At 45.4% G+C, this 70,702-nt stretch overlaps 2 protein-coding genes across 5 annotated transcripts in view; both read left to right on the top strand.

Annotated features, from left to right (window-relative positions):
* Positions 1-22,625, top strand: part of PRDM10 (PR/SET domain 10) — a 100,875-nt gene extending 78,250 nt beyond the window's left edge. Inside the window, exons 15-22 of the mRNA XM_060179885.1 lie at positions 1,303-1,413; positions 4,280-4,480; positions 5,068-5,211; positions 7,082-7,252; positions 11,174-11,314; positions 14,140-14,308; positions 16,998-17,101; positions 19,563-22,625. Of these exons, the coding sequence (XP_060035868.1) occupies positions 1,303-1,413; positions 4,280-4,480; positions 5,068-5,211; positions 7,082-7,252; positions 11,174-11,314; positions 14,140-14,308; positions 16,998-17,101; positions 19,563-19,763 (1,242 nt within the window). The 3' untranslated portion in view covers positions 19,764-22,625. The remainder of the gene's footprint in view (positions 1-1,302; positions 1,414-4,279; positions 4,481-5,067; positions 5,212-7,081; positions 7,253-11,173; positions 11,315-14,139; positions 14,309-16,997; positions 17,102-19,562) is intronic.
* A 4,031-nt stretch (positions 22,626-26,656) lies between these two features.
* NFRKB (nuclear factor related to kappaB binding protein) lies at positions 26,657-66,803 on the top strand. 4 transcript variants are annotated; one of them, XM_060180182.1, is made up of 26 exons: positions 26,657-26,766; positions 31,369-31,517; positions 34,986-35,187; positions 39,105-39,232; positions 41,590-41,764; positions 42,333-42,434; positions 44,485-44,558; positions 45,887-45,971; positions 47,366-47,546; positions 48,016-48,124; positions 48,363-48,489; positions 48,652-48,717; positions 51,594-51,673; positions 51,778-51,824; positions 52,351-52,408; positions 53,161-53,335; positions 54,432-54,538; positions 54,775-54,898; positions 55,071-55,150; positions 55,299-55,513; positions 55,621-55,891; positions 56,787-56,999; positions 58,625-59,395; positions 64,853-64,959; positions 65,662-65,797; positions 65,910-66,803. In XM_060180182.1, the coding sequence occupies exons 2-26, from the start codon at positions 31,383-31,385 to the stop codon at positions 66,033-66,035; spliced, it is 3,894 nt and encodes a 1,297-aa protein (XP_060036165.1). In that variant the 5' UTR covers positions 26,657-26,766; positions 31,369-31,382; the 3' UTR covers positions 66,036-66,803. The 4 variants fall into 4 exon arrangements, with proteins under 4 accessions (XP_060036165.1, XP_060036164.1, XP_060036163.1 ...); XM_060180181.1 differs by having other exon boundaries at positions 52,348-52,408; XM_060180180.1 differs by having other exon boundaries at positions 42,297-42,434.
* The last annotated feature ends 3,899 nt before the right edge of the window (positions 66,804-70,702 follow it).

The following is a 70,702-nucleotide window of genomic DNA, read 5'->3' as shown; positions in this document are numbered from 1 at the left end:
TTGACTTTATTAGAGTCCCCTCCCCCCCCCGAATATATTTCTTCTAGGAACTCTAAAATCATGGAATAGGAGCCAAGTGGTGGTGCACCTGGTGGAGTGTACATATTACCATGAGCAAGGAACCAGGGTCAAGTCCCTGGTCCACGCCTGCAAGGGGGAAGCTTCAGGAGCAGTGAGACAGTGCTACAGGTCCATCTCTCTCCATCTCTCTCCATCTCTCTCTGTCTTTATCTCCCTCTTCCCTCTCAATTTCTCTCTGTTCTATAAAATAAAAGGAAAAATAAAGGAGAAAAATGGCCACTAGGAGCAGAAGATTCATTGTGCAGACACTGAGCCCCAGTGATAACCCTGGTGGCAATAAGAAAAGGAAAAAAAAAAAAAGAAAGAAAGAAAAAAATCAGTCTTCTGGCATTTTCATAAAATTAAATCAATAAAACCTTAAAATAAAGTCATAGAGCACTTTAAAGCCGAGAGGCAGGCTGAGTGGTGTATATACCTGGTAGAGCACATGTTACCACGCACAAGAACCTCAGTTCAAGCCCCTGGTCCCCATCTTAAGTGGAGAGGCTTCACGAGTGATAAGGCAGTTCTGCAGGTGTCTCTCTCCCTCTGTTTTTCCCCTTCTTTCACTTTCTGTCTGTCTCTATGCAATAAGTAAAATATATATATACTGAAAAATAGAGTTGAGGACCTTGGTGTGCATCTTCTTTATGAAGCCTGCTTTGGTAAGTTAGGGTATCAGGAAAATTCAGCAATGAAATTCACACCAGCAGGAGTCTGGCTTTGGCGCAGCGGGTTAAGCGCATGTGGTGCAAAGTGCAAGGACTGGCTTAAGGATTTCGGTTCGAGCCCCCAGCTCCCCACCTCAGGAGAGTCGCTTCACAGGGGGTCTGAGGTGTCTGTCTTTCTCTCCCCGTCTCTGTCTTCCCCTCCTCTCCATTTCTCTCTGTCCTGCCCAACAACAACATCAATAATCACAACAATGCTAGACAACAAGGGCAACAAAGGGGAAAATAAATAAAATAAATATATATAAAAAAGCTTATTTATAAAAAAAAAAAAAGCAATTCACACCAGCGTAATTTTTTTCTTTGCTCAACAACAGTGTTTTGCCATCAAACGCTGTTAGTGGGAGAGCTCCTTCTAACACAGGGCCTGTTACTGCTTTGGCATCAGATAAGCCTCATCATACTAGTTCTGGCCAAATGCTTTATTGTTTGGAGGTTATTACTTCACTGTCAGGAATACCAGAGGTACTCATTTAGCTTCTGCTTACAAGGCGATCTCTTTCTCTCTCTTTAGGTAAATCACTTGTCAAAGAGACATCCAGACATGAAGATAGAAGAGGTGCCTGAGTTAACCCTCCCCATCATAAAGCCCAACCGTGATTACTTCTGCCAGTACTGTGATAAGGTAAAGGCGTCTCCACCATACTACCATGTCTCCGCAGAAGCCCTGCTTAGAGCCAGTGTGTTGGGGGGTATAAATAAATCCTAGGATCTTCAGCTACGCTTAGCAGATCTCCCAGTAGATTTCTCTCACAGGAGAGGACTACACAGCTTCATTTTAAGCCAGTTTTTTTTTTCATAAGAATTAATTTTATTTTTCTTATTGTACCTTCTCTATGATTTTTGTGACAAGAGACTTATTACAATAGCTTAGTTTGTGAATTCATTTTTAATTACCAAGCTCTAGAATGAGAGTATTTATATTTAAGAGAAACTATTTTTTTAAGATTCATTTATTAAAAAAAATAATTAATTTTATTATATTATTACATTTTAGCAGAGCACTGCTCTCTGGCTTATGATGATGTGGGGGATCGAATCTGGGACTTTGGAGTCACAGTCAGACAAGTCTCTTTGCAAAACCATTATGCTATCTCCCGTACCCTTCAGATTTATTTACTTTTGGACCTGGGTGTTAGCGTACCTGGTTCAAGCTCCTGGTCCTCGCCTGCAGGGGGAAGCTTCATGAGTGGTGAAACAGTACTGCAGGTCTCTGTCTCTCTCCCCCTCTCTCCCTCTCAATTGCTCTGTCTCTATCCAAAATGAATAATTAAAGAAATATTCACTTCCTTAGTGGACCTGGGAGAGAGCATAATGGTCGTGCACCTGAATTTCATGCCTGAGGCCTCATGACACTATCAAAAGTCAGAGCTGAGCAGTGCTCTGGCCTTTCTCTTGGTATCTTTCTGTCATCAAAACTTAATAGCTAAACTATTTTTTTAAAAAATGTATTTATTAGTATGAGGGAGAGAAGGGCCAGAGCATCACTGCCATGTGCTATACTGGGCACTGAACTTGGGACCTCAAGACCTCATGCCCCCTTGTCCAATGCTTTACCCACTGTGCCATCTCCCAGTTTGCAAATGTAAAATACCTGGCAGATTTTGGATTTCTAGAAGAATGAGTAGGAAACAGAAATTTTGTGGTAGATTACATTGTTTTATGATTCTATCCTCTTGTGTGTGTGTGTGTGTGTGTGTGTACAGCTTTAAAAGAGATGTAGAATATTCATGTTTGGTTTCACTGTAAAGTTGTTCCCTTACACAATGCAACTGTGTCAGCTTAAAAATAAGGAGTATTGTGGCCTAGGAGGTGGCTTAGCGACTAGAAGCGGTACTTGAGTCTGCACACCTGAGGCCTGGTGTTGGATGTGCTGGGTTGGGGCTCTTCCTGCTCTCTTGCTCTCTTGCATAGAATAAACACATTTTATACAAGTGAGAAACCTTTTTTAAATGCATAGACTGACAACAGTTAGTACTTGCTATCAGATTTGCCATTCTGGAGGGTTCCTTACTATTTAGTAGTCAAATGCATACGAGATTGTTGTATGCTTTACATTGGGTTCTAGTTCTCCCCCGCCAAGAGAATTGGATCAGTCCAATTAGTTTTCGCGGGCCCGCTTGGCCCCGCCCCTAGGAACCCCGAGAGAGGGTTCCAAAGTGGGAGAGTGTCAGAGTTCCAGAGTTGGAGAGTTGCAGAGTAAGAGAGAGTGCTTGCGCCGCCGCAAAGAGACAGCAGAGTTCTGTTTGGTGATTAGTTTGGTTTGGTTTATGAATCGTTGTTCCTGAATAAAGAAATACAGCTTCCCTGCCCAGCCGTATGTCTCTGGTCGTCTCTGTTACCCGCCCGTGAAGCTAGCCCGGCTAGAGCCGCCGAATTTTAACAACACGAGATCTTTCACAGAAAGATTAAAGGATGAACTGACCTTGGAAGACAAGTCTCTCTGTGACTGTCCACTGTTGAACTTTAGAGTAAAGGTTAATTTTACCCTAAAGATACATAAATCCAAGAAAGATCTCTGGCACATCCATATTATGTCCTTATTTTCTTTTTTTAATTAGTGATTTAATAATGATGGACAAGATTGTAGGATAAGAGGGGTATAGTTCCACACAATTCTCACCACCAGAGTTCACATCCCATCCCCTCCATTGGAAGCTTTCCTATTCTTTTGTTTTCAGTTAGGACAGAGAGAAATTCAGAGAAGATAAGGAGACAGAGAGAGAGAGGAAAAGAAAGATAGACACCTGCAGACCCTCTTTACTGCTTGTGAGGTATTCCCACTGCAGGTGGGGAGTAGGGGGCTTGAACTCAGGTCCAAGCATGTATTCTTTATCCCTCCGGGAGTATGGATCCAGGATCATTATGGGATGCAGAAGGTGGAAGGTCTGGCTTCTGTAATTTGCTTCTTTGCTGAACGTGGACATTGGCAGGTTGATCCATACTCACATCCTGTTTCTGTCTTTCCCTAGTGGGGCAGGGCTTTGGGGAGGTGGGGTTCCAGGATACATTGATAGGTCGTCTGCCCAAGGAAGTCAGGTTGGCATCATGGAAGTATCTGCAGCTTGGTGGCTGAAAAGCATTAAGATAAAAAGCAAAACAAATTATTTAATAATCAAGAACCTAAAGGTAAGAATATAGCAGATGAGATTTGGGGATCTTCATGTTGGAAGAAGCTAGGAAGTCTATTTTAGGTATATTCCAAGGGACCCATGACTTTACTAATTTTTACCTGAGCCTGACAGCTAACATGTAGGTGGGCTGAAAGTATGGTCTGGGGAGATGGTGGCAGTGTTGGAAATAGGACTTAGATCTTTATTTGATCCTCATTTATTAGATGCTTTTAATCCTTCCCTGTACCTGTGAATTCATTTTATTTGGGGCTACAAAATGTTTTCTCATTTCCTCAAAATGTAATTGTTGGGACATTTGTTTGAAGCAGGAAAGCAAAGCTGGGTCCTGCTCTCATGGCTAAACATTTCAACCTGCAGGTTTATAAAAGTGCCAGCAAGCGAAAAGCCCATATTCTGAAGAACCACCCAGGAGCCGAGCTCCCACCAAGCATTCGAAAGCTTCGTCCTGCCGGCCCTGGAGAGCCAGATCCCATGTTGAGCACCCACACCCAGCTCACAGGCACCATAGCCACCCCGCCCGTCTGCTGTCCCCACTGCTCCAAACAGTATAGCAGCAAGGTACAGAGCGGCTTCTAACCACCTTGGGTCCCAGGCCACTGGTTAAGGAGTCTCTCAGGAGTGGATGGCTTCTTCTGAGTGGCTGGGGGACTTAGAAGGACGTTTTCCTGGTTGAGATGGCTGAGAACTGTTTCCTGAGAAACAGGCATTGTACCCAGGGAATGGAGAGCAAATATGGTGGGTCTTCTCCAGAATCAGCACAGCCAGTAACTTAAGCTTGCTTCTCTTTCCCTGGTCCACTGAGAGTCTTGTGTTTGGATACTGTGTTCATTTATAAGCATATGCACGCAGAATAACTACACAGGAGTGTAACCGTCCTTGACAAGAGGACCTTCTTTGCTGGGTAGTCCTTGACTGATTGCTGCAGCTATCGGTGGGCTAGGGGGGTCCTTAGGTATTGGTGTCATGTAATTCTTCAAATTCCTTTTCAGCCTCTTCCTAGCATTCTGCTGCTCTAGCAAAGAAGGGTCTTATGATTTTTTTTTTTTTAAGGCATATCATATAAGACTTGCACCTTTGAATGTGTTTATACTTGAGAAAGAAGGAGAGTGATTCAGTCTAATAATGATTTTGCTATACACTTTCAGACCAAGATGGTACAGCATATTCGAAAGAAGCACCCCGAGTATGCCCAGCTCCCTAACACCTTACACACACCCCTGACGACCGCTGTGATTAGCACTGCCCCCGCCGTTTTAACCACAGACAGCGCCACTGGAGAGACCGTGGTGGTGAGTGTTTGACACGGCCTTCAGTGCCGGGCTGGGGTGCCTGTGCCTAAGCCAGAGATGTCTTGTCGCTTGACTGATTTCAGATGCAACCCATTTCCTTTCAGGTTTCTTTATTTTTATTTATGTATTATTTATTTATTTATTTATTTATTTATTTATTGGATAGAGACAGCTAGAAATTGGGAGGAGGGGGAGATGGGGAGACTGAGAGACACCTGCGGCACTGCTTCATCACTTATGAAGCTTTCCCCATGCAGGTGGGGGCTGGGGGCTCAAACCCTGGTCCTTGCACATTGTAACAAATGCACTCAACCATGTGCACCACCACCCAGCTGGTTTATGTATTTTTATTTCCTTCCCTTTTTTTAAAAAAACTTAAAAAATATATTTATTTATTCCCTTTTTTTGCCCTGGTTGTTTTTTGTTGTTGTAGTTATTGTTATTGATGTCGTCTTTGTTGGATAGGACAGAGAGAAATGGAGAGAGGAGGGGAAGACAGAGGGGGAGAGAAAGATAGACACCTGCAGACCTGCTTCACTGCTTGTGAAGCGACCCCCCTGCAGGTGGGAAGCCGGGGGCTCGAACTGGGATCCTTACACTTTGCAGTGCTTAACCTGCTGTGTTACCGCCCGACTCCCTGGTTTATGTATTTTAAATACTGGAGCACTGCCCAGCCTTTCAGCCTTGGCTTATGATGGTACCAGGGCTTGAACCTGGGATCCACCTCAGAGCCTGAGGCAGAAAAGCCTTTTGTGTGATCGTTTTGCTATTTCCCTGTCCTCCTTTGGTTTTCTACACAAGATATTGGACTTAAGATTGGGTCTGGGTCTCCCAAAGGGTGATTGGTAGCATTCTCTGTGCAAGAGATTTAGCAAGAGATTTTCAGGATTTCTGCAAGAATCAGAACCTTGATGACAGTTCCAGTGAGTTCAGCACAGACAGATGCTATATATAAATATAAATACACATTTCATATATAGTTAATCTTCTAACATCAAGGTCAATTTTTTACTTTTCTGCCTGGGCTCAAGGTTACTTAGTAGCTTTGTGATGAACTGATTTTTTTTGTAGGATTTAAGAACATGGAAATAGCCATAGCAGTAGCATTAGCAGCTAGTATGTTTTGTATGCTTTTTTTTTTTTACTTTTTTAAAAAAATATTTATTTTATTTATTCCCATTTGTTGCCCTTGTTGTTTTTTTTTATTGTTGTAGTTATTATTGTTGTTGTCGTTGTTGGATAGGACAGAGAGAAATGGAGAGAGGAGGGGAAGACAGAGAGGAGGAGAGAAAGATAGACACCTGCAGACCTGCTTCACCGCCTGTGAAGTGACTCCCCTGCAGGTGGGGAGCCAGGGTTCGAACCGGGATCCTTATGCCGGTCCTTGTGCTTTGCGCCACCTGCACTTAACCCGCTGCGCTACAGCCCGACTCCCGTTTTGTATGCTTTTTTAAAAATATTTTTATTTATTTATTATTGGACAGAGACAGAAATTGAGAGGGGAGGGGGAGACAGAGAAAGAGACAGAGAGACACCTGCAGTCCCGCCTCACTGCTTGTGAAGCTTTTCCCCTGCAGGTGGGGACCAGGGGCTTGAACCTGGGTCCTTGCACACTGTAATGTGCGTGCTTAACCTGGTGCGCCACTGCCTGGCCCCATTTTGTATGATTTTATTGAAAATATTTTATTTTAATTAATGACAGATACAGAGAGAGAAAAGCCAGAACACTGCTTAGTTCTGGCTTATGGTGGTGCTGTGGTTGAACCTGGGACCTGGGGGGCTTCTGGGCAAAACCATCATGCTTTCTCCCTAGCCTCATGTCTTACGTTGTCGTACGAAATTTTCAACAACATTACGTGATTTTTCACAGACCACAGACCTGCTCACCCAAGCCATGACAGAGCTGTCGCAGACCTTGACTACAGATTACCGGACGCCGCAAGGGGACTACCAGAGAATTCAGTACATCCCTGTGTCACAGTCTACCTCCGGTCTTCAGCAACCTCAGCATATCCAGCTTCAAGTGGTGCAGGTGGCCTCAGTATGTATCTGGTTTCTCTCTTTACCTTTCGAAGTGGTCTGTCGCCCCCTGCCGGGCTCAGCAAAGAAAGACATCTGATTGTCCGAGCTGGGGCTGGCTCCTGTAGCATGTGTTCCTGCATGCAACACATGGAAGTTTTGAGACTTAAGGCATCTGGAAATCTCTTCCATAGGCATGGCAGGCTCTGCAGAGAGCAGTGTAAGAGGATCCTGCCTGCGATAACCCAGAGGGGTTAGGCTCCCAGGTCTGTCATCGTTCTTGTGCTCCTGCAGGACAATACGCATGCGAGCTCTTTTGGACTCATCTGAATCCTTGTCCGTAGGACCCAGGTTGACCACTTTGTGAGAAACCTGTTTGCTAAATCCCAACATGGCACTGCATGACTTATCCCCAGGGGAGCTTGTGAAAAATGATTTCATTCAGGGATTGGGAAGTGACCTACCTCATTAAACACACACCATTACCATGCATGAGGACCCAGGTTCAAGCCCCCACCCCCTGCCAGTAGGGGGAAGCTTCAGGAGCAGTGAAATAAGTCCACAGGTGTCCCTTTCTCTTCCTCTCTGTCTCCCCCGCCCCCTCAATTATTATTTGTCTTAGCAAATTTTTAAAAATTTAAATGATTTGATTCAATCTCTGAATATCAGTCTGGAGGTATTAATATAGAGGTGCACTGATATTCCTTCGAACAGGAAATTAGTAGCTTCTTCTTCTTCTAGCGTTTGCCCTTCTTCTGTAGCCAGTCAACAGCAAAGCTGTCAGGAGCTGCTTGTTGCTGGCTTTGAAAGTGACTGGGATCCATGTGGATTCAGTTGGGCTAGGAAGGATCGTCAGTTTCCCCAATGAATGGGTACTTACGGGATGCACCACGAGAAGGTCGATCCAATGCAACCCATTTAGTAGCTCTTTCATGCTGATTAAGGAGTTAAAAAGAAGGCAGCCTCCCAGAACTATTGTTTCATTTAATTATGTCAACTGAGCGTAGCCAAGTGATTCAAATGAACAAATTTGTTGCTTTAAAAGGATTTGGTCTCTAAAATGTTATCTTTCTTTTTTCTTTTTTTTTTTTTCTTTAAGAAAGGATAAATTAACAAAACCATAGGGTAGGAGGGGTACAACTCCACACAATTCCCACCACCCAATCTCCATATCCCACCCCCTCCCCTGATAGCTTTCCCACTCTCTATCCCTCTGGGAGCATAGACCCAGGGTCATTGTGGGTTGTAGAAGGTGGAAGGTCTGGCTTCTGTAATTGCTTCCCCGCTGAACACGGGCGTTGACTGGTCGGTCCATACTCCCAGTCTGCCTTCTCTCTTTCCCTAGTAGGGTGGGGTTCTGGGGAAGTGGAGCTCCAAGACATATTGGTGGGCTCTTCAGTCCAGGGAAGACTGGCCAGCATCCTGATGACACCTGGAACCTGGTGACTGAAAAGAGAGTTAACATACAAAACCAAACAAATTGTTGAGCACTTTTTTTCTTATAGATACAGAGAGAAGCTTGTGAAGCTTCCTCCCTGTAGGTAGGGACTGGGTGCTTGTACCTGGGTCCTCTCATATAGTGAGCCCGGCCCCTGAGTTAAATTAAATTATTATTATTATTTTAACCAAAACACTGCTCAGCTCTGGTTTTATGGTGGAGCAGAGAGTGAGCCTGGATCTTTGGAGCCTAAGGCATGGGAGTATTATATAACCATTATGCTATTTCCCCCAGTCTAAATTTTTTTTTTATTGATTTAATAATGGCCATAGGATAAGAGGGGTACAATTCCCACCACCAGAGTTCCACATCCCATTCCTTCCATTGAAAGTTTTTCTGTTCTTTATCTCTGTGGGAGTATGGACCCAGGATCGTTATGGGGTACAGAAGGTGGAATGTTTGGCTTCTATAATTGCTTCTCCACTGGACATGAACATTGGCAGGTTGATCCATACTCCCAGCCTGTTTCTATCTTTCCCTAGTGGGGCAGAGCTCTGGAGAGGTGGGGTTCCAGGACACATTGGTGAGGTCATCTGGCCAGGAAAGCCAGGTTGGTGTCATGGTAGTATCAGCAACTTGGTGGCTGAAAAAGCATTAACATATAAACCAGAACAAATTATTTAATAATCAGGAACCTAAAGGTAAGAATATAGCAGATGAGATTTGGGGTCTCTATTTTGGAAAAAGCTAGTATGTCTATTTTAGGCATATTCCAAGGGGCCCATGACATTATAAACTTTTGCTTGAGCCCCCCAGATAACATGCAGCCCATCACTGAAATTTTAAAATGAATACCACAGCAGAAAATTGCAAGTAGCCACTGTCATTGACCATTTATCTTTCATCATATTTTTCTTATTGGAGGGTTCTAAATTTTAGGCTTTGAAGCAGTCAGTGAATACTTGAAGTTGCATATACAATGTGATATATATGTTTATTATACGGCAAGATTCTCACCTTAGCTAAATTTTCCAAAAATGTCTAGCAATACCTAAAGGTTAGGAGCCATTGTTTTAGTGGATTGATAGTGATAGCCAAAAGCAAATTCTCTCATCCCTTAACAGATAAAGATTTGATTGTTTAATGAAAAGACTTTTTTTTTTTTTCTTCCCTCCAGGGTTATTGCTGGGCTCGGTGCCTGCACTATGAATCCACTGCTCCTGGAGGCCATTTTTTCCCCTTTTTGTTGCCCTAGTTGTTGCAGCCTTGTTGCGGTTATTATTGCCATTGTTGACATTGCTTTGTTGTTGGATAGGACAGAGAGAAATGGAGAGAGGAGGGGAAGACAGAGAGGAGGAGAGAAAGATAGACACCTGCAGACCTGCTTCACCGCCCGTGAAGCGACTCCCCTGCAGGTGGGGAGCCGGGGGCTCGAACCAGGATCCTTACGCCGGTCCCTGCGCTTTGCGCCACGTGCGCTTAACCCACTGCGCCACCGCCTGACTCCCAAGACTTGTTTTTTTAATTGCCATCAGGCCTATTTAAGCACCACTGGGGCTTGGTACAGTGCCAGTACTTTGAATCCACTGTTGCCAGCAGCCATTTTACCCTTTCTTTATTTTCTATTTGCTAAGACAGAAAGAAATTGGAGTGGGGGAGATAATAGAGAGGGAAAGAGAAAGAGAGAGAACTTCAGACCTACTTCACCACTCATGAAGTGAAGTCGTCCATCCTCCCCCCCCCCCCCCGCAGGTAGGGAGCAGGGGCTTAAACCTGGGTCCCTGTACATGGTAAAGGTTGGGCTAACCACATCTACCACTGCCTGGCTTCGTTTAAGTAAAATTTAAGGGAACATGATTTTTGATTCTTGAGAATATCTCATCCAGCCTAGTATTAGGTATTGTATTCTTTCTTTTTCTTCTCTTGTAGAGTGAGGTAGCATCAGTGGCTTCTGTCTCTATTTTTTTTTTCTTGCCTCTAGGGTTATTGCTGGCGCTTGGTGCCTGCACTATGAATTCACTGCTCCTGTTGGCTATTTTTTCCCATTTGTTGCCCTTGTTGTTTATCATTGCTGTAGTTATTATTGTTATTGCTGTTGTTGTTGGACAGGACAGAGAGAAATGGAGAGAGGAGGGGAAGACAGAGGGGGAGAGAAAGACAGACACCTGCAGACTTGCTTCACCGCCTGTGAAGCAACTCCTCTGCAGGTGGGCAGCCGGGGGCTCGAACCGGGATCCTTACGCTGGTCCTTGTGCTTTGCGCCAAGTGTGCTTAACCTGCTGCGCTACAGCCCAACTCCCTCAAAGCTCTTTTTTTTTTTCTCCTATGTTTGCCATCTTGGCTTAAGCAGAGACACTCTCAGAGTAAAGCACTGGACCTGAAGGCTCATCTGTTATCTTTCTGCTGGGCCGGACAGTTGTGTTAGCTGATGTTTCCTCCCTCTGGAAGCATTTCTCTTTTGCTGTCATCATAGTCTGTCTGCCTTTGGCTTGTTCCTGTCTCCAGGCCACTTCCCCTCACCAGTCTCAGCAGTCCACGGTGGACGTCGGCCAGCTCCATGATCCTCAGGCCTACACCCAGCATGCCATCCAGGTGCAGCACATCCAGGTGACAGAGTCCGCTCCCTCGGCGCCACCGCCATCCCAGGTGCGCTCTCTGTAGACTGCTCACCAGGGACTTTAGTTAAAGAGCTTTGGCTGGGACATAACTACCCTGGTAGAGTGCACACTTTACTGTGCATGAGGACCACAGGAGAACAGCATGGGTGGCACCAGTGTGGCATTCCATGAATGGTGGGCTAGTGCTATGGTATCACTCCCATGTCCATCTCTCTATATTTATATGTCTGATTTTAAAGAAATGAAAAATTGAGGGGACCGGGCAGTGGTGCATGCAGTTGAATGTACACATTGCCATATGCAAGGATCCAGGCTCAAGCCTCCGCTCCCCTTCTGCAGGGGGAAGCTTCATAAGCGGTAAAGTAGGGCAGCTGCAGGTATCTCTTTCTCTCTCCCTCGCTCCCTGTCCCTTCTCAGTTTCTCTCTGTCTGATCAAAATAAATAAATAGTTTTAGAAAAATAATTTTAAAAAATAGGACTTTTGCCAGGAGGATGCTGTGGTGAAGAGGCTCCTGGAAGTAGGTGCAGGGCCATTTCCATTGAGGGGTGGGGTACATGGGTGGGATGCCAGGGGGTACATCAATTTGGTTTCAAATAAGGAAGCATGCACCAGGAGAAGGATTCTGAGATTCCCTGCAAGGGAGCTCTTTTCCCTGGGTATAGGGCGTATGTGGGTTTGTCAGTAAGTTATACGATTCAGAAGAAGGAAAGATGATGTTTAGCAGGGAATTGAAGACATTTTCGAATTAGGCCTTGAAGCAAGAGTGTGATTCGGACTTGGTGGTTGGGGAGGGCATTGTGATCTGAATAAGTCTTCTTTGTAAATGAAGACACAGATATGTTCTGGAAATGATAGTATATTTGTAGAACTGTTAAGGTCAACATCGGAAAATGATGCTTGGGGGGGAAAGCAGAATGGCAGCTTGGAGCTGGTGTTTGGAGTGTTGACAGGCAGAGTCTGGTTTTGGGCTTTATTCTGTGGGTAGGAGTGAACCCGTGTGTGTGTGTGTGTGTGTGTGTGTGTGTGTGTGTGTGTGTGGCCTGTGTTTAGTTCTACTAACTCGGGGGGGGGGGGATTGTCTAGTGTGCTTCGATGCAATTATGCCTTCTTTTTTTAAATTTCTATAATGGGGGATTAATGTTTTACAGTCAACAGTAAATATAATAGTTTGGACATGCATAACATTTCTCAGTTTCCCACCTCACAATACAACCCCCACTAGATCCTCTGTTATCCTTTGCCAGGACCTGTACTTTCCCTGCCCCACCCGAGTCTTTTACTTTGTTGCAATACACTAAGCAATTATGCCTCCTAACATCTACTTTATATTACAAGTGAATTCTGTGGCATAGACAGGTTGTTAGCTTCATTCCCCTTTATGCAATGTAGAGCATTATACTTTTTCAAAATTTCAAACAAGATTTACTTATTCTTATTTATGAAAGAATAAAACAGAGCATTACTCTGGCATATGAGATGTCAGAGACTGGACTCAGGGCCTCATGCTTGTACTCCGGCACATTATCCACTTCACCACCTCCCAGGCTACTGTCTTTACTTTTTGTAATTCCTATTTTCACTTTTATTTTTATTTTTTTTTTATATTACTTCTTGATGGGTATGTGTGGGGCAGAGTGAATAAAGGAGACATAGAGAAAGGCCAGACTATCCTTCAGGCATATATGCTGCCAAGGATCAAACTTAGAATTTTTTTTTTTTTTTGTAATTCATTCATTTATTTATTTATTTATTTATTTATTTATTTATTTATTTATTTATTTATTTACAAAATGGAAACACTGACAAGACCATAGGATAAGGGGTACAATTCCTACCACCAGAGCTTAATATCCCATCCCCTCCCCTGATAGCTTTCCTATTCTTTATCCCTCTGGGAGTATGGACCCAAGGTCATTGTGGGATGCAGAAGGTGGAAGGTCTGGCTTCTGTAATTGATTCCCCGCTGAACAGGGGCATTGACAGATCGGGCCATACTTCCACAAACTTAGAATCTTATGCTTACAAGTCTAGTGCTCTACCACTATGTAACCTCCCAAGCCACTCACTCACCCTATCTATCTATCTATCTATCTATCTATCTATCTATCTATCTATCTATCTATCTACCTACCTACCTACCTACCTACCTACCTATCTATCTATTTTTCATATTTACTTATTTATTTTAATGAGAGATATGGAGAGCAAGATACAGAGAGAGAAAGAGAGAGAGACTAACACACTGCTCAGCTCTGGTTTATGGTGGTTCTGGGGATTGAACCTGGGACCTCAGAGCCTCACGTCACGTCATTTATCTTTCCTAACAAGTTTATTGACATTAACATTTTTGGTTGGTCATAAATAATCCTTTGAAAACATTAGGATTTCAGAGGTATGGTTACTTTTCATTGATCTCATTCTTAGTCAAGAATTAGTTTCAGTGGTCAGGTGGTGGTGCACCTGGTTAAGTGTATGTATTACCATGCACAAGGACCCGGGTTCAAGCCCCTGGTCCCCATCTGCAGAGGGAAAGCTGCATGAGTGGTGAAGCAGTGCTGCAGGTGTCTCTCTGTTTCTCTGTCTCTGTCTCTCTCTACCTCTTCAGTTTCTCTCTGTTCTATCAAAATAAATAAAGATAAAAAAAAAAAAACAACCAGTTTCATCAGTGATTCTCTGGGTATTATAATTCACATCAGTTAGGTTTATTTTCTTTTATTTATTGATTGATTTATTTATTTATGAAAGGAGACATTAACAAAATCATAGGATGGGGGGGTATTTTCTTTAACTATATATAAGTCAACTCAATTGGAAATTCTTAAGTTTCCACTCAGCCTGTTGTTTCTCTCCAGGTAGCTGGGCAGCCCCTGAGCCCGGCCTCCCAGCACTCTCAGCAGGGACTCAGCCCCTCCCAGATCCAGGGCAGTTCTTCCGCCCAGGGCCAGTCTCTCCAGCAGCAGCAGAGCTCCTCAGTTCAGCACACTTACCTCTCCAACGCTTGGAACTCCTTCCGGGGCTACTGTGAGTAAGAAGCAAGAATCAAAGGGGTTATTGGGGAGTCGGGTGGTAACACAGCGGGTTAAGCCCAAGTGGCGTGAAGCGCAAAGACCAGCGTAAGGATCCTGGTTCGAGCTCTCGGCTCCCCACCTGCAGGGGAGTCGCTTCACAAGTGGTGAAGCAGGTCTGCAGGTGTCTATCTTTCTCTCCCTCTCTCTGTCTTTCCCTCCTCTCTCCGTTTCTGTCTGTCCTATCTAACAATGACAACATCAGTAACAACAACAATAATAACTACAACAATAAAAAAAGCCAACGGCAACAAAAGGCAAAATAAATACATTTTAAAAAATTAAAAGAACAAAAACCAAAAACAAAAAAAAAGGGGGTTATTGATGGGGAGTTGAGTCAATGATGACCGGTCAGTATTTCATCATCTTGAGAATAGCTTTTCTGGGGAGCCAGTAGGTGGTACACCTGGTTGAGCACACACATTGCGTGTGCAAGGACCCAGGTTCAAGCTCCTGGTCCCCACATGCAGCGGAGGAAGCTTTACAAGTGGTGAAGTAGTGCTGCAGGTGTCTCTCTCCTTCCCTTTCTGTCTTCCTCTCCTACCTCAGTTCATTCAGTCATTCATTTGTAAATGAATGAATGATCAAACAAACAAATAATAGCTTTTCTGGATGAAAATATCCCTGGCCATTGTCTGCACTACTACATGTACCTGAATGAGTTTCATAACAAAGTTCAAAGTAGCAGCCTGATCTCAGAGAAGGACCCATTGCAGATCCATTGGGAATATTGCTGGGCGCAGGGTAGGCAGGCACTTTCCATAGTAGCAACTATGGATGCAGCGTATGTTGATGGTAATGATTCATCAGTGTTCATTGAATCCCTATCAGCCACAGTGCTAAAACTGAGGTATAGGCAGAATGAATACTGACATTTGTGTTGTAGCATCATAGAGTTAACTTTCATGAAGCTGTCACCAGTGTGCCCAGAATGAATCTGAGCCCTATATCTGTCATAGTCACTATTTCAAACAACCAGTGAGATAAGTACAAGTGTTATATGCATTTACCGATAAGGCAATTTAGACAGAGAGTAACTTCTCCAAGGAGCATAGCCAGCTGATACACAGAGGGTTGGAACCCAGGCAATCTGACTCCATTCCACTGCTTCTCCAGATAAGATAGTTGTGGTGCAAAGAGGTCTAGGGGCTCTCTTTAGAAGTACCAGGAAGTTATTTCAGAACCCTGAGAGGAGTGTTAGCAGGAACATTACAGGTTTGATTGCCAAAGGTTAGACAAAGCAGGTGACAGCCTTCATTGTTAACTGAGCTTTGTGAGACCATAATTCTTCTTCTTCTAGCGTTTGCCCTTCTTCCGTAGCCAGTCAACAGCATCAGGTTGAGCCTGATGTAAAGTTTCGAGACCTCCTTTGAATCTGGAGAGGTGGCAGTCGTTGACTATGTGGGTCATAGTCTGTCTGTAGCCGCAGGGGCAGTTCGGGTCGTCTCTGGCTCCCCAGCGGTGGAACATAGCGGCGCACCGGCCATGGCCTGTTCGATAGCGATTGAGGAGGGCCCAATCATAACGTGCTAGGTCAAAGCCGGGTTGACGCTTGCAGGGGTCTGTGCGGAAGGAGCAGGTTTTTAATTCTTTTCAATTTTCCTAATACTTTTTTAAAGAAGGTGTTTTTTTTTTTAATCTATCTATTATTGAATAGAGGCAGAGAGAATTGAGAAGGGAGGAGAGATAGTGAGGGAAAGAGACAGAGAGACACCTGCAGCCCTGTTTCACCACTCTGAAGCTCTTCCCCCTACAGGTGGGGACTGGGGGCTTGAACCAGAGACCATGTGCATTGTAATGTGAGTGCTTTTTTTTTTTTTTTTTTTATCTTGTCCCTTCTGTACCAATTACTCTCCTCGTCAGTATCTACATTTTTTGCCCAAGGTGTGGAATCAGTCATCTTCCCAAGGAGCTCTGGCTTTTTCTACTAGAGTTTGTTACCTAGAGACTATTGACTGGGTCCTGGGTGAATTCTGCTTTTTATTTGTTTTAATTAGTAACACTGGTGATAATATAAAATTCAAATTACAAGTTGTAAATGCTAGGAAGTAGTGAATACCTTGTGCCACTAATTCAGATTTGAATATGAGATGGGAATATTGACCTAACAGGTATATCTTTGTAACTTATTTCAGATTTAAAAAAAGAAAAAAAATCATTCCCTATTTACTGTTTGGTATTCATTGATTGTTTCTGACATTGGTACTTTTCTAATCACATGATCAATCTTGTTTATTGATTGATTGCCATCAAGGTTATTACTGGGACTCCGTGCCTGCTTGATGACTCCATCATCCTTTGGGGCCATTTTTTCCTCCTTTTCTCTTAATGAGAATGAGAGAGAAATAGAGAGATAAAAGATAGAGAGGAGAGATACCTGCATGCTACTCTACTGTACATTGAAGCAGCAGGTGGGGACCAGGGACTTGAACCATGTCCTTGCACATGGTGACATGTGTATTCTACTGGGTGTGCCACTACCCAGACCCCATATGATCAATTTTTATTAGATGTTTCCAGTATTTCAAGATACTCAAAGCAAATCCACTGAAAATGTCTCAGTGGGGCATGTCATTGTTGGTTTGATAATTTATTTCTAAAACTTGCTCTGAACCACTGACCTCTGGCTGTTTCCTGTTTTTCAGCATCTGAGATTCAAATGATGACACTTCCCGCAGGTCAGTTTGTGATTACAGATAGTGGCGTGGCCACTCCTGTCACCACGGGCCAAGTAAAGGCGGTCACACAGGTAAGCTGTGCTTCTCTCGGGAGGCTTTATGTATTTATTTATTTTGAGGTTTTCTTTTTTAAAAAAATATTTATTTATTCTATTTTGTTGCCCTTGTGTTATTGTTGTAATTATTATTGTTGTTGGTATTGATGTCGTTGTTGTTGGATAGGACAGAGAGAAATGGAGAGAGGAGGGCAAGACAGAGAGGGGGAGAGAAAGACAGACATCTGCAGACCTGCTTCACCACTTGTGAAGCGACTCCCCTGCAGGTGGGGAGCTGGGGGCTCAAACTGGGATCCTTACACCGGTCCTTGCGCTTTGTGCCATATGCGTTTAACTCACTGCACTACCGCCGGACTCCCAGATTTATTTTTTTAACCAGAGCACTGCTCAGCTCTGGTTTATGGTGGTGCAGGGACCGAATTTGGGGCTTTGAAGCCTCAGGTATGGAGAGTCTGTTTGCATAACCATTATGCTATCTACCCTTTGCCCTCGGGAGGATTTTTCTACCCACCACACTGCACTGCTCTTTCCTCCCATCTCTAACTCCTCCCTCAACCTTTCTTTAAAATTGTTAGCATAATTAATGACTAAGGGCCGGGTGGTGGCGTACCTGGTTGAACGCACATGCCACAGTGTGCAAGGACCCAGGTTCAAGGCCCTGGCCCCCACCTGCAGGGGGAAGATTGTGCTAGTGGTGAAGCAGGCCTGTAGCTATCTCTCCTCCTCTCTAGCTCCCCCATTCTCTTGATTTCTGGCTGTCTCTATCTAATAAATAAAGATAATTAAAAAATATAAAAGAAATAACTAGCTGGGGCAGAGAAGATAGTATAATGGTTACGTAAAGACACTGTCATGCCTAAGTCACAGGTTCAGTCCTCCACATCACCACAAGCCAGAGAGCTGATAGTGCTCTGGTAAAATTAAAAAAAAAATAATAATGATGATGATGATAATAATAATAGGAAATAGCTAGCTGAAGTTCTGTGAAGGAGTATCTCAATTCAGGAAAAAATGAAAGAGAAGTGTGTTTTCATAAATTGAAATTTACTCAGCTTAGGGGATTTTACTCTAAGGTTGCATTTACCCTATGCTTTTTTGTATTAAAATATCTCTCACAATAACTTCATTTGGCAAAATCAAATTTGGAAATGTTTATTATAACTCTGTTTTGCTGATCTTTGACATTCTGATGTCTAGGAACCACTGATCTTGACAGTCTCCACTGCCTATATTATCCCTCCTTAAGGAGATTGACCTTCTTTTGTTCTTTATAATTATTTAAGATTTATTTATTTATTTATTGGACAGAGACAGAAAAATCAAGAGGGAAGTGGGAGATAAAGAGGGAGAGAGACACCTGCAGCCCTGCTTCACTATTCTTTTTTTTTTTAATTTTTTTTTAATATTTATTTTATTTATTTATTCCCTTTTGTTGCCCTTGTTGTTTTATTGTTGTAGTTATTATTGTTGTTGTCGTTGTTGGATAGGACAGAGAGAAATGGAGAGAGGAGGGGAAGACAGAGAGGGGGAGAGAAAGATAGACACCTGCAGACCTGCTTCACCGCCTGTGAAGCGACTCCCCTGCAGGTGGGGAGCCGGGGTTGGAACCGGGATCCTTATGCTGGTCCTTGTGCTTTGCGCCACCTGCGCTTAACCCGCTGCGCTACAGCCCGACTCCCCTGCTTCACTATTCTTAAAGTTTTCCCCTGCACGTGGGGACCAGAGTCTCGAACCTGGATTTTTGCACATTGTAACATAATGCACTCAACCAGCTACACCACAGCTTGGCCCCATAAACTGTCTCTTCTTTGTATTCATCTTATCTTTAGATTGACAGAGTGAGTTATTTTATGACTGTCTAAATTCTTCAGAGCAGTTTACCATCATCATGCAAATCCCTGTACCTCAAGCTCTGTCTGTGTCATTGGCTACAACAGCTAAGATGCTCCTCAACTCACCTTTGTAGAAGGGGCTGGGCAGTAGCACACAGGGTTACATGGTGCGAAGTGCAAGGACCTGTGCAAGGATCCCAGTTCGAGCTTCCGGCTCCCCACCTGCATCGGGGTTTGCTTCACAAGTGGCGAAGCAGGTCTGCAAGTGACTATCTTTCTCCCTCTCTATATATCTCCCCCTCCTCTCTCAATTTTTCTCTGGTCCTATCTAACAACAATAACAACAATAATAACAATGGAAAAGAGATGGCTGCCAGGAGCAGTGGATTTGAAGTGCAGACCCAGCAATAATCCCGTAGGCAAAAGGAGAGAGAGAGAGAGATTACCTTTATAGTCAGTTACTATGACCAGTCCATTTTCTCTACAGGACTTAGGTAAAGGATCCCCCATAGGTGTCTCTTATGGTGTCCCCTGGTAACATTTCTTTGCTTATTCCTTCTGTCCCTAGCTCACACTCCTCACCAAACTCTCCCTCCTCTCCTTCCTGGCTCAGATAGCTAAAGGTCCTTTTCATCTTGCTCTAGGGTCATTATGTGTTATCAGAAAGTCAACCGGAACTGGAAGAAAAGCAAACTTCTGCCCTCTCTGGGGGAGTCCAGGTTCAGCCAACTGCACACAGTGATCTGGACCCACAGAGCACCAGCCAGCAGCAGCCGACACAATACATCATTACAACCACCACCAATGAGAATGGGAGCAGTGAAGTGCATATCACTAAACCTTAACTTCTGTCCCCGGAACTAGAATCAAGCGGTCACATCATGTTTTTTTCTCACTCATAAGTCTGCAAACTTCTGACACTGGGAACTCCTTAACTCTTTTTAAAGATTTATCACTCAAAAAAAAAAAAAAAAGATTTATCATTCACTCAAGAGTTTGGAAGCCATGATAACTCCTACATACACTGGGGCTTATTTTTTACCAAGGCTGTCTTTATCAAACTGACTCTTCAAACCCTAGGAGTTACTGCCACGGAATGGAGAGCTTTCAGGAGAAAGATTCCATGATGGAGACACTTTGCCTTTGTTCTTGGAATTTTTTCTTCTCTTTTCTTTTCTTTTCTCTTCTTTTTTTTTTAAACACAGTGGTAAGCCTTACTTTTCCTTTGTGGAAATATTAAGTGGTGTGTTGTGTTCATACCAAAGGTGGAGAAAGGATACGCCAAGTCCATGGCCACAGAACTTCTTAATTCTGAGTCATGGCACCAAAGGGGAAGGGGGCATTTTATGGACATGTATTAGGTCAAACTGTTTCACTTGTGAGCTTGATTTTGTTCTTTTTACGTATTTTAACAAAGGGAGCCAATTGGATAAGAACATTTAAAATGAGGAAATGAAAGTCTGACAGTGATGCTCTGAATGAAAACTGTCATCTAGATTTTTGCTATCACTGTTTTTTTAAACTTGACTTTTTTTTTTTTTTCTCAAAAACCATTGTTGGGCTAATATCCACAGCTGCTGTCCCTCAACAGATTAGGCCAGAACCTCATGTTCTGAGAAATTTACTTTATTACAATGACGGACTCCCTGTAAGAGAAAAGGTTGCTTGGTGTCAGAATTGAAATGTCGACTTGAAAGCCTTGCTTCCCGTTCTCTGGTTGTGGTTGAAGATAGTGATACTGGTACCAGGAAAAATTACTAGAACACTGATAATAAAAAGCACTGAAAGCTTGTAGGATCCATTGACCATTCATCTCCAGAGGATGAATTCCTGGCTCTTCTCATCAGGTGTACATTCAGCTCTTGCTCACAGCATTTGGTGTGTTTTAGTACTTCTAATGCTGTTTTAAAATGATCATTCTTTGAGGTTGGATGGAAAGGTGGCCCTCCTTCCTTCTTAATGCTAGTATTAAACATCTTGCAATCCTCTGATTTTTTTTTTTAAAGATGATTCATACTTAGGTGAAAAATAAACATGTGGGGACCACTTATAATTTGCTAAGTGAATTAGAAAGGATCTGGAAAAATTCCAGTCTATATGAATGTTAAAGTGTTAGTTAGGAGAGAGGGAAAAAAATCTGCCTCAATGATAGTTTTTCTTAACTATGTTCCTGTTTTGGGAGTTTGTTTGCTATGAATTCAACAGGAAAATAGTTTCCTTTTCTTTTTAATTGTACATTCCAAGTATACACATAAAACATAGGAGAAAGCAGTATGTATTTTAAGAACTTTTTGTGATACGCTAACACGTTTTTAAGGATAATTATTGCATGATAGACTTTCTCACTCCAGAACAGAAAGATTTAACTTCAATTTCAAAGGAAGTTAATTAATTTATTTTATTTACATTTCTAGCTAAAAACTAGTTCTACCAATTAAGACATAGGGTACCTTTATGGTAAGGATACTTTTCTGAGGAATAAACAAGTCTGTTGAAACAACTTTGTTGACATTGTAGATTTTGCACTTTATTTTTTGAGACCTCATTCATTCAGTTATCCCTAGAGATTTGACCACTAAGAGAACTTGACAACGTTACTTGGTAAATGTGTAGTGACAGGAAATGGGTTCTATGTCTTTGGTAACTGAGACGTAATGGTGATGTTTTCAGTAGAAAATATTGACCCTAGGTCACAAAATAGAGACTCAGGGTCTCAAAGTCCCACACATAATATTGTAAATAACCTAATATCCAGACTAGAGAGACTTGGTAGGTGAAAAATATTAGACTTTCTCAAGGATCTAGTTTAGTTTTTTGGTTTCTTTTTTCTTTTCTTTCTTTCTTTCTTTTCTTTTTTTTTTTACCTTAAACTTGACCCTGATGGGTCCTTTTTGAGTCAGGAAGGCACCACCCCTCTCCCTCAGGAATAACTTATTGATCAGAATAGAAAACTATCACTAAATGGAATGTTCATTTGATGCCAGTTATTTTGAGTTTTAAAATACACAGAAGAAAACATTGTGGGAGGATTTCTTTGTGTCTTTCCCATCTAACTTTGTTTTTGTTTTACTGTCCTTATGTGGAGTAAGTGAAGACTCTCAAACTCATTTGTATGTGATCAGGGAGAGATGGCAGGTGGCAGCCAAGCCAAACCAACACAGCTTTAAGATCAGGTATTCTGCACATTCATTCCAAGGTACAGTAATAGATTTTTCAAAAGGACATGGATTTCAAGTGATGGAATATTAGAAACCATCTAACGACCCAATCTGGAAATGCTGTATGTAGCCAGAATTTATATTGTGGCTTATTTTAAAAATACATGGGCACTGAGGACTTCTCTGCCAGTACAGTGTGAACATGTCGGAGTAGGTATTGAGTAGCTTTTACATTTTCATTGTTTGATTTGTGCCCACAGGGACATTTCATCATGTGAAATTCTTGTTATTCTTGCGGAAGAAGAAACCTGTTCTTTTGATCTTTTTTGAATTGTTTTCCAATTTAGAATTATCCTTTCAAAAAAGTCTATGATGTCTAGGGCTAAGAAGCACTTCATGAGAGGTTAAAGCTGACCCACAAATTGAAAATGTTACTGTATCCTGTTATTTAAATGTGAACATTAATTGTACATTCAGTGAGTTAATAGTGTTAATAGTCTTGTGCTACTCAGCAGGTGTAAAAACTTAATAAATATTTTTTGTAATAAACATTGTTCTCATGTATACATATGAAGCTAACAAGAGCTGAGATGGTTGCATAAAGACTAACAGGGCTGGGCAGCGGCGGACAGGGTTGAGTACCCATAGTACAAAGCTGAAGGACTGGCGAAAGGATCCTGGTTCCAGCCCCCAGCTCCCCAACTGCAGGGGAATGCTTCCCAAGTGGTGAAGCAGGTCTGCAGGTGTCTCTCTCTCTCTCTCTCTCACTCTCTCTCTATCTATCTTCCCTTTTTCTCTCAATTTACCTCTGTCCTATCCAATAAAGTAATGGGAAAAATGTCCAGGAGCAGTGGATTTATAGTGTAGGCTCTGAGCCCCAGTGATAACCCTGAAGGCAAAAAACAAAACAAACAAACCCCTAATATTATAATTTACAGTGTTTTCACTCTGGCCAAATGCTAAGGTAAGGAATTTATGAATAATAACTATATATTAGACTCCCCTGCCACTTAGCATTGTATCTTTCTTATTTATTTATTTTCCCTTTTGTTGCCCTTGTTTTTTTATTGCTGTTGTAGTTATTATTGTTGTTGTTATTGATGTCATTGTTGTTGGATAGGACTGAGAGAAATGGAGAGAGGAAGGGAAGACAGAGAGGGGGAGAGAAAGATAGACACCTGCAGACCTGCTTCACTGATTATGAAGCGACCCCCCTGCAGGAGAGGAGTCGGGGACTCGAACCGGCATCCTGACGCCGGTCCTTGTGCTTTGCGCCACCTGCGCTTAACCCACTGCACTACCGCCTGACTACCAGCTTTTAATTTTTTTTAAAATGTTTTTATTATTATCTTTATTTATTTATTGGATTGAGACAGCCAGAAATCAAGAGGGAAGGGGTGATAGAGAGACACCTGCAGCCCTGCTTCACCACTCGCAAAGATTTCCCCCTGTAGGTGGGGATCAGGGGCTCAAACCCAGGTCCTTGAGTGTTGTAATATGTGCGCTCAACTAGGTGTGCCACCACCTGGCCCCTCAGCTTTTAATTATTTTTATTTATTCATTGGATAGAGACTGTCAGAAACTGAGAGGGAAGGAGGAAGATAGAGGAGAGAGACAGGGAGACACCTGTAGCACTGCTTCACCACTTGTGCAGCTTTCCCCCTGCAGGTGGGGACCAGGGGCTCGAACTTGGGTCTTTGTGCAAGCATTGTATCTTAAAAAGATAAAGATTTAATCTTTGGGCGGAGGGTAGATAGCTTAATGGTTATGCAAACAGACTCTCATGCCTGAGGCTCCAAAGTCCCAGGTTCAATCCCCGTACCACTTCTTCTTCTAGCGTTTGCCCTTCTTCCGTAGCCAGTCAACAGCATCAGATTGAGCCAGATGTAAAGTTTCGAGACCTCCTTTGAATCTGGAGAGGTGGCAGTCGTTGACTATGTGGGCCATAGTCTGTCTGGAGCCGCAGGGGCAGTTCGGGTCGTCTCTGGCTCCCCAGCGATGGAACATAGCAGCGCACCGGCCATGGCCTGTTCGATAGCGATTGAGGAGGGCCCAGTCATAACGTGCTAGGTCTAAGCCGGGTTGACGCTCGCAGGGGTCTGTGATGAGGTGTTTGTTCTTTACCTCAGCTGACTGCCAACTCTGTTTCCAAGAGTCTGGAACAGAGAAGTTCAGTGTAGGCGTAGGGGACCAGATTGGGTGACGAGACGTCAAGCGTTGGACAGGGTGGGCGAAGATCTCCGCGTATATTGGCAGGTCCGGTCGAGCGTAGACGTGGGAAATGAACTTAGATGATGCCACATCCCGACGAATATCTGGCGGGGCGATGTTGCTAAGAACTGGCAGCCATGGAACCGGGGTGGAACGGATGGTTCCAGAAATTATCCTGATGGCGGAATATAATTTGGAATCGACCAAGTGGACATGGGGGCTACGGAACCATACTGGGGCACAGTATTCTGCAGTGGAACAGCATAATGCCAGAGATGATGATCGTAATGTGGAAGCGCTCGCGCCCCATGAGGAGCTGGCCAGACTTGCAATGATGTGATTCCTCGCGCCCACCTTTGCTGCAGTTTTTATGAGATGTTTGTGAAATGACAGAGTGCGATCGAGAGGAGAGTAAAGCCAAGATAGACTGGCTGGGCTTCATGCCGGATTCTCGTATCGCCAAGCTGCACATTAAGCTCACGTGAGGCCGAGGCATGGTGTAGATGGAAAACAGATGATACCGTTTTAGCAGTGCTAGGGATTAGTCGCCATTTTTTACAGTAATCAGATATCAGAAACATGTCTTTCGTGAGTGTTTCCTCGAGGATGTCGAACTTGGATGCCTGAGTTGCACAGCAGATGTCATCGGCGTAGATGAACTTCCTTGAAGAAGTTTCTGGGAGGTCATTGATGTAAATATTAAATAGCGTAGGAGCCAGAACAGAGCCCTGGGGGAGGCCACTTGAGACAAGTCTCCATCTGCTAGACTTGTCACCCAGATGTACCCGGAATCTTCTGTTTTGGAGAAGAAATGATATAGTGTTGGCCACCCATGGAGGCAGGCATCTTGAGATCTTGACCAGGAGACCACGGTGCCAGACCGTGTCATAGGCTGCTGTGAGATCAACAAAGACAGCACCCGTCTTTAAATTCTTCTGGAATCCATTTTCAATGTAAGTTGAGAGGGCCGGGGCTTGTTCGCAGGTAGATCTTCCTGGGCGGAAACCCATACCACCATAAGAACAGCACTCTGGTTAAAAAATTTAAAAAAAAAAAAAAAAGATTGAATTTTTACATAGAGGTTCACATGACACAGAAAGACAAGTCAGTGTACCACTCTGCAGCCTGCATCTGGGTTCACACTAGGAACCTTAGGCATGCAAGTCCAGTGCCCTACTGGATGAACTGTTTCTTTAGCTGCAACTTTGTGGCTTCTAATTCAAAAACTTCCCAGTGATGTAATGAGGAACCCAGTGCAGGAGTACAGTTAGCACAACAAACAGATTGGGATTTAGAAATCATACTTTTCAGCAAAGGAGAAACATTAGTTTGACCAGTCAGCTTCTCTGACAAATTTCCATCCAATGGAGAGAAGTGAGGAGCTAGTCTTCATAGGGCTGGTAGGAGTGGCTGTGGCATTAGTCTGTCATTGTTTTAAATATAAACCAGTCAATCTTGTATTGCATATCTAGGTGTGAATCTATATCCTAAAAGTTTATAATATTGCAAATCCATGTTAAATCAAGTGAAACAGAAGGAGACTAGATCCACAGCAAGAGGCAAAGCTTTGGGTTTCACCTACAATGTTATCTTCTCCGTGGAAGTCAAGTGCCAGGGAACAGAGAGGGAGGAGAAAAAGAACACAGGGGAGGGAGGACACAGACTCAGGTCTGCCTTCTTACTGAAACTACAGTTTCCTCGAATATAAGGTGGGATTCATGCATAACACAAAGTGCAAAATATTTTCTAGGTGGAGGATATAGCATAATGGTTATACAACAGACTTTCACAGGGGCCCGGTGGTGGCGCACCTGGTTGGGTGCACGTTACAATGTGACCTGGGTTTGAGCTCCTAGTCAAGGGGTGAAGTAGTGCTGCAAGTGTCTGTCTCTCCCCATCATCCCCTTCCCTCTTGGTTTCTGTCTATCCAATAAATAAAGATAAGAAATATTTAAAAATAAATAAAGATAGAAAAAAAAGACTTTCATGTCTCAGACTCTGAAGTTCCAGGTTCAATTCCCAGCACCACCACTTTTTAGCTTTTCTAAAAAGAAGAAAAAAAAAAGTACTTTCTATCCTGATGCCTAGTGTAGTTATGCTCTCTGAAAATGTTAGCTTAAAAAATTGCATTAACTTACTCCAGGGCTATAGATTCCTCCGTTTGAAAACATAGACTCCAGATAGTCTGCTCTCCAAAAGCAGGTGAGACCACCATAATAAAGCACAGTGTATTTTAGGACGCAGCTAGGCCCGAGGTCCAGCCTGACACAGCCCCGCCCCATCTACCCAGACCACGCCCACAAAACATCCAGACCACGCCCAGCACTCTCGGCCCCGCCCCGACACCTGAGGCCCCGCCCCTTCCGCCGCCCGGTCCTGGAGCGTGCACGCACCGAGACGCCTTGCGGGAGCGAGCGCGTCCGGGAGCCCGCGGGCCGAGAAACTCGGCTGGTTGGGGCGACCCGGGCCCGCGGCTCAGGTGAGAGCGGCGCCGGGGCGGTGAAAGGGTTAAGGTGCTGCTGGGGAGCCGCGGGAGGCAGCGGCCGGGTCTGCGGGCGTCGCTGCGCGGGGGCCGGGGGGCCGGCCGCGGGCTGGGTGGGGGCTAGGGGGGTGGGTGCGGTGGGGGAGGGGCTGCGGCTGGGCGGGTGCAGTTTGCAGGCGCTGACCCGGTCCCGGGTCCGAGTCCGGGGCGGCAGTGCTGGAAGCGGGGTGGCAGGGGCGACGGCTTTGGAATCTGGATGCTTGGGAAGGAGCCCGTGCTTAGCCTTTGCAGTGGGGAGGGTCCCAGAGGGACGGGCATCCGGGTGCAGAGAGAGAGAGGTCTCTGGGGGAGATCTCGGGAAAAAGTCCTGGGTGCCCCCCGGCCGGCCGCAGTGAGAAAGCCTCGGCTTCCGGCTGTCTGGCGGCTGCCTGATTTTTGTATCTTGAGACTCGACTGTGTAGAGTAGCAGGGCAAAGGTTGCCACTCGAATGGATTAAATTTAGCCCCCAAACCGCTGTCATTGAAGAAACTTGTGAGATGGCTGTGAAACAGAGGATCCTCCTGAAACTGTGACCCCGAAAGGAACACGGCTGCTTGACTTGGCTTTAGAGCACAGGAAGGGGACCTGAAATTCAGATTGGTTTGGATAAAGGTGCCCCCCCAAAAAAAAAAAAAACCCAAAATGTTTTTGCAAGGAACATTTAATGTCCAAAAAGTAACACTCCCTTCACTCTCTTGCCTTGAGTCTTCAGAACAGTGAGAAAGTCGAGGCCTGTTGCAACCTATATTTTAGTAGCAACTTCGTAACATGCCCTTTAAGCCCATCGGGAACTTGGAGGCAGGAACGCCTAAAGATATCAGGCCCCCATCATTTTGCATGGGGGAGGTTGCTTTGATCATTGCACCAGTCTCCACTGTACATTCAGCCGTGAAGCCCTTTCCCTATTTGCAGAAGTTGGTGTGACCGGGTTTGACTTCTTGCAGCACCAGACATGGAGCAGTGGACCCTTGTTAGTAGACCTTGTTCTCTGAAGCCAAAGAGTTTAGCTCCTACCCTGTTATGCTAAGAGACTTTTTATTCTAAGCATCAGATCGCTTCTGCGTTGTTTACAATTTTTATGTTTTGTTAAATGCATGGATTGTGTGCTTTTTTTTCTCCTTAGCTCAAATTAGCTATTTAAATAGTAGGAATATTCAGGGTGTTGTAATTTGTAATTTACCTTGTACAGAAAGGTGATGATGGTTAGGACCATCCAGCCATTTTATTCCATACTAATCTTTCTGTTGTATTGTATGTTTACATAGATCTGAATATCTCTTGCAGGTTACTTGAAGTATTTTAGTGCAAAGGTGCCTACTTTAGTAACATTACAGGTTTGCTTTTTTATTGTGAGGGTTTTTGGAATAAGTCGGTACATGACAGACTAAATCATATAAGCTACTCTCTTGTTTGGAGAATATTTACTGCAGGAGTCTACAGTTGGGAATCGTACTGAAGAGGACCTGGCCCAACTTCCTTCTTAAAGATAAGGAATAAATTTTAGCTAGCAGTTGCATGCTTTGACTGTTAAGTCTGTTTTTGTTTTGTTCCTCCATATTATTCCACTTCCACATTTGTTAGACCATTTGGGTAGGGATAGGAGCTACAGAGAAAGAACTTAGCCTGTGTTTGTAGAGCGATGATGTTCAAGCCCCCTATTCCCTTTTACTTTTGTTCAGTCTATGGCCTTAGTTTTTTGTTTTTTTTTTAATTTAAAAAAATATTTTATTTATTTATTCCCTTTTGTTGCCCTTGTTGTTTTATTGTTGTAGTTATTGTTGTTGTCATTGTTGGATAGGACAGAGAGAAATGGAGAGAGGAGGGGAAGACAGAAAGGGGGAGAGAAAGACAGACACCTGCAGACCTGCTTCACCGCCTGTGAAGCGACTCCCCTGCAGGTGGGGTTTTTTTTTTTTTTTTTTTTTTGATTTTTATTTTATTTTATTTAAGAAAGGATTAATTAACAAAACCATAGGGTAGGAGGGGTACAACTCCACACAATTCCCACCGCCCAATCTCCATATCCCACCCCCTCCCCCGATAGCTTTCCCATTCTCTATCCCTTTGGGAGCATGGACCCAGGGTCATTGAGGGTTGCAGAAGGTAGAAGGTCTGGCTTCTGTAATTGCTTCCTCGCTGAACATGGGCGTTGACTGGTCGGTCCATACTCCCAGTCTGCCTCTCTCTTTCCCTAGTAGGATGGGTCTCTGGGGAAGCTGAGCTCCAGGACACATTGGTGGTGTCTTCAATCCAGGGAAGTCTGGCCGGCATCCTGATGACACCTGGAACCTGGTGACTGAAAAGAGAGTTAACATACAAAGCCAAACAAATTGTTGAGCAATCATGGACCCAAAGCTTGGAAAAGTGGAGAGGAAGTATTAGGGAGGTACTCACTGCAAACTCTAGTATACTTCTGCTTTCTTACTTTGGTGCCATACTCCAAACTCAGTCAATTTCTGCTTTGCGTTTCTACTTCTTTTTTTTTTTTTTTACATGCATAACGTTCCCCAGATTCCCATTTAGCAATACAACCCCCACTATTTCATTCATCATTTTTCATGGACCTGTATTCTCCCCACCCACCCACCCACCCCAGAGTCTTTTACTTTGGTATAATACTCCAATTCCATTTCAGGTTCGACTTGTGTTTTTTTTTTTTTTTTTTTAATACTTGTTTGTAGCTATTGGCCTTATGAGATATTCTCTGAAAGTGTTTTACTATTTTTTTTTTGTTTTAGTATTTTCTTTTTTTTTTTTTGAGCTTTTTAAAAATTTTCTTTATTTATAGAGACAGAAATCAAGAGGGAAGAGGGGGAGAGAGAAGGAGGCTGACTATGTAACATTGCTTTACCACTTGTAAAGCTTTCCCCCTGCAGGTGGGGAACTGGGGGCTCAAACCTGGGTCCTTGTGCATTGTAATGTGCGCTCAACCAGTTGTGCCACCACTTGACCCCTCACTATTTACTTTTCCACTCTGTTCAGTTATTGCAGGAAGGGGAAAATAACACTGTGCACGTGCTTATAAAAGATGAGCCAGCTAACGGCAGATTATCTGCCATGGTCCAGTACTCAAAGCCTCTGGAGTTGTTAGTTTCCCCCTGTAGGTAGGAACTGGGGGCTTGAACTTGGGTCCTCGCTTATGGTAACGTGCACCAGGTGAGCCATCATCCAGCCTCTATAAATAAAATCTTATTAGACCAGTGGGATAGCTCATCAGGTAGGGTGCGTGCATTGCCCTGCCCATGACCCATAAGCCCCAGCATCACATGGGATGTGCTTTGACACTGGACGAAATTTCGGTGCTGTGATGACACACTCTTGCTGTGTCTGCCTGAATGAAAGAAGTGTCCTGGTGGCCCAGGAGGTAATTCAGTGGATAAGGCATTAGACTCTCAAGCATGAGGTCCTGAGTTTGATCCCTGGCAGCACATGTACCAGAGTGATATCTGGTTCTTCCTCTCTCTCTATCTTTCTCAGTAATAAATAAGTTAAATCTTAAAGAAAAAAAGAAAGAAAAGAAAACAAAAGAAAGTGGCCTCGAGTAGTGAGGTTGTGCATAGGACACCTTGGCACATTTTGCAGAACCATTAAATGAAATACATGAGAGACCTGACACTTCGTAGACCTTCATTAAATAACCTGCTTTTAGCTTTACTAGTCTGGACTAGTGAGTTTCCTTTTGTGAAAAAATAGCAAAACACTGGTCGCTTAAAAACAAGTACACACACACACACACACACATTTAGCTCACTTTAATAGTGTACTGCTGTGCCATGTGTGCAACACGGGTTCAAGCTTAGACCTTATCCCACTTTGAAGAAAGCTTTGGTACTGTGGTCTCTCTCTCTACCTGTCTCTATCTAAATAAATAAAACCCAAGTCAACAGACTAAGTCTTTGTGAGGACTATGATGGTTATTGTTAGGAGGATGAGGGCACAGAACTTTGGATGTGATGTGGAACTAATCTTGTAAACCACAACTAAGTGACTAGTAAAAGTAATAAAAAAATTCTAAAATATTAAAATAGCAGTTGTTCAAACAGTGATAAGGGAGGTGGTGCAGTGATAAGGCTTTGGACTCTCAAGCATGAGGTCCTGAGTTTGATCCCTGGCAGCACATGTGCCATAGTGATGTCTGGTTCTTTCTCATTAATAAATAAATAAAATATTTTTTTAAGAAGTTGCTATAGCAGAGAGATTATTGGTCTGGAAGGGTCGCTTTAGCCTGCTGGGCATTTAATTTTAGTTTCATTTTGCTTATGTGTAAAAAGACATATGAAATTCTATAAATTTGAAAGTAACTGTCGAAGTGAAGTGGCTAGTAACTCATCCTGAGAGGCATACTGGAGAAGATTTGGAAATTCAGATGAGAATGCGTTGGTTTGGAAGGAGGGCGGAGAGCTGTTTAACTGTCATTCAGGTACAAGGATGAAGTGTAAAAATAGATTGAGTGTTTTCTGGGGGAGAATATTTTCTGAAGGAAAGCTTTCGTGCCAGCCCGAGAGGTCCCTTGGACTTCTGCCTATGTAAGGTCTGACTGCCTGCCTGCATTTGTCTAGGTACCTGCAGAGCAATGGATTCCTTGGATCACATGTTGACCGACCCCCTGGAACTGGGTCCGTGTGGAGACGGCCATGGCACACGCATCATGGAGGACTGCCTCCTGGGGGGCACGAGGGTCAGTCTACCTGAGGACCTCCTGGAGGATGTAAGTGAATGTGCTCCCGCCACCTTTTCTCTGTCAGGTTCCCTGGAGCTGCTGCATAAACGTTTCCCACACGACTTCTTAAGTTTTCAGTCTTACAGATTCTCTGTTTCATTTTCATCCCTGTTTGTACATATTCTAGTTTTAGAAATTTTATAGATTTTTTTTCCCCTGCTTTCCCCGCCCACCCCCCCTTTTTTTTTTTTAAAACCCTCTTCCTTTTAAAAGTATTTCATTTTAGTGGTCCGGGAGGTGGCGCAGTAGATAAAGCAGTGGACTCTCAAACATGAGGTCCTGAGTTCAATCCCCGGCAGCACATGTACCAGAGTGATGTCTGGCTCTTTCTCTGTCCTATATTTCTCATTAATAAAAAGTATTTCATTTTATTAGAACAAGAGAGGTGGCCGGGTGGTTGTGCACTGGGTTAAGGGGACATAGTATGAAGCGCAAGGACTGGCGCAAAGATCCTGGTTCAAGCTCTGTATCTCCCCCTGCTCTCTCAATTTCTCTTTGTCCTATCCTATATATAAAAAAATGAAAAAATGGTCTCCAGGAGTGGTGGATTTTGTAGTGCTGGCACAGAGTCCCATCAGTAAACCTGGAAGGAAAAAAAAAACACATTAGAAATGGACCTACCCTATGATCCTGCAGTTCCTCTCCTGGGGATAGGATATATCCTAAGGAACCCAACACATCCATCCAAAAAGATCTGTGTGCACATATGTTCTTGGCAGCACAATTTGTAATAGCCAAAACCTGGAAGCAACCCAGGTGTCCAACAACAGATGAGTGGCTGGGCAAGTTGTGGTATATATACACAATGGAATACTATTCCGCTATCAAAAATGGTGACTTCACCGTTTTCAGCCGATCTTGGATGGACCTTGAAAAATTCATGTTAAGTGAAATAAGTCAGAAACAGAAGGATGAATATGGGATGATCTCACTCTCAGGCAGAAGTTGAAAAACAAGATCAGAAAAGAAAACACAAGTAGAACCTGAACTGGAATTGGCGTATTGCACCAAAGTAAAAGACTCTGGGGTGGGTGGGTGGGGAGACTACAGATCCAAGAAGGATGACAGAGGACCTAGTGGGGGTTGTATTGTTAAATGGGAAACTGGGGAATGTTATGCATGTACAAACTATTGTATTTACTGTTGAATGTAAAACATTAATTCCCAATAAAGAAATTAAAAAAAAAAAAAAAAAAGGAAGAACAAGAGAGGAAAATAGAGACCAAAGCACTGAACTCTGGCATAATGGTGGTGCTGGGGATTGAACCTGAGATCTCAGGGTATGTCTGGGATACTAGCACTCAGTTATCTCCTTTGGCTCTCCTTTTCTTTTAAACACATCTTTCCTTTAGGGAGTAGCTTGCTTGGATAGCATGCTGCCTTGCCAGTGTGCGCAGCCCAGGCCCCTGCTGCATTGAAGGAAGCTCAGTGCTGTGATCTCTTTCATTCTGTCTGCCTCTCCAACATTTTTACTTTATTCATTTATTTTTAATATTTTTATTTACTTATTATTGGATAGAGACAGAGAAATTGAGAGGAAAGGGGGAGGTAGAGAGGGAGAGAGACAGACAGACGCCTGCAGCCCTGCTTCACCACTTGTGAAGCTTTTCCCCCTGCAGGTGGGCACCAGGGGCTTGAACCTGGGACCTTGCGCACTGTAATGTACATGCTTAACCAAGTGTGCACTTAGCCATATATGCCACAGCCTGGGTCCCCCTCTATAAAAAAATTTAAACAAGCCATGTTTTATTTCTTTATTTCATATGAACTGTCAATAGAAGAGTTTCATACGAGACAGGACTTGAGCACCACTCGTGGTACTTGGAACATAAGGAGTCCACTGGGAGCTTCAGGCGTGAAGCCCGCGTTCTGGCCGAGCTGTTGCTCTAGCTCACTGTGGTTATGCCCCTGGGTTTGTACGCCAGCACCTCACTGAATAAAACAACCCTAATAACTCGGCTAAGAAGAAATTGTAGTGCTCTGTTCAGTCTACAATTCACTGCTAAGCCCTACCGTCCTTGTACCTCACCTTCTTTTTTTCAGTTAGAGAAAACATGAACTATATCACATGTAAGACAATAGAATGTGTATGTTTACCATTTCAGGGGTGATAAGACAAAACCCATGACGCGACCACTTGGGTTAAGTCGGATGCTGCCAGTTCCACTCACCCCCACCCCCCGTGCTTCGCTTCCCTCTCCTTTATCCCCACATACAACTGCTTTCCTTCCTTGTGTTTGATGATTTTGTTCAGCTTTTTGCCTCAGCAGCTTTTTTTTGTTTGTTTGTTTTTTAACCCCTTTCCTTATCCCTTATTGTCTTAAATGTTACTCCTTCAGGCAGGTGGAGGCCTGGGATGCGTGCTTCTAGGTAAAAAGTACATTACAGTGGTCCGGGAGGTGACGCAGTGGATAAAGCATTGGATTCTCAACCATGAGGTCCTGAGTTCGATCCCTGGCAGCACATGTACCAGAGTGATGGCTGTTTCTTTCCTTCTCCTATCTTTCTCATGAATAAATAAATAAATTCTTTAAAAAAAAAAAAGTACATTACAATTGCCTGTTTTATTTTAGTATCTTTTATTTTACCAGAGCACTGCTCAGTTCTGGTTTATGGTGGTACTGGGGATTGAATTTAGGACTTTTGGTGCCTCAGGCCTGTCTTTTTTACATTACCATTATGCTATCTCCCCAGCCTCCAAGTAATTCCCTTTTAGAAAGCTCTAGCATCATAGGTCCCAGTTCAAGTCCTAGCACCACCATAAGCCAGAGCTGAACATTGCCCTGGTAAATAAATAAGTAAAAAAAAAAAAAAAAAGTTCTAGCTAGAGCCCAGGGCTTGCATATGTGAGATCCAGGATTAGTATTTAGCATACAGAAAAAAGCTAACACGTGATTGTTGAGTTGGAAACCTAGTCTGACCTATTGCTTCTAACTCAATTCCTCAAGTTGACTTGGTTCCCATGCCAAGTCCCTCCTCCTCCCCTTCCCCCTGAATAGTTTTATCACTTTATTGAGGAAATGTTGATTCACAGGATGGTTATTGTCCCCGTGTCAAATTTTTATTGCTACTAATTTTAAGTTAGACTCAGATGCCCACCATCGTCACCTTCATTGCCAGAAATGATTTCCAGATGGGATGTTCCCTACTGAGCCCATTTTCCTTTGGGTTATTGTTTGCTGTGGTGTATAAGGTTGTGGCTGATATGTAATCTCTGCTGACAAAATTTTAAGTTCTGAGAATTAAGTAAAGATTGGTGCAGTTTTTGTTCCAAGACCTTAAAGTTTTTTCAACTTCTAGAGATGTACTTAACACCACTGACCCTAGAGATGTACTTAACACCACTGACCTGTACACTTGGACACAAGTAAGCATGATGTTACATGTGTATTTATCACTCAGAACACAACAGCCGCGACTGACTTCACTCTCATTTGCTTTTCCAAATTCTCCTAGCCTGAGGTATTCTTTGACGTGGTCAGCCTGTCGACTTGGCAAGAGGTACTGAGTGACTCCCAGCGTGAGCACCTCCAGCACTTCCTGCCCCACTTCCCTGAAGACAACCTGGAGCAGCAGAATGAGCTTATCCTCGCACTCTTCAGCGGTGAGAACTTCCGCTTTGGAAACCCTCTGCACATCGCCCAGAAGCTCTTCCGAGGTGTGTTGCTGCACTTTCTTTCTCTCTTTATTTTTCTGAGAGGGGTGGGAACACATTGACTTATGTGGACACTCTCTCTGTTCTCTTCTGTTTATTTTCACTTCTATAGCAGAGAACAGTTTTATGCAACCACTTGGCTTTCTTGCATGATTTTGGTACCCTCCCCACCCCTTTTTTTTTTTTAAGATTTATTTATTTATACATGAAGAAGATGGGAGGGGGAGAGAGAGAGAATGAGAATCAGAATCAGACACATCACTGGTACATGTGCTGCCTGGGATTGAACTCAGGACCCCACACTTGAGAGTTCAGTACTTTATGCACAGTGCCACCTCCTAAACCACCCCCTCTTTTTTTTTCCCCCAACCCCTCTTCCAATGATCTCAGTTACTATTTAAAAATTTTTTAAAATATATTTATTTATTTGTTCCCTTTTGTTGTCCTTGTTGTTTTATTGTTGTAGTTATTATTGATGTTGTTGTTGGGTAGGACAGAGAGAAATGGAGAGAGGAGGGGAAGACAGAGGGGGAGAGAAAGATAGACACCTGCAGACCTGCTTCACCGCTTGTGAAGTGACTCCCCTGCAGGTGGGGAGCCAGGGGCTCGAACTGGGGTGTGAATATCTTTCCACTTCTTTGGTCTTTTTCTATTTCGTTAAGTAGAAGTCTTTTACTTCTTTGGTTAGGTTTTTCCATAGATATTTGATTGTTTTCTTGCTATAGTAAATGGAATTGATTTCTGGATTTCAATTTCTTCTAACTTAGTGTTTGCATAGAGGAATGCCGCTGACTTTTGAATGTTAATTTTGTAATCTGACACCTTACTATATTGCCTGATGATTTCCAAAAGCTTCTTGCTGGATTCTTTAGGTTTTTCTATGTATACTATCATATCATCTGCAAATAGGGAGAGTTTGACTTCTTCTCTTCCAATCTGTATGCCTTTAATTCCTTGGTCCTGCCTGATTGCTATGGCAAGAACTTCTATAACACTATGTTGAATAGTACTGGTGACAGTGGGCAGCCCTGTCTAGTACCTGATCTGAGGGGAAATGCTTCCAGTTTTTCACCACTGAGTATGATGTTGGCTGTAGGTTTGCTACATATAGACTCTACTATCTTGAAGAATTTTCTTTTTTTTTTTAAGATTTTTAAAAAAAATATTTATTCCCTTTTGGTGCCCTTGTAGTTATTGTTGTTATTGATGTCATTGTTGTTGGATAGGACAGAGAGAAAAATGGATGGAGGAGGGGAAGACAGAGGGGGGAGAGAAAGATAGACACCTGCAGACTTACTTCACCGCTTGTGAAGCAACTCCCCTACAGGTGGGGAGCCAGGGGCTGGAACTGGAATCCTTACACTAGTCCTTGCACTTTGCGCCACGTGCCCTTAAGCCGTTGTGCTACCACCTGACTCCCAAGAATTTTCTGTCATGTTTATTTACTGGATAGAGACTATCAGCAGTCAAGGGGGAAGGGGAAGATAAGGAGAAAGAATGAGAGAAAATTGCAGCCCCAATTCACCACTTGTGAAGCTTTCCCCCTATAGGTGGTAACTGGGGACTTGAACCTGGGTCCTTGCATATTATAACATATGTGCTCAACTAGGTGCACCACCACCCAGCCCCTGTTATTATTATTTATTTTATTTTACTTTATTTTAATGTTAATCAACTTGTTTATTAGTTTTAATTTTTTAATCGGTTTCTTTACTTTGTTTTCATTTAATAAATATATTAATGTAATTGATTATTTACTTTATTTTAATTAATTCACTTACTTATTTTATTTTTATTTTTTATTTATAAACAGGAAACATTGCAAAAACCATAGGATAAGAGGGGTACAACTCCACACAGTTCCCACCACCAGAATTCCGTATCCCATCCCTTCCCCTGATAGCTTTCCTATTCTTTATCCCTCTGGGAGTATGGACCCAAGGTCATTGTGGGATGCAGAAGGTGGAAGGTCTGGCTTCTGTAATTGCTTCCCCGCTGAACAAGGGCATTAACAGGTCTATTCATACTCCCAGCCTGCCTCTCTCTTTCCCTAGTGGGGAGGGGTTCTGGAGAATCGGAGCTCCAGGACACATTGGTGGGGTTGTCTGTCCAGGGAAGTCTGGTTGGCATCATGCTAGCATCTGGAACCTGGTGGCTGAAAAGAGAGTTAACAAACAAGTTCTTTACTAATCATGAACATAAAGGCTAGAATAGTGCAGATGAAGAATTGGGGGGGGGGTCTCCATTTTGTAGATAGCTATTATAGATAGTTATTGCTATTATCATATTATTTGGCAATTGGGTTAACTTTGAAATATCCCTTTGTTAGGACTTGCTGTGTCATACACAATATCACCATAATTTATGTCCTTTGACATTATTTGTTTATAGCTGTGCCACCAGTTGCTTCTCTTCTCCCTGGTCTAAGCTTGAAGAGGGGGAGAGGGGAGTGAGGTAGGGGTGGGAAAGGAAGGATATCCGGAGCACTGCTCAGCTCTGGCTGATGGTGGTGCTGGGGATTGAACCTGGGACTTCAGAACCTCAGGCATGAATGTCTTTTGCAGCACCACTATGCTGTCCCCCAGCCTGTAAGTTACTATTGTTTAGATGGTTTTATTCTTCCTCAATACTGTAGGCTTTCACCATCTTTTGATGCTTGCTGTTTTGTCACCCATCTGGAGGAAGCTGCCTTTTTAAAACTTGACTTTTCAGAATATGTATCAACTGCCTCTACTTGGAATAAAATTCATAGCCAGCGCTTCTCAGTGTGACCTGGTCTCTGGGCGGTTGTTGACCATCACTTGGGGCTGTTCTCTGCTTTTTCCATTGCTCAGCCCAGTGCTGGCCAATAGAAATATTTCCTGAACCATACATATTCCATTTAAACTTTTCCCAAAGTCATACAAAAAAAAAAAGACTTACTGGTGGTAAAGGAGAGAGAATCAGAGCATCATTCTGGCACATGTAATGCTTGACAAGCCACTGCTATAACCAGTGGGCTCCCTCCTCAGCCATAATAAATGTGTATTTTTCAGCTCACTGTGCTCAAAATCTTATTTTCACAAGTTTGGCACTTGTGTTCCCTATTCTCGATCACAGTCGTGCTGCATTCTGTGGCTTAGACCCGTTGGAGCTCAGTACGTTTTTTTTTTTGTCTGGAATGGGTCTGCCCAGTAGATTGTTTTATGTATCAGATTTCCTGGGAGGGCACTTTGTGTCCCCTTTCAAGTCACTCTGCTGTGGTTTGATGCATTTTGGGGTGCAGCAAGATGGAACTGTAGTAGACACTCTTGTGCTTTCTGTAATATCCTCTGTGACTTGATGCAGACAGATGGCTTTGGCAGGACATGGGTTCAGTGACCTCGTTGCTTTCTGTTTGCAGTGAAACTGTAAAACAGATGCCAGTCCTCTTCCCACTCATTGTGACATCTGCAAACCTCCTTTGTTTTAATATTTATTTTATTATTTTTTTAAATATTTATTTTATTTATTTATTCCCTTTTGTTGCCCTTGTTGTTTTATTGTTGTAGTTATTATTGTTGTTGTCGTTGTTGGATAGGACAGAGAGAAATGGAGAGAGGAGGGGAAGACAGAGAGGAGGAGAGAAAGATAGACACCTGCAGACCTGCTTCACCACCTGTGAAGCGACTCTCCTGAAGGTGGGGAGCCGGGGTTCGAACCGGGATCCTTATGCCGGTCCTTGTGCTTTGCGCCACCTGCGCTTAACCTGCTGCGCTACAGCCCGACTCCCAATATTTATTTTATTTTTAAGAGAGGTGGGGGGGGTGGAGGAATACCACAGCTCAGTTCTGCCTTATGGTGGTGCAGGGGATTGAACCCAGGACTTTGGAGCCTCAGGCTTGAGAGTCTGTTTGCATAACCCTTATGCTATCTTCCTCACCCAACTTTGTTCTTTTAAGATGGACACTTTAACCCTGAGGTGGTCAAGTACCGGCAGCTATGCTTCAAGTCACAGTACAAGAGATACCTCAACTCTCAGCAGCAATATTTCCATCGACTGCTGAAGCAAATTCTTGCCTCCCGGAGTGTAAGTAGTGTCGGGACTGAATATAAAATGTGAGGGGGCCGAGTGGTGGTGCACTTGGTTGAGCACTCATGTTGAAATGCTGACCCTGGCTCAAGCCCTTGGTCCCCCCCCTACAGGGGGAAAGCTTCACAAATGGTGAAGCAGGGCTACAGGTTCTCTTTCCCTGTCTGTGTCCCCTCTTCCTCTCAATTTCTGGCTATCTCTATCCAATAAGTAGATTAAAAAATATTTTTAAATTATCTATTTATTCCCTTTTGTTGCCCTTGTTGTTTTTTATTGTTGTAGCTATTATTGTTGCTGTTATTGATGTTGTCGTTGCTGGATAGGACAGAGAAATGGAGAGAAGAGGGGAAGACAGAGAGGGGGAGAGAAAGACAGACACCTGCAGACCTGCTTCATCACCTGTGAAGCGACTCCCCTGCAGGTGGGGAGCCGGGGGCTCCAACCAGGGTCCTTGCACTTTGCGCCATGTGCGCTTAACCCACTGTGCTACCGCTCAACCCCCTAATTTATTATTTTTTTAATGTGAGCAGTGAACTCAGATTCCATGATACTAGGAAGTGCTTTGGGTGCAAAATACTATGGGGGGTGGTGGCAAGCGGTGGTGCACCTGGTTAAGCACTCACACTACAAGGACCCAGGTTCAAGCCCCTGGTCCCCACCTGCAGGGGGAAAGCTTCATGAGTGGTGAAGCAGGGCTGCAGGTGTCTCTCTCTCTCCCTCTCTGTATCCTCCTTCCTCTCAATCTCTATCCAATAATAAATGAAAATATTAAAAAATAATAAAATTTAAAAAAAAAACTGTGAGAGGAGCAAGGAGATGGCTGGCCTAGTAGAGTGCATAGTTCATCACCCGTGAGCACTTGGGTCTGAGCCCCGGCACCACATGGGAAGGAGCATCGTGAACTCAGGGGAAGGCCCATGAACAGTGGAGTGACGCTGTGGTGTTTCTCCTTCTTTTTCCTTTGTTTATTTTTTAAGATTTTGTTAATTTATCTTTAATGAAAGAGATAACACAGAGAGAAAGATACAGGGACAGAGACCAGAACACTGATCAGCTCTGCCTTATGGTGGTGCTGGGGATTGAACCCGGGACCTCAGAGTCTGAGGCGTAAAAGCTGTTTTATTTATATAATCATTATGCTATCTCCCCAGCCCTTTCTCCTTCTCTGTCTGCAGTTACAGAAGAGCAAGTCTCTCAGGAGTAGTGGAGTCGTGTAGAGGCAATTAATAGTATCAGATAATAGTATAATAGATAATACTATAATAGATAATAGTATCAGATAATAGTATCAGATAATAAGAGAGGGGAAGGCAAATAATGAAATCTATCTAGAGTAAATCATGACACAGTGAAGCTATATCATCTTTTTTTGTCCTTGTTCATTGTTGTTGTTATTAGTATTGTTATTATTGCCATTGTTGTTGGATAGGACAGAGAGAAATGGAGAGAGGAGGGGAAGATAGGGGGAGAGAAAGACAAACACCTATAGACCTGCTTCACCGCTTGTGAAGAGACCCGCCTGCAGGTGGGGAGCCGGGGGTCGAACCAGGATCCTTATACCAGTCCTTGCACTTTGTGCCATGTACGCTTAACCCGCTGTGCTACCACCCAGCCCCCTATATCATCCTTTCTTAAAGGTCAATATTAACATGTATCCTGATTTCAGACATCCTAAAACATGAAGGGAGAAAAAAAAGATTTTCAAATGGACGAAAATAATAACTCAGTCTTTACCAAGATAAAATACTTTTAGCTCTGTCATGGACTCCCAGGAGAACCAGGCTACTTTAGATTTGATGCAGACTGTTCCTGGGCTTTTGAATCCCCTGACAGATAGATAACAGTACACCAAGTCCAGTAGCCCTCAGATCTGGACCAGTTCTTGGAGGCAAAGTTGTTCTGGCTCTTAAGTGATTCTTATTACTTCAGTATAAAATGTTTAGGTGTCTCGTATAAATGCTTAGTGGAGAGATTCAGCTCAAGATGCGATTTATTTATGTTTTGGTTGAACTGGGGGCCTAACACATACATGATTTCCTTTACTCTGGGCAGTTGTTTTCATTCAGATGTCGGTGGGGGGGGGTGTGTGACATTGAGCATCAGATCTTCCTCTGTTGCCAGGGCACTTTCTATGTGGGACTGGGACATAAACCCGAGTCGTGCACATGGAAATGTGAGCACTCTAGTGAGCTCTCTCCTGCCCTGGAACCTTTTGCTCTCCCCTATTTTTGGACATACTCAATGCATATTGTTTTTTGTTCTCGAGGGAGGATGTTGAGCTTATTAAGCAATGAAGAAAAAGTCCCAAGAATACTCTGGCTGATGAGCTATACTTTGATCTGTCCACTTTCTAGGACCTCTTGGACATGGCCCGGCGGAGTGGCCCAGCCCCTTCCTTCCGACAGAAGCGCCCTTCACCATCTCGAACCCCCGAGGAGCGGGAGTGGCGAACCCAGCAGCGCTACTTAAAGGTCTTGAGGGAGGTGAAGGAGGAGTGTGGCGACACAGCCCTGTCCTCTGACGAAGAGGGTGAGTGTCCTTGGGCGCTCGTGTTTGCTGGGGTGTGGGAATTACCCCGTGTCGTTTGTTTGGAGCCAGTGGTAGCCATTAATCTCCCCACCAGCAAGGAAGCCATCCCAGTTGTCTGTCGCGGGTGGCCAGTGGGACTCGGAACCCTGTGGTGTTTGGGAACTGAGACATTCCTGGCAGGTGGGGTGTGACCGCACACCGTTGCCTTTGACTGCATTTGAGTCCCAATGAGACATATCCCTGCCTGGCAGGGCTCTCCACAGCAGACCTGTCTGGTCCTATTGTGTCACTTGAGAGAACTGCTTTTCCCCTTACAGGAGGGCAGTAGTGACTGTTGGCCTGCTGCAATGCGACCCCATCACTCTGTTGAAGTCTCTCTTCCTGGAAGAGCCGTTTAAGTGACCTAAGTGTGCTCCAGTTCGCCTGGGGAAGGGTCAGAAAGGATTGGTGGAACCCTGGCCTCCATGTTGTTGGCTTAGCCTTGTTGAACTCAAATGGCCACTTACCCACTCTCCCTTATTGGAGTCCACAGCCACGTTGGATTTACAAGAAAAATTTTCTTTTGAAGATCTCACCTCATGGCTTCCGAGCTCTCCAGCACGTTCTCCTAGCCCTGCGGTGCCCCTGAGGGTGGTGCCCACACTTTGTACCATGGACATGAAAACTGCAGGTGAGACTGAGCTGATGCTGTCAGCGAGTGGGGAATCAGGACGTAGGCCTGAGGACTCCCCAAGAGGGAGGTGGATACTAGGTTCTTAGTTACCAGGAAAATAAAAATGGTTTTCTTTGAGAGCCAGTAGATTTAAAGAAGTCCCGTTTTGTTTGTTTGGCTCACCCCCCCACCCCCCAGCTCTACTTAGCTCTGGCTCCTGGTGGTGCTGGGGATTGAACCTGGGACCTACAATGCCTTAGGCATGAAAGGCTTTTTGCATAACCACTTTGCTCTCTCTCTCTCCAGCCCTGGTGAGGTTTTTTTCTGAGTTCAGTCTTGCAAGAGGCAAGTACAGTGACTTGCCTTTGTTTTGACTTGCATTTTTCTTTGGGAGTTTATCTGGTGATATTGGAAGCTAGAGAAAGGCTGAATCTCCCCACTTGCAGGGGGAAAGCTTCATGAATGGTGAAGCAAGGCTGCATGTGCCTTTCTGTCTCTTTCCCTCTTTCTATTCCCTCTCTCCTCTTAATTTCTATCTCTAATAAGTAAATAAACAGATTAAAAAAGAGACTGAATCTTAAAATATTACTTAGCCAAGGGACAATTCATTAATAGAACAGAAGGGGTACCCAGAGTTATAACAGTTTCTTAGACTGTCTGGAACTAGAGAAGAGCCTTTTAATTGGGTTGGAAATAAGAAAAGGAAACAAAAATATGCAAAGAATGTGAAGAAGCAGTCATGTGTTTTTTAGGAGTAGCTAAATAGCTGACGCTGTTGTTATTGAAATTGTGTATGAAAAAGCTGGACAGTTGACCCTGTGACGGTTTCAAGTTTGTTGGTATTACAGAAGCCAGAGGGGAGACTCAGAAAAATATCTAACTTTAATTTTATTTTTAATTTAAAAAGCTTTTTTAATTATTACTTATTTTTGTATATATTTATTTTTCCCTTTTGTTGCCCTGGTTGTTTAACATTGTTGTGGTTATTGATATCATTGTTGTTGGATAGGACAGGGAGAAATGGAGAGAGGAGAGGAAGACAGAGGGGGAGAGAAAGATAGACACCTGCAGACCTGCTTCACCCCCTGTGAAGCGACTTCCCTGCAGGTGGGGAGCCGGGGGCTCGAACAAGGATCCTTAATGCCAGTCCTTGTGCTTAGTGCCACATTCGCTTAATCTACTGCGCCACTGCCCGACTCCCAAAAGATTTCTATTTATTGGATAAAGACAGCCAGAAATTGAGAGGAAAGGGGGAGATAGGTGTTAGAGGCAGTAACTATAGAACAGTTATAAGTATAATCGCTTTTGAGTTTTAAGAATAGTTTAAATATAGTTGCTTTTTGCCCTCCTGCCCAGTGAGGTGGAAAATTCCTTGCCCTTTTCCCCTCAACAGAACCTAAAAGGCCATCAATTATTTTGACAGACCCTGCAGTGAACAGACCTCCTCATGACCTTTACATAGGAATACTATCACCAGGTAGTTTAAACAGGTGGCCTGATGAATTCCAAACAGATGGCCAGGTGGTCCCAACAGAGAGCAAAAGAATGTGGTGACCCCTCCCACTTAGGCGGGGACCTATTGGTCTGGTGTGATGTTTAGAACTAGCCCAGGCTTTATTCTGAATGGATCAGGCTATTGATAAGTTTGAAATGATTGGATATAGGCTGATAAGGTGATGTGTTCCCCCCTCCCTGAGTGGAGTCTGAATTCCTGTAAATTGTGTGGTTTGAGCCTTGTTCAGGGTCGAGCTGGCAGACTGCTGTCTGTTGCCACTCGGCCCGGATTGCTATTCGTGAATAAACATCTTTTGCTTCCTTGCAGTGGATGGTGGTTTGATTTCACTTGCTAACAATAGGGAGAGAGACAGAGACACCAGCAACACTGTTTCACCACTCACAAAGCTCTTGGGGGGTGTTCAAACCCGGTGCTTTGTAATGTGTGCGTTAAGCCAGGTGTGCCACCACCCTGCCCCTGACATCACATGCTGCAAGTGACCAGAGAGCTAAGAATGTGAGCACTGGGGCTGTGGGTGACTTAGTCCATGTGATTCGGTTCCTTTCCTCTCAGATAAAATAGAATTGGGTGACAGTGACCTGAAGATAATGTTAAAGAAGCACCATGAGAAGCGGAAGCATCAACCAGTAAGATGGGGTGAGGGAGGGGGGGTATGTGGATCTAAATAGGATTTTCGATCTCTGTGGATTCACTGCCTCAGGGCAGAAGGAGGTGGTCACTCCCTCACTCACGTTTTCTTTCCTTATTGAGGCAAAGGAGTAACCAGATAGAATAGTTAACAGCAAAGGTGTGACGAGAAGAATGCTTTTGACTTGTTCAAGCGTGCTTAACCCAGTGTGATTTAATCTCTGTTATCAGCGCAAATACACAAATCATTAGGTCCGCTTTGTGAATGCTTGAAGAGCTTCACAAATGTGCTTGAGCCCTACTGCGAGTCAGCGGCAGAGGCAAGAGTCAGACCCTGCTCTTCTCACTGTGCCACTTTTCTCCTCTCTCCCACATCCGGATAGTGCCTGTGCAGCCAGGCTGTGGAGAGTCATAGGGGAGGGAAAAGCAGAGCACTGAGCCGGGAGCACTCCCACACTGGAAGTCAGAACTTCACTTACTCTGCTACTGGGCACTTTCCGCAACTTCTCTGAACCTCACTTTCAGACTTTGTAAAGTGTGACCATACTTTATTATTATCTTTAATAACGTAATAATTACAGTGACCCTAAAAGAGAAAGAAAAAGGCCATTTAAAGAGCATGTAAAATAAGGAACATGAAGAGTGTGGAGTACCTTACATTGGGGATTTTGGACCTGGGTTCCCCTGTGCACCCTTACGCATGGCAGCTGGTAAAGCCCCCTAGTGCACCCAACATTTACTTGTTCAATAAATTGGCAGCTCACCTTTTTCACCCCATCTTGGATAGATTCCTTGAAGGAATCTTTTTTTTTTTTTTTTTTTTTAAACCAGAGCACTGCCCTACTCTAGTTTATGGTGGTGTGAGGAATTGAACCTGGGACTATAGAGCCTCAGGCATGAGAGTCTATTTGCAAAACCATTATGCTATCTTCCCCCGCCCAAAGGAATCACGTTAAGTGAGATACATCAGAAACAAAAGGATGAATATAGGATGATCTCACTCATAGACAGAAGTTGAAAAACAAGATCAGAAGGGAAAACACTAAGCAGAACTTGGACTGGAGTTGGTGTACTGCACCAAAGTAAAAGACTCTGTCTGGGGTGGAGGGAAGGTTCAGGTCCTGAAGCAGGGTGGCAGAGAAGGACCTAGTGAGGGCTGTGTTATGTGGAAATGTTAAGCATGTGCAAACTATTATATTGTACTGTAAACTGTGAATCCCCCAATAAAGAAAATTTTAAAAAATAGATAAATTAATTGGCGACCTTGCCAATTAATTTATCCTCATTTGGGCCTCCGTAACAAAGCTTTTCTGTATGTCACATCCAGGATCACCCAGACCTTTTGACAGGGGACCTCACGCTCAATGACATCATGACGCGAGTCAATGCTGGCAGGAAGGGCTCTCTAGCAGGTAAATGATGTCCTCGGGGGAGGACTCACTGTGTGTCAAAATTACATGTTGCAAAAAATAAAAAGGCCACATCTTCCTGATAACCTTCATTTGGAAGGCAGCTATGCTCACCATTGTACCACCACGCCTCTTCCTTTGCGTTGCCTCTTAAGGTGAATAGGTAAAATGAGGATTTATAATCAATAGCAGATCACTGACACTTCTTTTATTTTTTTTAATATTTATTTTCCCTTTTGTTGCCCTGGAGTTTTTCGTTGTTGTAGTTATTGATGCTGTCATTGTTAGATAGGACAGAGAGAAATGGAGAGAGGAGGGGAAGATGGGGAGAAAAAGATAGAAGCAGACCTGCTTCACCACTTGTGAAGCGACTCCCCTGCAGGTGGGGAGCCGGGGTTCGAACCGGGATCCTTATGCCAGTCCTTGTGCTTTGCGCCACCTGCGCTTAACCCGCTGCGCTACCGCCCGACTCCCCCCCTTTTTTTAATATTTATTTATTTTCCCCTTTGTTGCCCTTGTTGTTTTTTATTGTTGTTGTAATTGATATTGTCATTGTTAGGGCAGAGAGAAATGGAGAGAGGAGGGGAAGACAGAGAGGGGGAGAGAAAGATAGACACCGGCAGACCTGTTTCACTGCCTGTGAAGCGACTCCCTTGCAGGTGGGGAGCCAGGGGCTCGAACTGGGATCCTTCCACCAGTCCTTGCTGCGCTACCGCCTGACTCTCTTCCCATTTTTCTATCTCCCCTATCCTGTCTCAATTTCTCTCTGTCTCTGTCCAATAATAAATAAAAGACTTTATTAAAAATTGGGCCAGATGGTGGCACACCTTGTTTAATGAGCTTGTTATGATGTGTAAGAACATGGGTTTAAGCTTCATGAGCAGTGGGAGCAGGTCTGCAGGTTGCAACAATGACATCAATAACAACAACAATAATAACTACCACAACGATAAAACAACAAGGGCAACAAAAGGGAAGAAAAAGCAAAAAAAAAAATTAAAAAATATTTAAAGTTAAATAAAATCTTATTACTGAGACTTACTTTCTTTTTTTTAAATATTTATTCCCTTTTGTTGCTCTTGTTGTTTTATTGTTGCTTTTATTGATGTCGTTGTTGTTGGATAGGACAGAGAAATGGAGAGAGGAGGGGAAGACAGAGAGGGGAGAGAAAGATAGACACCTGCAGACCTGCTTCACCGCCTGTGAAGCGACTCCCCTTGCAGGTGGGGAGCCGGGGGCTCGAACTGGGATCCTTACGCCCGTCCCTGCGCTTTGTGCCACCTGTGCTCAACCCACTGCGCTATCGCTCGACTCCCGAGACTTTCTTTTACTAGTGGGCCTTACTTGTTGACGTAGGAGGTGTACATCTGTGACACGTGCTGCTCTTTTCTTCCCAGCCCTGTATGACCTGGCTGTCCTTAAAAAGAAAGTAAAGGAGAAAGAGGAAAAGAAGAAGAAGAAAATCAAAGTGATCAAATCGGAGGTGGAGGAGCTGGCAGAGCCGCTCAGCGGCACTGAGGGCCTCCCACCCCTCTCACAAGCCCCATCTCCGCTGGCGATACCAGCCATCAAGGAGGAGTAAGTGGGTGGCCGGGACTGCTGCTCAGGGTGGACGGTTATGCTAGGGAGGGCTGCTGGCATGTGCTCTGGTCTGTGCTGAACCTTTTAAGTCCTAATGTCCAGAACCCAGTGGTGCTGCTGTGGCAAGTATCACAGTCCTTTATAGAAATTGTTGATGATTGCTAGCAGGCTTGGCAGGCCTAGACCATTCCAGAGATGCTTCCTTAATCTTTTTGGTAGTTCTTACATTTATATATCTATATATCTTTATTTATTTATTGGATAGGGACAGTTAGAAATTGATAGGGAAGGGGGAGATAGAGAGGGAGAGAGACAGAGAGACACCTGCAGCACTGCTTCACCACTTGTGAAGCTTTCTCCCTGCAGGTGGGGACCAGGGGCTCGAACCTGGGGCCTTGTGCACTGTAATGTGTGCATTTAACCAGGTGCACCCCTGCCTGGCTCTTACATTTTTCTCCCTTCTCAGGCCCCTTGAAGACCTCAAGCCTTGCCTTGGAATCAATGAAATATCTTGCAGCTTCTTCTCTCTTCTCCTAGAGATCTTGCTGTTGGAGGGGCAGGCTAGCCTCCCTATGGTAAGAGTTTGGGAAAAGTCAGATGTGTATTGATGTTGCTAGTTGCAGAAATCCTGCTTCATGGTCTGCAGTGTACAGAGTAGAATTGGAGTGACTCCCAAGGCTCTGCGTGCTACTCCCCTTACCTTTATGACTGGGGCACAGTGAGCAGAGTCACCCCAGCTTGCCCTTGCACATCTGGGGCAATTGCTGGCACAGAGTGGAAATCTGAAGTTGCCCTTTCCCCCCCCCCCCCCAGCTGGAAGAGCGAGTTCTGGACTGGCAGTCCTCTCCAGCCAGCTCCCTCAATAGCTGGTTCTCCGCGGCCCCCAACTGGGCGGAGCTGGTGTTGCCAGCCCTCCAGTATCTTGCTGGAGAAAGTCGCGGTAAGATGCTTCTTTCTGGGCAGGTTTCCTGGGTTAATTCCTTATGATTTTGCACGATATCATGCCTCTGGGGCCTGTGCCGTCGTGACACCTGCGACGTTCAAACTCAGATGCCGATTCCTCTGACCTGTGTAACTTAACTGTGCAATGCATTTCTTACAGCCGTACCTTCCAGTTTCTCTCCTTTTGTTGGATTCAGAGAGAAAACCCAGCAGTGGAAATTGCTTGGTAAGTGCTTCAGGGCCCTCACCAGTGGGAGTAGGTTTTCCGTCTCTCATTTCCTGAGCTTCTCTTACCTACAGTCAGTTGGGTCCAGTTGAATGTAGTTTAGGGCCATGTGAAACCTCATTTCTGCTCAGTAGAGGGATCCTTCAAGTGCACTTTGCTGCTCTCCAGGCTCCAGTTCGCTTCCCACATCGGATTTTGACTTCCCTGAAGTTGAGGTGGGTGGATTGTGCTGTGCTGGATGCACCGACACCAGGGGTGGGGAGTGGATACTTTACTGTAGGATCAACATTTTTGTTTACCCTGCCTGTGGTTTTAGATTATTATTACTTGCCTTCAGGGTTATTGCTGGGGTTTGGTGCTGCTATTTCCCCCCATTTTATTGGTTAGTACAGAGAAATTGAGAGGGGAGAGTGAGATGGAGAGGGAGAGAGAGAAAAAAAGAAAAACACCTGCAGGCCTGCTTCACAACTTGTGAAAAGTCCCCTCTGCAGTTGGAGAGCTGGGGGCTCGAACCTGAATCCTTGTGCTTAACCCCGTGTGCCACTGCTGGCCTCTTAAGATTAATTTGTCGGGTGTGTGTGTGTGTGTGTATTTTAAAGATTTTATTTATTAATGAGAAAGATAGGAAGAGAGAGAACTAGACATCACTTTGGCACATGTGCTGCTGGGGATAGAACTCAGGACCTCATGCTTGAGAGTCTAACACCTTACCCACTGCGCCACCTCCCGGACCACCTCCTAGATTCATTTGTAGTGATGTGATTTTTCTTCTCTGAAAATGGGCTTTGCCATTTGAGAAAGAAACCAAGGCACTGCTCAGTCCTGCCACATGGTGGTGCTGGGGGTTGTATTTGGGCCCTCGGTCATGCAAGTCCTGTGCTCTATCCTGGCCTTATCATGTGTGGTCTCCATTTCTCATCCTCTTCCTTCTCTTCCCACACTCCCTCCCTTTCTTTCATCTTTTTTTTTTAAACCAGAACCTGGCTTAACTCTGGCTTGTGGTAGTGCTAGAGATTGAACCTGGCTGGCATGTAGGAGCCTTAAATATGAGGGTCTTTTTGCATAACCATTCTGTTCCCCACCCCATATTCTTGACAAGGGGACGGGGATCTGCCTTGAATGGAAGTAGCACGTTTTTTCTTCTTGTAGGGGTGGAAATCACAGTGGCGGCGCAGTAATAGGCTTGTGGATTTTACTGTGGGCAGTCTGCAGGAATTTGGTCTGACAACTTTTCTGTGAAATGGGAGGTTGAGTGGGTGAGAGGGTCTGTTCTCTGAGGCGACTCTTCATCCATGAGTTGGAACACGCAAAAGTTCTCAGTGAGTCTTTCTGGATGGGAGTGGTACAAGGTTTAAGGAGCAGAGGGCAGTGTTGGTGAGAAGTATCACTAGGTGACAGGCACAGGCTGAGCTGGATAGAGAGCGAACAGATAGAAGGGAGTAGGGAACAGTAGTACTGGTGGACTAGTTGGTCTACGCAGTCAGAGTCACATTTTGGTGGTTAAGCACGGAGAGAGTCTAGGTGATTGTGCTCAGTAAGCAGAATGTATAGCTTGATGGAAAGGTCTCTGCACTATAGTCACATGGGACCATTGGAAAAATATGAGCCTGGGCCTTATTCACAGCAGTTATATATATATATATGTAACTTATTACTAAATAGAGACGGAAATTGAGAGTGGAGGGGTAGGAGAGAGAGAGAGAGAGAGAGAGAGAGAGAGACCCCTGTAGCCCTGCTTCACCATTCGTGAAGCTTCTCCCTACAGGTGGGAACCAGGCGCTTGAACCTGGGCACTAACCTGGTGCGCCACCGCCTAGCCCTGTCCACAGCAGTTTTGATTGTTTGGGTAAGGCCTGAACCTTGGCATTATATATACATTTTAATTCAGCATCATTCTTAAAAAGAAAAACAGCTATTGGGGGCCAGGTAGTGGCACACCCAGGAGAGTGCACATTATAATGTGTAAGGTCCTGGGTTCAAGTCCCCGTGGCTCCCCCCTGCAGGGGAGGAAGCTTCACGAGTGGCAAAATATGCTGCAGGTGTCTCTCTCCCTATCTTTCCCTTCCCTATCAATTTCTGCTGCCTCTCCCTAGTAAGTAATATATGCCTATTTTAAATGTTATTTAAAATATTAATGAGAGAGTGTTACTCTGGCACTTGTGATGTTGGAGATTGAACTTGCGACATCATGCTTCTGTCTACCTCTCAGGTCATGCTTGGTGTTTTATTATTTATTTAGTTAGTTAGTTAGTTTACCAGAGCACTGCTCAGCTCTCGCTTATGGTGGTTTGGGGGGTTGAACCTGGGACTTTGGAGCTTCAGGCATGCGAGTCTTTTTGCAAAACCATTATGCTGTCTCCCCTGCCCCAGTGGTTGGTATTTTTTAAAGTTTCCAGGTGATTGTCGTGGGTAGTTAGGCTTGAGAAGCTCTGGGTCGGGGCCAGGTGGTGGCACATCCGGTTGGGCGCACATGTTACAATGAGCAAGGACCGGGATTTGAGCCCCAGTCCCCACCTGCAGGGGGAAAGCTTTACAGGTGGTGAAGCAGTGCTGCAGGTGTCTCTATTTCTCCCCATTTTCCCCTTCCCTCTCAATTTCTGGCTGTCTCTATCCAATAAAGAAAGAATAAAAAAAGAAATGAGTGAGAGGGAATGATTTAGTTAGGTGACATCCAGGAGTGCTGGATCAGGCAGGCAGTTAACAGAAGAAGGGCAGGATAGGTTGACAGCATAGACTGTACAAAGGACCATTGCTGCAGGTCCTGGTTGATTCTCTCTCTGGCATACAGAGAGCAAGTCAGGGTAAGGAGAAATGGGAATCTCTGCTGATTTTTTTTTTTTTCCTTTTTTCCTGTTTTTACGATTTTGTTCTTACAGGCCAGTCTCAAGATAATGAAAAGGAGCTAGCTGCACTCTTCCACCTGTGGCTAGAAACCAAAGACCACATCTTCTGTAAGGTACGGCTATTCAGGAATATGAGATTCTAATTGAGTTTTCAGAGCCCTCACATCAGCTGAAATTCTTCAGTCCATTTACCTGTGAATGTTTTCCTTTCTTTCAGCAAGAAAACGAAGATAGCTCAGATGCCACAACACCTGTCCCTCGCGTGTGAGTATTATACTCTGAAGGGGGTAGGGGTGTATGTGTGTGTTTAACTTTCAGCTTTTAACATTTATTCATATGTTCCAGTTAGATTAAAACTACATGGTTTGCAATGTACAGATATTTCACCTCCTTGCTAAAGTTTAATCCTAAATAGCTCCCCCCCCCCCCCATTTTCATGGTATGATTCTTTAGTCAAATTCCTGAAGACAAGCACAGAGGACCACCAACCTGAAGGCAACAAAGCCATCACCTCACATGGTTGGGGCTTAGACTTCAGTTTCTATCTAGGTCTTTCCACAGAAACAGAAAATCCACCCTACATCATCTAGCAAATTTAAAGTCTCTTGTTTCTCTAAGATCAACTTTTTACTTTTTTTTTTTTATTTGGTTATTCAGAAACACTTCCAAGAGTTACTTGGTAGGAGCCGAAAAGTAGATTTTGTGAGGCACACTTCCTCATGTTGCAAAGGGTATGGTTCCGGGTGCTGGTGAAGGACTGATGAATATAAACTTCTCTGTGTTTCAGAAGAACTGACTATGTGGTGCGGCCAAGCACAGGGGAGGAGAAACGGGTTTTTCAGGAACAGGTAAGAAAAGCCAGAACCCAGTGCAGAGCTTTGCATCTATGAGACCACACACACATTGTGAAGCTCTGAGTCGGACTCCTGGAGTACAGCTTGTTGGGAGGGAACTACACCTGTAACCACATTCTGTTGGTCGGGATTCTCTGTCAGAGGTAGAAATGGTGCAAAGAACTGCTTTAATTTCCTTCCTTCCTTCCTTCCTTTCTTTTTCCATTTCTTCCTTTCTTTCCTTGACTGGGGGGGGGATTAATGGATTTATAGTCCATTATAATACAGTAGTTTGTACATGTGTAACATTTCTTAGTTTCCCACATAACACTGTAAGCCCCACTTAGGCCCTCCTCCGCCATCATGTTCTAGGACCTGAACACTCACTCCCCTCATCCGCACCCCGGAGTCTTTTACTTTGGTGCAGTACACCAAATCCAGTTCAAGTTCTGCTTTGTGTTTTGCCTTCAGTTCTTATTTTTCAACTTCTGTCTGTGAATGGGATCATCCCATACTCATCCTTCTCTTTCTGGGCTTTGATCTTTTCTCCCAGGCAGCAAAATAATGTTTATATTTGCCTCTTTGTCCCTTTGTTATCGATGAGAGCTTGGAGGACCATTCTTTTCTGACTGTGGATGGGTCATTATTTCTCATGGAATGACCTGTTTGCTGCTTGTTTTACTGTCTTGGAGTGGGTCTGTCTTGTTGGGGAGCTCTAGAGAGAACACCATCACTGACGTGAAAACCTTTCTCATTTCTCTCGGTAGGAACGCTACAGATACAGCCAACCCCACAAGGCCTTCACCTTCCGCATGCACGGCTTTGAGTCTGTAGTGGGACCCGTGAAGGGGGTATTTGATAAGGAGACCTCACTCAACAAGGCCCGAGAGCACTCCCTGCTACGCTCAGACCGGCCTGCGTATGTCACCATCCTCTCTCTTGGTATGTGCCATCTACTTAATGTCAGGGGCCCCTTTTCCCTCTCGCCATTTCTCTTCACACCGCTCCTCTCTCTAACACGTACAGGGAAAGCTTTGAGAGTCAGGTCTAGCTTTATGAACTTTCAGAGCTTGGGAAAGGAAGAAGGGATCCTACCCCCAGAGATTTGTGCCAGCATTTTCCAGAAATCTAGGCTCACATTTGTTGTTTATTCTGGAGTTATTCACAGGCCTTCTGGTAAGCTTAAGAGTAGGAACTGGCTTCCTTCAAACTAAAATGCCTTTAAAAATGAGCTCTTTTTCTTTTACCAACACTGCTCAGCTCTGGCATAATGGTGGTGTGGGGGATTGAACCCGGGGCTTCAGAGCTCCAGGCATGGAAGCTTTTTGCTGAGCCATTATGCTGTCTCACCCACCCCCACCTCAAAGTGAGGTTCCCCCCGCCTTTTATCTTCAATGCCACGAAACGTTTCGGCAGTCCAGTAAAATCTGTGGACCCACTTCTCAGAATTGTTTCTTTCAATGCATGAAATAAAAGTGCATAGAGTTACCCCCCAAAAGCCAGTCATTGGAATCATGGTGATAATATATGAAAATAACTTTATGGTGCAGACATAGGTCTGTTTTTATTGAGATGTTAAATGACAGAATCTAGCAGCTAGTCTTAAAACTCCTGGAATTTGCTAATAATAACAAGTAGAAATGATACCGAGTCATTGTGGCATCAGTAATATGTATGAAAAACGCTAGTGTCTGTTACATCATACACAACACTGCCAAGTACATGGTTTGCAGCATTTGCTCACAACTGAAGCTAAATTTCAGTTACGGATGTAGCCACCACTAATCCCCCAGTTCATAGATACACTGAAATCTAAGGTTTCATGAGCAGTTAGACCCAAGGACAAGTCTTCCGAGTGCGTATGAGTGGCAGAAGACTGGTCTGAGTGAAGTAGCAAAATAAATTGCCAAGGAGCACGCGCGCAAACACACACACACACACACACACACACACACACACACGGGAAGTGGGAGTGGGGAGGTCACACTCCTCACGAGAAACCCTGCCTGACTCTTGGCCTTGGTCTTCCTTTCATCAGTTCGAGACGCTGCGGCTCGCCTGCCTAATGGTGAAGGCACTCGGGCAGAGATCTGTGAATTGCTCAAGGACTCTCAGTTCCTTGCACCGGATGTCACCAGCACTCAGGTACGCTGGACAAGGGATTATTTTTGGTGCGCTCCAGAATATAGTTAAGAAAACTTAAAAAAAAAAACCCAAAATCTTTAGGGTGTGTGTGTGTATGTAGAGACCAGAGCGCTGTTCAGCTGTGTTATAGGTGGTTTTGACCTGGGGTCTTGGTTGTGCAAACTAGTATAAAAAAACTTTTTTAAATCTGTTTGTCTGAGTTTGACCTGACCCAGTCCCTTTGCTCTGGTCCTCAGGTAAACACGGTCGTCAGTGGTGCCCTGGACCGGTTACATTATGAAAAAGATCCCTGTGTGAAATATGACATTGGACGGAAGCTGTGGATCTACTTGCATCGAGACCGGAGCGAGGAGGAATTTGGTGTGTGGGGCATCTTGTGTGGCATGTATCTGACTCAACTAGGGGTGCTTCTGACTCTCTGCGCCAAGGCCAGTGTGCCTTCCCCTGATACTCGGGTCACACAGGGTCCTAGAGACAGGACTGAGCCCATCCTCTTTTGACTGTGGCTGAATCTTCCCACTCTTGTTCACAGAGCGGATACATCAAGCACAAGCAGCCGCAGCTAAAGCTAGAAAAGCCCTTCAGCAGAAACCCAAGCCCCCGTCCAAGGTGGTAAGTGGCTCTGGAGGGTCCCTGCCTTTGTGATTTTGGGGGTGGGTGGCAACGGAGCTATCACACCCTTGGAGCGTCAGGAGCCACAGGGGCCGTGGCCCCATCTTCGTTGGCCATCACTGACACACCATTTGTCATCTTCCTGCAGAAGTCCAATAGCAAGGAGAGCTCGCTGAAGGTTCTCAGCGGCCCTTCTGAGCCGAGCCAGCTGAGCCTCAGTGACTCCAGCATGCCTCCCACCCCAGTCACACCGGTGACCCCCACCACGCCAGCCTTGCCCACCACGCCTATCTCCCCTCCGCCTATCTCCATGAGCAAAAGTGGCCCGACCACTGTCTCAGAACCAGCCAAATCTAGCTCAAGGTAAGCGGCAGTCCCACTCCCTCAGCTTCCTCCTACCACCGTTTCTGATATGCATGTCCTTAATCGTTTGCCATATCCCCCTTCACGCCCCCTGGCTTCTCTCATAGTGTCCTTCTGGTGTCTTCGCCAACAATGCCACAGCTCGGAACAATGCTTTCTCCAGCTCCCAGCCAGACTCCACCAAGTTCTCAGGCGGCTGCCCGCGTCGTGAGCCACTCTGGCTCCACGGGCCTCCCCCAGGTGCGGGTGGTGGCCCAGCCTAGTCTTCCCACTGTCACTCAGCAGTCAGCAGGCCCCACGCAGACACTGCCACAGATGTCCACAGGACCACAGGCCCGAGTTCCTGCCACTGCTACACAGACCAAAGTCCTCCCCCAGGTAAACTGGGACAGCAGGTGCTAGTTGGGGGAAGGTGTTCTAACGCGTCACACCAAGGCAATCTTCAGTGACTGCTGCCCAGGGCTTGTTTCATGTTCTGGGTCAGCATCCTACAGGTTTCCTTTAAATGTTATTCCTCTCCCCCCAAACACACCACGTCCCCCCCCCCCCATAGAATCAGACTCCTGGTAGAGATAGAGCTGTATGTAAACCCAGAGGAGTGACTCTCAGGCTCCTTGCTCTTCTCAGCTCCTTCCTCTACCCTCCGCTGTGCCACTGATTGGCTGTGTGGTTTTAGAAAAGTCTTCTGCCTCAGACAATAAGGGCATCAAGTTGGTCTTCAGTGTGTAGGGATGAGAAGAGAGGAGATGCCAAATGTGATAGCATTCTGAAAGTCCCCATGCTGTCCATAAATTGACCTTTACAGGTTCTATTTTATTTATTTACTTATTTATTTATTTCATTTTTGCCTCCAGGGTTATCACTGGGGCTCGCTGCCTCAGGGCCTGCACTACAAATGTGTGGCTCTTGTTGGCCATTGGATAGGACAGAGAGAAATTGAGAGGGGAGGGAGAGGGAGAGAGAAAGACACCTGCAGACCTGCTTCACTGCTTGTGAAGCAGTCCCCCTTAGATGGGGAGCTGGAGAGTCAAACCCGGTCTTTGTGCTTAGTACTATGTGTGCTTAACCGGGCATGCCACCACTCAGCTACCTACAGGGTCCATTTTAAAGAGCAGTGGTGAACTGCCAGCATTGTCAAAGCATTTTCTGAGGGCCCCTCCTGGGTAATGAAGTACTGGAGCTGTCTGGTGTATGTGTGTGTGTGTGTGTGTGTGTGTGTGTGTGTGTGTGTCAGTCAGTGTTTAATTAAGCTCTTGGTCTCTACGCTAACTAGACAGTGATGGCCACTGTCCCGGTGAAAGCTCAGACCCCGGCGGCCCCTGTGCAGCGACCTGGACCTGGGCAGACGGGGCTCACGGTGACAAGTCTCCCTGGCACAGCCAGCCCTGCAAGTAAGCCAGCCACCAGTTCCCCTGGGAGCTCTGCCCCAAGTGCTTCCACAGCTGCTGTCATACAGAATGTCGCAGGACAGAATATCATCAAGCAGGTAAGTCGGGATCTCTCCTGTGGGCCTGTCTCCTTGGTGCAAAAGCAGAAGGTCAGTCAGAGAGCTTAGTGCCTTGTGGGCTTTGACCCTTGGCTCATAGGTGTTTCTTTTTTTCTTTTTTAATTTTTTTATTATTTATTTATTCCCTTTTGTTGCCCTTGCTATTTTATTGTTGTAGTCACCATTGATGTCATTGTTATTGGATAGGACAGAGAGAAATGGAGAGAAGAGGGGAAGACAGAGAGGGGGAGAGAAAGACACCTGCAGACCTGCTTCACCGCTTGTGATGCGACTCCCCTGCAGGTGGGGAGCCGGGGGCTTGAACTGGGATCCTTACACTGGTCCTTGCGCTTTGTGCCACCTGCGCTTAACCTGCTGCGCTACAGCCCGACTCCCAGGTGTTTCTTTTTTATTTTTGTCATCACCAAGGCTTCACGGCTGTGTGCCACTGCTTTCAGATTGAAAGAGAAGGGAGAGGCAGCACAGTACTGAAGGTCTCCTAGCCCTAGCCCTCCCGTGTGGCTGCGGGGGGGGGGGGGGGGGGACTCACACCTGGGCTGTGGGTTGTGGGTGAGCGGGACAGCCTGATAGTTATGCAAACACACGTTCATACCTGAGGCTCTGAAATCTGTTTCAATCCCTTGCTCCACCATAAACCAGAGCTGAGCAATGCTCTGGTGAAAATAAAAGAGAAAAAAAGAAAGAAATGCTTGTCACATTGGTGAAGTAAGTCAACTAACATTTAAAAAACAAAACAAAACACCTGTGGCACAGCAGGTGCCCTCCTGGGAGCCTCAGCTGGCCAGCCCTCAGTTATTTCATATGTGACCCCCACCAGAGGCAGTGTAATCTCTATTGATGCTGAAGACATATATTTCCATTTAAGTCAGTATTTAGTAGTTGAGTTTCTGGTTTGGAGTAGACTTTCCGTGATTGTATTTAGTTAAACTCCCCACTAGAATTTCATATGAACACTAGTGAAAGTAGATCATATTTGTACTTTTTTTTTTTTTGTCCAATCAAAAATAAATAAGCCTGTTAGGAGCAGTGGATTCATCATATTGGCATAGAGTCCTAGTGATAACCCTGGTGGCAGGGGGAAAAAAAGTGGGTAAGAATAGGGAGTCGGATGGTAGAGCAGCGGGTTAAGTGCATGTGGCACAAAGCGCTAAAGGACCGGCGTTAAGGGTCCTGGTTCGAGCCCCTGGCTCCCCACCTGCAGGGGGTCACTTCACAAGTGGTGAAGCAGGTCTGCATCACCCCTCTGTCTTCCCCTCCTCTCTCCATTTTCTCTCTGTCCTATCCAACAACAACAACATTAATAACAATGAAAATAGTGACTACATCAATAAAACAAGGGCAACAAAAAGGAATACATAAATCAGTATTTAAAAAGTGAGTAAGAATAGATGGGGTAAGGTGGGAAAGTGATGCTTTTTGAAACTTGGTGATAGGTACCTGGGTGGGATATATTATTCTCTACTTTTGCACATGTTCACACTTCAAAATAAATCAAAATTTTTTATGAACCACACATAGCCATGACATGGAGTTTTACTTAGTTGGCCTGTGTAACCAACTTGGCCCTGTGAGCTCCTTTGTCAGAGCTGTTTCTTCCCATCCAGGTGGCAATCACAGGGCAGCTTGGTATGAAGCCCCAGACGGGCAACAGCATTCCCCTCACTGCCACCAACTTCCGCATCCAGGGTAAGGATGTATTGCGTCTGCCACCCTCTTCAATCACCACAGATGCTAAAGGCCAGACGGTTCTGCGAATCACTCCGGACATGATGGCCACACTAGCCAAGTCCCAGGTTACCACCGTCAAACTGACCCAGGACCTCTTTGGAACAGGAAGCAGCACCGCGGGCAAAGGCATTTCTGCTACCCTGCACGTCACTTCCAATCCTGTCCGTGCAGCTGATAGCCCTGCCAAGGCCAGCTCAGCCAGTGCCCCTTCATCCACTCCGACAGGTACCACCGTGGTCAAAGTGACTCCTGACCTCAAGCCAACTGAAGCCTCGAGTTCGGCTTTTCGCTTGATGCCTGCCCTTGGCGTGAGTGTGGCAGACCAGAAAGGGAAAAACACGGTGGTCTCCTCAGATTCGAAGCCAGCTGCCACAATCCGCATCGTGCAGGGCCTGGGCGTGATGCCACCCAAAGCAGGCCAGGCCATCACCGTCGCCACCCACGCCAAGCAGGCGTCCTCGGTAGCCAGTGGGTCTGGGACTGTCCACACATCAGCAGTCTCCTTGCCCAGCATGAATGCTGCCGTGTCCAAGACTGTGGCCATATCTTCCGGGGCAACGAGCACGCCCATCAGCATGGGGACAGGAGCCCCCACGGTGCGGCAGGTCCCTGTCGTCAGCACCGCGGTTGTTTCCTCATCCCAGGCCGTGAGTACCACCAGGGGGCAGGAATCTCTCTTTTCCTTAGGAAACTTCTTTTTATAATGGACACTAGAAACCCTGTCTGTATCTTTGACCCAGAGAGGCTTATTCACTAACAGACACTTTTGTTTCTTTTTTGAAACAAATTTTTAAAAGTGTAGTATATGCCCACATTCTTATAAAATGCTGAAACGAGACACAAGTCCATGAAGTAAGAAAAATTAAATTTCACTCATCACCTTCCTTTAGGAAGGATAATGGTTGTTGATATTTTGGCTTTTATCTACTTCTTAGGCCTTTTTCTGAGCAATTTTACAGAATTAAAAAAAATCCTATGGAAACTTGAATCCAAACATTGTTTTCTGTTTGTTTTCTGTTTGTTTGATTTAGAAATATGTCCAGGGGATCATTCTGGATCCCACATAGAAATTGCCTGTCTTCTTTTTAACACTACTGGATTGCCCAGAGCAGAGATGTGTCTTGACCATTCTTCTGTGGAAGGACACCCTTTGACTGGCAGCCACCATAGTGCAGTGAATGTCTGTTTGCCTATGTGAACACAAATGAGTATTTCTGCAGCAGAACTTCCCAGAAACAGGCATATTTGACTCTCCAGTAGTGCTGCCAAAAAGGTCGTAGCAGTCTATACTGTCTTCAACAAGGCTTGTGTTTCTCCCAGCTGGACATCACATCTTTTAAACCTGACATAATTCCTTTATTGCTGAATAGGGAGTTCCTTTTTCTCTTTTGTTTCCTGTCTTGAGATTGAGGGTTCATTCATGTGGAAATTGACATGTACTGTCTGTCCAGTGTTGAATAAATCTTTTGTCAGTTTTTTTTTTTTTTTTTGGTCTGGGATATTTAGCGTTTTCTTTTAATTTTTTTTTATTGTCTTTATTTATTTATTGGATAGAGACAGCCAGAAATAGAAAGGGAAGAGGATGATACATAGGGAGAGAGACAGACACCAGCAGTCCTGCTTCACCACTCGCAAAGCCTTTCCCCTGCAGGTAGGGAGGGACTGGGGGCTCAAACTCGGTTCTTACGCATTGTAACATGGGCGCTTAACCAAGTGTGCCACCACCAGGCCCCTATTTAGCATTTGTTTGTTTGTTTCTTTATTATTATTATTATTATTGTTGTTATTTTAATCTTTATCTGTTGGATAGAGACGGTCAGAAATTGAGAGGAAAGGGGAGATAGAGAGGGAGAAAGACAGACCCCTGCAGCCCTGCTTCACCACTTGTGAAGCTTTCCCCTTGCAGGTGGGAACCGGGGGCTCAAACCTGGGTCCCTGAGCACTGTAACATGTGCCCTCAACCAGGTGCGCCACCACCTGGCCCCTGTTTAGCATTTTCTATTGCTTAGTTCTCTGGTTGTTATTATATGTGGAGAGAATATTTTCCTTTCAGTCTGTCATCTTTATTCTTATGTATGGAACCTTATGCTTTGCAACTATTTTATCTGATTAGCGTTATCAGCAGTTTGAATGGTTCCTATGTTTTGTGTCTTCCCATCCAAGTACTAACCAGGCCCAACTCCGCTTAGCTTCCGAGATCAGCCGAGATTGGGTGTGTTCAGGGTGGTATGGCCATAGGCAGTTTTGTGTCTTTGTGCCTCTTAATCCAGTGTTTATGACAATACTAATTTCTGTTTTTGTGTTTAAAAAGTTTTTAATCTTTATGTATTTATTGGATAGAGACAGAAACTGTGAGGGGAGGAAGAGATAGAGAGGAAGAGCGACAGACGCCTGCAGCGCCACTCGCAAAGCTTTCCCCCCTGCAGGTGGGGACCGAGGGCTCAAAGCTGAGTTCTTGTGCATTGTAACACGGGCGCCCAGCCAGGTGCACCACCGGCAGACCCTGTGTGCTGATATGCTCTAGCCTGTAAATAAGGAGCACTGCTGTCTAGCTTGCATGACATGTGGACTGTATAAAACATGGGTTCTTTGTTTGTTTTAGATGCAGAAAGAAACCGAGATGGAAGGGGGAGACAGACCAGGAGAGAGGCAGAGAGACACCTACAGACCTGCTTCACCACTTGTGAGGCTTCCCCCCCACAGGTGGGGACCAGGGGCTTGAACCCGGGTCCTTGCACATTGTAATATGTGTGCCACCACCTGACCCCCCCTTTTTTTTTTAACCTAAGTAAGCTATATAGTAAAACCTTAATGGTTTGGATAAAAGCCCTCGTGGTGGGGGCTGGGTGGTGGCATACCTTGGAGAGTACACATATCACGGTGCACAAGGACCTGGGTTTAATTCCATAGTCCCCCAACTATAGGGGAGAAGCTTCACAGCAATGAAATAATGCTGCAGGTGTCTTTCTCTGTTTCCCTTTCCATTTCTCTCTTGTCTCCATCCAAAATAAATAAATAAATAAATACGTTTCAAAAGCCCTAGTGGCAGAGGAAGGAGGATATCAGAAAAAAAAAGAAGCCTGCTAACCCTGTGACATAGAAGTCGAGTTCATGTTCATGGAGGCCTTCATCACAGAAGGTGAAACAAGGGAGCAAGCAAACAGCGCTTACTCAATCCGTCTTTGCTTTTCTTGACTCCTCCTAAAAGAGAGATAACATTCAGTAGCCTCTGCTGTTATAATAAGTACACATAAGTATTGCTGGAGAGCACACAGGAAGTCTTAAACTGTGCTTTCCTTCTGTGTCAAATCAGCAAGCTAGTCTAGTTCCTACAGGGACAATTCCACTTAGTATACTGGTGCTCTGAAATATTTTAAGCAACTAAGTTATTCCTTAAAGGGAGTGGGGCGGGGACTAGAGAGACAGCATAATGGTGACAGAGGATTTTCATCCCAGAGCTCCTGAGTCCCCAGCACCACCAAAAGTCAGGCAGAGTTGTCTGGTGTCTCTCATTTTGTATCCTGTCTGTCTCCCATTAAACATACATTCACGCACACCCCATCCGTATCCATAACAGAGAGAGAGAGAGCCAGGGCAGAGCACCACTCTAGTATGTGATGCCGGGAATCAAACTCGGGACCTCATGCTTGTAAGTCCAACACTTGAGCCACTCTACCACTTCCTGAGTTATACAACTAAGCAATCCCCCACCACCACTTTTTTCCTACTAGGATTATTGCTAGGGCTCAGTGTCTACACAATAAATTGACCACTCATGGTGGCCTTCACCCTCTCTTTTTTGATAAACGAGTGGGGGTGGGGATATAGCTGCAGCACTGCTCATGACAGTTCCTCCTGCAGAGGGACTGGGGGATTGAACCCAGGTCCTTGCCCATGGCAGTGGGTACACCACTGTCTACCCCCAACTAAAGACATTCTTAAGAAGAAAGTAACACCGTAAGTAAATCCAGCAGAGGGGCTGATTGGTAGCGCAGTGGCCTGAAGTGCAAGGACCGGCTTAAGGATCCTGGTTTGAGCCCCCAGGTCCCTACCTGCAGGGGAGTCACTTCACAAGCGGTAAAGCAGGTCTACAGGTGTCTGTCTTTCTCTCTGTCTTCCCCTCCTCTCGATTGCTGTCTGTCCTATCCGACAACAATGACAGCAATAACAATAATAATAATAACAAGGGCAACAAAAGGAAAAAAAATAAATCCAACAGGATATACAATTACGAGGTATTCTGTTACCTGTGGAGATGCTTTCTGTTGGGCTATAAATTGTAAGTTACAGAGTTGAGTGTGGGGACCCGAGACACAGTTTGTGATTGAATATCTGGCTACTTTAGAACTAGCTTTGCCACAAGAAATGGCCATGCCTTTTTAAGGATCGTGTCAGCTACCTCCCTGTATCATTTCTTTAAAGACTTTTAATTAAGAAATTTAATTTAATGAGAAAGGTGGTTAAAATGTATTAGTTATATTCTTTTTTTTTTTTTCCAAAGTTATTGCCACCATGGTTATTACTGGGGCTCAGTGCCAGCCTAAGAATCCACCACTGTTCCAGGTGGCCTTCCCCCCCCCCTTTTTTTTATTTAATAGGACAGAGAAATAAAAAAGGGAGGGGGAAGGGAGAAGGAGAGAAAAAGCGAGACACCTACAGACCTGCTCTGTCACTCTTGTAGCTTCCCTGCAGGTGGGGAGTGGGGAATCAGAACACGTGCTCAGCTAGGTGCGCCTGTGCCTGGCCCCATGCTGTCTACATGTCAGTGAGAGCATTTCAGTAAGTGTATCTACTTATCGACTGAGGCACTCTGCTTCTCTCTCTCCAGAAAGGGAGGACTAGAGCATCACTGGCATGTAAGGTCACAGGGAATGCACTTAGCACATCATGCATCCAAATCGGCCATTCTGCCCGCTTCACAACATCCCAGGCCTCAACTACAGAGAAGTCTCATTACTGGGGGCCGGGTGGTAGTGCACCGGGTTGAGTGCACAATAGTACAAAGTGCAAGGACCCAGCACAAGGATCCCAGTTAGAGCCCTCAGCTCCCCATCTGCAGGGGAGAAGCTTCACAAGTGGCAAGACAGGTCTGCTATTTTTCTCTCTCCCTCTCTACCTCCCCCTCTCTCAATTTCTCTCTGTCCTATCCAACAACAACAATAGCAGCAACAACAATAGCAGCAACAACAATAATAGCAACAACAATGATAATGGAAAAAATATGGCCGCCAGGAGCAGTGGGTTCATAGTGCAGGCACCGAGCCCCAGCGACAACCCTCAAGTCAAAAAAACAAAAACAAACCAGTAGCTCAGGGGTTGAGCTTTGGACTTGCCACCATGAGAGCATTTAAGTTGGTCCCTGATTCAGGCTGCTCTGGCTTCTGTCCCCTCACCCGAAACTCTGCGTCATGTAGTAAATAAAATAAATATTAAAACAAAACAGTCTCCGATCACATGATACAGTGACTTAATCTTGCCATCCTTAAAGGCCAACATGTAGGTCTTTTCAGTTTCTGTGTTTTTCCTCTCCTGTCTTGCCAACTCTGGTTGGACTTTTCACTTGACTGAGCTTATTCCTTGTGGCCCCTGTCAAACCTCTCTTATCTCTGGGTGAAAGGGAAAAGCACCCAGGAATGTGACCTGCTCCTAACCCGACGTGCCACGCTGTGTGCCCTGCCGCGGAGCCCGCGTTCCCATAAGCACAGTCATGCAGGCTGTGTTAACTCCTAAACATCTCTTGTCCTCTTCCTGCTGTTGAGCTGGGGTAAGCGCCCGTCCTCCAGGGATTTCAGACCTATCACATGGACACACTTGCCCTCACACTGGATGTGCCTTGTAGCTTGCCTGCAGCTCGAGGTGGTTGCCGCTGCTTCAGGAAGCAGGAAAGATGCTAGCGGTCAGGTGACGCCCAGCTGTACCGTCTGAGCATGTCACCCCAGCTCATGAGCGGCTTTATGGCTTCCTGGGCCCACACCCCCAGGAACATCAGAACCCTGCAGACATAGGAAATGAAAGCCTCCAAGTACTCGCTCTATTCTTCTAGGCCTTATAGATTCTCCTAGCCCATAAATCTGGCTGTTTTTTGTTGTTTTTTTTTCCTCCAGGGAAAGATGCCCACACGGATCACGGTTCCACTGTCTGTGATTAGCCAGCCTATGAAGGGCAAAAGTGTGGTTACAACCCCCATCATCAAAGGCAACCTTGGAGCCAAGTAAGTGTTGTGGTGAGGGCTGGGCCTCGGAGCCGGCTTCCAGTCTCAGATGGGGAACGCAGCTGGTTTCCTGGGGAGCTCTCCTCTGACGTCTCTCCTTAGGGTCATCACCAGTATTGATTGAGTAGCTAGTAGGTTTCATATGCTGGAGAGACGGCCATGATTAAGAGAGACAGAAATCCTTGTTGTCTTCAAGCTTACAGTATCAAGTGGGGAGAGAGAAATAATAAAATGCTGTATGGGGTGGCGGGTACCCACTGTGGAGAAAAACCAAGGAAGCGGGGTGGGCATAGCAGTTTCCAGGGGGGCATTAGGGAAAGCTGGACCGCCATGACTGATGGTTCAGAGGATGAGGGCTAATAATGGCCCCGACTTAACGCAGGCATCTGGAGCATGAAGAAACCGCCATCCAGTCCGGTGGGCTCAAGGTAGCCTTTGGGGGGAGGGCTTGACAGCTCCTTGGGGCCTGTCCGTCCTGCTGAGTAAAGCTTGGAGGGTCTCTTTTTTCGAAAGTGGTGGGTGCCTTAGAGCTTGCTCTTTGCTCCTATCCTGGGCAGCATAGAAGCTGAAAGAAAGACGGTCTTAGCAGCAGGTTTCTATTTCAGTCCAGAAGGTGGGTGTTTTTACTGTCTCCCTTCAGTATGTGGGCTACTTCTGGTCCCCGGATGATGCCCCGTCCTCACTGCTGCCTTCCCTCCACAGCCTCAGTGGGCTAGGCCGCAACATCATCCTCACCACCATGCCGGCGGGCACCAAGCTCATTGCCGGCAACAAGCCCGTCAGCTTCCTCACTGCCCAGCAGTTGCAGCAGCTGCAGCAGCAAGGCCAGGCCACACAGGTGAGGCCCAGGGTGAACGAGTGCGGACTCCCCCCCCTCCTTCCCTGGAGGGCTGTTCTTAGTGATGAACTCACTTGCAACCACTGACCACACGCTTTCTCTTTGTAAGCAGGTGCGCATCCAGACGGTCCCTGCATCCCACCTTCAACAGGGGACGGCCTCCGGTTCTTCCAAAGCCGTCTCCACTGTGGTTGTGAGCACGGCTCCATCCCCTAAACAGGCTTCTGAGCAGCAGTGACTCTGAAAACGAAGGGTGGCTTCCGTCTAAGCCCAGGCCTGGAGGCCCTTCTGGCTGAGCAGAGGGGAGCAAGGTCACCTCCTCCCTCTGAGCTTGTCTGTTGAGGGGCGGCCGCAGTGGGAAGGTAGCAGCAGCGGTGCTGTACCAAGGACGGTTCGCTCCATGTCCCAGGGCCTGTCCTGTACCGACCCAGGAGATGCTTCTCAACTAGAACTGTGGGAGGCCACAGTGGTGCGCACAAGCCAAAGTTCTCTGCGAGCAAGATGTGAGGGAAGGCCGCCCGCTGCAGGGTGTGCAGGCAGACGAGCCTTGTTCTGTGTGTGGCTCGTATTTTCACTCCTGGTCTTCCCGGTGGCTGATGGTATGGCTAGGAGTTTTGTGTCCAGAAATTTTTACGTAACTTATTTTTTTAAGAACCGATTGTACATCTTTATGAAATTTAGCAACCCTGGACTCTAGCCTCCCCCTCCCCCAACTCATGACTTATGCATTTGATGGAATGAGAGAACAGCAAGAGACTTCACTAAAACAGTGGCCGGCCTGGAGACTGTGAGAACGGAGAAACCGGAAGATGGGAAACAAGCAGGAGGTGAGGTGGCGGGCGGCCTGGCCAGGATGCTGAGCGGCGTTGCCTTTAAAAGATGCTTATCAGGATCTTGATTGTGGTCCGTTATCTTCACTCCTCAACTTTGTCCTCCTTATCAAGTCTGTCCAAGTGCAAGCTCAGGGCCAAGCAAACATGAAAATAAAACCTGCCTTTGCCCCACACTTTGTGATTCAGAGGTTTTCCATTCTGCTTGGCTCCAGAGCAAGGGTTGGCAAACTGGCCCTTGGGTTAGCTGCCCGTTTTTGTAAATAAAGTCGGACATGTCTGTGCATTGATGTTTTCTCCATGGCTGCTTTCACGCAGAAGGCAGGATTGCAGAGTTACCATAGAGACCACGTGGCCTTCGAGCCTACAGTATTCCATGTGGCCACTTTAAGGGAAAATGTGCTGACTTTTAAGGAGTAGGTGTGCCAGTAGGCAGTACCAACCCCAGAAGAAGCCCATCTGGACTTCCAGGTCCTCTGAACCCCTCCATCTAATTCCTCCATCCAGCTCTGGGCTGAGCTCAGCACAGCATGTAAGATGCATTAAGTGAATTAAGCACTGGTTGTTAAGATTTGCCTCTCTTCTGTTGGGGCAGGTCTGCTTGGGTGGTAATCCTTTCCTGCCATAACAGGGCTTCCTTTTCTCTCCTGAAAGAATCTAAATTATTAAAAATCTATTTTTAATCCATAGAAGCTCAGTCATGATCTGTTACGAATCTGGGTGAAGATAGGGAGTCAGAGGGTAAGGAGTTGAAATAGTGTGGTCTGGAGGGGCAGCTGGGTGATGAGGGCAAATTCCGGAGGGGCAGAGAGGGCTAGGGGGGGCTAAAAGGTTACACAGTGGTCTCTCAGGTCTCTTACAGCAGCTCTGTGACATTGTCACGCCCAGGTGAACTGTGGGAAGTGCAAGTCAGAGCTGCAGTTATGGCAGTCCAGGCCTCCAGCGCTTGGTCAAGGGGCCCCAGGGGAAGCTGGCTGGCGTGTGTCATGGTGAGTCGTAGAGAAGCCCCAGAGTTAGGAGGCGGAAGTCTGCATCAGGAAGAGCAGAGGTGAAGTAACTCACTGTTCTGGGGGCGGTCACGCCGAGGGGGGGTAGTAGGCTGCATAGAGAGCGGGCACTGACACAGGGTGGAGAGTGGGGTCTGCAGCGAAGAGACTCAGCCGTTAAGCCAGGAAAGCAAGACCACTTCCTGCCTGTTATCACCGTCCCCCGTCAAAAGTCCGTGTGAGAGTTAATAAATGAGAAAAAAGGCAGCCTTTGGAGGGATCCTGTCTCAGGATCTGCTGGTTAAAAGTAACCCCCCTTCTGAATTTACGTAACAAATGACTTCCTAAGAGTAGCTGCGGTGCTCAGCCCTCACCCCTTACTTCTGTTTGCCAAAGTCAGCTGACCACTCGTCTCCCTGGTGCCCACAGGCACCTGCATTGTGGAGAGCAGGGCTGTGGCAAAGGGGCAGGTGCTGGATGCCCTCAAGGCCCTGGCCCCTGGTGAACAGTGCGCGCTGCTCCCCTGGCCGCCCCGGTGGGGCTGCCGAGCTGTCTCCCCAGCTCTGCCACTCAATGTGATTCCTTGGACATAGACTTGAGGGGTCTGGGAGAGATGGGGTAGTTATGGCAGTGTCTTGGGGGTGGGGGGACATTTCTAGGGGACCTTGGGGCAGCCCTTGACCTTCTGCACCTCTGTTTGCCAACATTGTGGGCCCTATGTCCCAGGCTGGGTTTGGTGAATGGCGGGCAGTGTGATGGGCTCGTCTAAGAATGCTTGTGCTGGCGTTGACCACTTCTGTGAAGGTGTCCCCAGACCAGTGAAAGGGGCATCAAATAAAGTGTAATGTTTTATATCTGATCTTCACACCTCAGCTCCTCACTTTGGAGAAAACACTACCTTTCCTTAAAATATTCTGCCCTCCCCCCAGTCTAAAATTAGATCCTTACTATGAAAGTCAGACCGGGAATCGATTTTTTTTCCTTCCCACATGCAACCCCTAAGGAAAGCTCATGTCTTTCATGAATGGCTAGTAATGCGCCCCCACCCCCCTTGCTGAATGAATTGTTAGGGTTCCTACTCAGCAGGCAAATCAAACTGGACCTTGAAAGCTTTCCATTCCCTTCCCTCTCCCCCCTCCCGTCCCCGTCCCCCTCCTCTCTTGCTCTTCTCCCTTCCCTACCCCCCCTCTCCTCCACCCTCCTTTTTTATTTCTATGAGAGACACAGAAAGACCAGAGCACTACTCAGCTCTGGCCTATGGTGGTGCTGGGGACTGATCTTTGGGACCTCAGGACCCCAGACATCAAAGTCTTTTTGCAGAACCACTAATGCCGTCTCTCCAGCCCCTGAAAGGAGTTCTTATAACAGGTGTTTCCAAGTGGTTCATTTAAGATGTATTTGTTTACTTATTTTTACGAGAGACCAGAACCCCACTCAGCTCTGGTGCTGGCAGTGCTAAGGCTCAAACCTGAACCTCTAGAGCCTCAGGCACACACACCCCCAGGCCCATTCTTTTTTCTTTTTTTAAATTTATTTTTCCCTTTTGTTGCCCCCCCCTTTTTTTTTTTTATTGTTGTAGCTATTGTTGACAGAGAGAAATGGAGAGAGGAGGGGAAGACAGAGGGGGAGAGAAAGAGAGACACCTGTAGACTTGCTTCACTGCTTGTGATGCGACTCCCCTGCAGGTGGAGAGCAGGTGGCTCGAACCAGGATCCTTACACCGGTCCTTGCACTTTGCGCCAGGTGCGCTTAACCCGCTGTGCTACCGCCCGACTCCCCTCAAGGCCCATTCTTAACCCACTAAGCTGGGGCTCAGTCTCTGAAATGCTAGCTGACTCCAGGTTGCCTTTCACTCAAGTACAGTGCTGCTTCCCAAAGCACATGGCGGTGCTTTGCAGACATGGTCTCTACTGTTACTGGACGAGGAAGCAGAAGGTAGTTTCCAGAAATGAGCTCTATTTGGATCATAATCAAGACTGGTTTTAGCTGTGTGTCCTTAAACCAATCAGGTTCTGCAAAGGACTTAACGTACATTACAGCTAATACTGAAAGTCAAATGTGCTTCCGTCTGAAATGGAAAATGGAAGGATGGCACTCCTTGGTTTAAATGACCTTTTAATTGTGTTCCAGCCAACCTTGAGTACTTTAATGAGTTGAAGGCTCTGGTTATTTCATACTTTGACTACTGCTGCCCTTGCCTTTCTTTTTCCTCCTTTTTTTTTTTTTTTTTGCCACCTGGATTACTGCTGGGGCTCAGTGCCTGCAGTATGAATCCATTGCTCCCAGCAGCCATCCCCCCCTTGTTTTTTTCTATTTTTATTTGACAAGACAGCGAGAAACTGAGAAGGGAGGGGGAGAGAAAGATAGATACCTGCAGACCCGCTTCACGGTTCATGAAGCGTTCCCCCTGTAGGTGGGGAGCAGGGGCTCAAACCCAGGTCCTTATACTTAGTACTGTGTGTGCTTACCCTGGTGCACACCTCTGGGCCCCCCCCCCCAATGCCTTTCTTGCTGGAATGGTTTTTTCCTCTTTTTTAAAATATATACTTTATTTATTATTGGATAGAGAGAAATTGAGAGGGGAGGGGAAGATAGAGAGGGAGAGAGACAGACACCTGCAGCCCTGTTTTACCACCTGTGAAGCTTTCCCCCTGCAGGTGGGGACCAGGGACTTGAACCTGGGTATTTGTGCACTGTAATGTGAGCACTTAGCCAGGCGCACCACCACCCTGCTCCTGGAATGTTTTTCTCCTTGAGGGCAGCTCCCATTTCTCCTCCCTCCATCTCAGGGTACTTAGGCAGGGGACCTTGTGCAGCGCCAGTCCGCCCACTGCATGTAACTGCTTGTTGCATCATTCTCCCACCAGGTGGGATTCTAGCTGGACACACACTGTGTTAATTCTTACAGCCATTTTAGTGTTAGTGCAAAGTAAATGCTCGATCATCGAAGTTTAAAACAAGGAAAGAGACTTCTCACTAGTTTAACCTGCGTATCCTTTGTGAGTTTTTAATGACTTTTTTTTTTTGCCTCCAGGGTTATCGCTGGGACTCAGTGCCTCCTGCACTATGAACCCACTGCTCCTGGAGGA

The sequence above is a fragment of the Erinaceus europaeus genome, chromosome 20, assembly GCF_950295315.1.
Source record: "Erinaceus europaeus chromosome 20, mEriEur2.1, whole genome shotgun sequence".
In the NCBI taxonomy this organism is placed as follows: domain Eukaryota; kingdom Metazoa; phylum Chordata; class Mammalia; order Eulipotyphla; family Erinaceidae; genus Erinaceus; species Erinaceus europaeus.
The sequence above is the reverse complement of the archived record's forward strand: the minus strand, read 5'-3'. Positions and strand labels throughout refer to the sequence as shown.

Coding starts and splice junctions, on each gene's coding strand:
- NFRKB (XM_007539542.3), top strand. CDS start 31,383: ATGGATTCCTTGGATCACATGTTGACCGACCCCCTGGAACTGGGTCCG. Junction 55,514..55,620: donor CCAGCCAAATCTAGCTCAAG/GTAAGCGGCAGT, acceptor CTTCTCTCATAG/TGTCCTTCTGGTGTCTTCGC. Junction 64,960..65,661: donor AAAGGCAACCTTGGAGCCAA/GTAAGTGTTGTG, acceptor TTCCCTCCACAG/CCTCAGTGGGCTAGGCCGCA.